The 72,089-nt window shown below is 42.5% G+C and overlaps 1 protein-coding gene and 1 non-coding gene across 3 annotated transcripts; both read right to left on the reverse strand.

Annotated features, from left to right (window-relative positions):
• Nucleotides 1–6,411: 6,411 nt before the first annotated feature.
• Ybx3 (Y-box binding protein 3) lies at nt 6,412–29,130 on the reverse strand. Of its 2 annotated transcripts, XM_052175092.1 has the most exons (10): nt 28,668–29,130; nt 25,191–25,254; nt 24,227–24,260; nt 21,620–21,709; nt 20,066–20,188; nt 16,592–16,798; nt 11,652–11,743; nt 9,797–9,968; nt 9,202–9,300; nt 6,412–6,962 (listed from the first exon to the last, which is right to left on the reverse strand). In XM_052175092.1, the coding sequence occupies exons 1-9, from the start codon at nt 28,903–28,905 to the stop codon at nt 9,235–9,237; spliced, it is 1,086 nt and encodes a 361-aa protein (XP_052031052.1). In that variant the 5' UTR covers nt 28,906–29,130; the 3' UTR covers nt 6,412–6,962; nt 9,202–9,234. The 2 variants fall into 2 exon arrangements, with proteins under 2 accessions (XP_052031052.1, XP_052031053.1); XM_052175093.1 differs by lacking the exon at nt 16,592–16,798 and having other exon boundaries at nt 28,668–29,125.
• On the reverse strand, nt 21,005–21,138 carry LOC127679512 (small nucleolar RNA SNORA70). Its single transcript, XR_007976815.1, has one exon. It is a non-coding gene; the product is annotated as a small nucleolar RNA SNORA70 (small nucleolar RNA).
• Nucleotides 29,131–72,089: the final 42,959 nt, after the last annotated feature.

Genomic DNA, 72,089 nt, shown 5'->3' on the forward strand with positions numbered 1-72,089 from the left:
GTTTATTGGAGGAACCAAGGGCTAATCGAACCTTTGTGGGGTGAGTAGGGGCTCTTGGGGGTCAGTGTACATCATTGGCTGGGGCCAGGGTACTAGGGGTGCCGCATTTGCATGAGCAGAAATTCCAGGTGCTGCTGGGCATGACCTTTTAAGGGGAAAGGATATTTAAGCTAACAACTGGCTGTGTGACATTCTCTGGTGAGGCAAAGGCGGCGGCGGGTGTGGGGAGGGCGCACATTTGCCAAGACACAGAGGCCTAGGACAAAGGGGGCAGTGGAGTGATCCTGCCCCTGCCCACCTCAGGATGAGAGTTCCAGGATTTGAACATGCATCCGCCTACTCTTCCAGGCCTGTTCCTCTCCATCCCACAACTTCCTGGTCCCACATTAAAGACAGCAGCAGGCACTAATTACCTAAGGACACCCATACTAGGAATGTTTCAGAGGCATAGTTTCCTTATCAGTAAAAGAGAAGTAAGTTAGGCTACAATATAGATAAAATATAGCATTTCACAAGTGCCTGGTCCTTGGGTTATTTAGTGAGCTATATATAAGTTGGGAAGATGATACAAAGATTTACTTAGCATGTTTTTTCCTGGAATTCAATCCCCAACCATGGAGGAGGAGGACAAAGAGAAGAGAAAAGAAGGAGGAAAGAGTGAAGAGGGGAGGAATGTATGAAAGTAGGCTTGGTGGTTAGAATAGGAATAGACCCTAGACTTGTGTTTGAATGCTTGGCCAATAGGAAGTGGCAGTATTAGGAGGAAGTGTGTCACTGTGGGGGCGGGCTTTGATGTCTCCTATCCTGGAGCCACGCCAAGTGTGACACAGTCTGGCACACAATTCTCTTTCTGTTGTCTGTGGGTTAAGTTATGGAACTCCCAGCTTCTTCTCCAGTACCATGTCTGCCTACACACGGCTGTTTTCCTCTGTGATGATAATGGACTAACTTCTGAGTCTGTAAGCCAGCCCCAGTTAAATGGTTTCCTTTATAAGAGATACTGTGGTGTTGGTGTCTTTTGGCAGCAATTAAACCCCCATTAAGATAGTCAGGTGTCATTAAAAATCTCAAAATTTCATCGATTAAAGTGACAATAATGGTATATTGGCAGTTGCTGAGTCTGTGTCAAATACAGAAGAAATGCATCCTGAGAAAAGAATAGTCCTTACATGAAGTGAAGTGATTAGCCATCTGGAAGACCCCCTTTTATTTAGTTTGGGGGGTCAGCACTTCTGTGTGCAGGTGCCTCTGGAAGGCAGAAGGTATCAGATCCCTTAGAACTGGAGTTATAGGAAGTTGTGAGCTGCCAAACATGGGTGCTGGGGTTCTGACTCCGATCCTTATGACAGCAAACTGTATTAACCACTGAACCATCCCAGGGTCTGGGAAGATACTGTGTGTGTGTGTGTGTGTGTGTGTGTGTGTGTGTGTGTGTGAAGATACACTTTTTGTGAATGAGTGAGTCTTTGCTCAGTGTTGTTTACTTTATAAAATCAAAGTGATAAATATAGCGTGCCCTGAAATGAAAATAGTATATGTAGTATTAATACTACAGAGAAGTTTCCTGTTATCACGTGCCAAATCTTTAGTTCTTGTACTTATATTATGTTTTCTTTTCCATTTATATGAAGACAAACCTGTACTTTTACTGCCATCATTCCTGAGAAGAGGACACTGTGCCATCGAACAGCTTTGAAAGAAAATGAATAGCTTTACAATAAAGGTGGTATTTTAACAATCAGAACCCCAACAATCTGAGGTATGCCTACATTCCTAGTACTTGGGAGGTTAATGTAGGAAGATCATGCCTTCAAGACTAGCTGGGCATAGTGAGGCATGCCTTTAATCCTAGCACTGGGAGGCAGAAGAAAGTAGACACCAGGTTTAAGGCCAGTCTGGTCTACATAGACAGTTACAAAATAGAAAGAACCTTTCTCAACTCCCCTTTAAAAAAAATAGAGAATTCAAGACTAAAATCTTGGCTATATAACAAGTTTGAGATCAGGCTGACTACATGAGACCTGTTCAAAACAAGCAAAACTCACCAAACAATAACAAAAACCAACCAATGGATGAATAAATAAATGAATAAATAAATAAATTTGCTAATATATACACTCCCAAGTAATGTTTAAACAGGCACCTCACAGCCAAGGATACACTTGTATTTAAGAGTCACAACTTCCCAACAACAGTCAAATCCATATACAGTGTTAGTACTAATAGAAAGAAAAATACATGCCGGGCGGTGGTGGCGCACGCTTGTAATCCCAGCATTTGGGAGGCAGAGGCAGGCGGATTTCTGAGTTCGAGGCCAGCCTGGTCTACAGAGTGAGCTCCAGGACATCCAGGGCTATACAGAGAAACCCTGTCTCAAAAAAAAAAAAAAACAAAATCAAAAAAAAAAAAAAAAAGAAAGAAAGAAAGAAAGAAAGAAAGAAAGAAAGAAAGAAAGAAAGAAAGAAAGAAAGAAAAATACATACTCTGACATCCACTAGTTGCTACTTGTTGGAAATGACACAAATGATTCCAATTTGCACATGGTGCCAGCAAAGCAAGTATTTCATCTAAAAAGGAAACTTAGCCAGAAAAGGACTCTGCAGAGGCAAGTGGGGAACAAAGGGCCAGAAAATTTCAATGTCAAGAAAATGTCTTCAGGCATTCTTTTTCATTGTAGGTACAGGTTACTTCTGATTTCAGGGATGCTTGCCATGAAGGATCTGCAACCGTGATATCATGACTTTAGTACACACTTTTTCTAAATAGAAGCAACACCAGTAGAATGAGTAGCTGCTACAAACCTTCACTTATAGTGATGTACAGGGATGTGTTACAGAATCACAACTGCCTGTAAATGCATTTCCTGGGGTCCCAACTCCCTCTTCTGGCCTTCACAACTACACATGCATGCACACACAACTAATAAAAGTTTTCTCTTGGGGGCTGGAGTGATGGCTTAGTGGTTAAGAGCAACGACTGCTCTTCCGAAGGTCCTGGGTTCAAATCTCAGCAACCACATGGTGGCTCAACAAATGTCCATAATGAGATCTGATGCCCTCTTCTGGGGTGTCTGAAGACAGCTACTGTGTACTTACATATAATAAATAAATCTTAAAACAAACAACTTTCCTCCATAGCAACCAAGTCTTGCATTTTCTGATGGTAAAAATGGAAAAAAAAACAAGGTCCCTTTTTCTTCTGGTGTCTTGATTTCCTTCCGGTCATCCCTAGTGGTAATTTTCATGTGCATTTCCTCCTCTTATGTCTCTTGTTCTCATTTAAAGTCAGTGTTCTGGGCTCTAGAGCTGGGTCACTCACTGGAGGATTTGGTCTGCACATGTAGGTGAATGAACATTTCATAGTAAAGGGGTCTCTGCCTTGGAGTGGAGAAGCAGCACACTGCCTTTTAAAGCTGCATGCAGATGAAGAATTACCACTTTGGCTTTCAATTCTGGCAGCTGGATCAGGTGTCCTGTAGTGAAGAGAACCCACCTCTGATTTATCATCTCTGGTCTGTATTCAACTTTCTCCTGGAGACACACAGAAAAGAACATGCTACCTCAAGGCCTTGGCCTTTGTTTTATCTTTTTGAAACAGAAGCTGGTCTCTCTAGTAGCAGATCTTGGCCTTGATCTCTAAATTCTCTTTATTCTACATTCCAACAGCTGGGATTATAGCCCTGAGATAACAAGCATCTCTAGTTCTTTCCAGTTTTTATCTTTCTTTCCACTCCACCTTAAACTGTCCCAACAGTTAAGATACATTTCTATTAGCCCTAAGTGAGTCTACCAGGGAATCTCAAAGCAGAAAAGGAGCTAAGATTCCACTCTTCTCACAAGCCGGGGCTCAAATGAAGTCTTCTTATAACCCAGTCAATATGTGCAACCTATTTTCCTTTGTCGATCCCCAGACCTGAGAATATTACATCACTGAAGCAAAAACTGCTCACCCTAGATGGTTAGATGTCTATTGAGGCATGGAAAGAGGATAACTTAGTTCTGTCATCACAACTAATTGATATTAGTATAACACTCCTCCTAGTACAGAACTGAACAAGTAGAAGACTGAAGAATCAACCTGAAATTGACCAAGAACCTTTTCCCTGCAGGACTTGTTCTTGTGTTACTACTATGCTGATGAAGTTCCTTTTCTGTGCCAGTTAAAGACTTAAAAGTCAAGAATGAGCAAGACAGGTGTGGGAAACATAAGCAGACAGAATCAGCTGGTCAAGAAAAGGTTCTCGTTGAGGGTGAGGAAACCCATTGAACTCACATAATCCTCTGTAGATATTAGTCATAAAGTGCAGGATAATCCACAGACCCAAAGGAACTGGGTAATAAGGAGGTCCCAAGTGAGGATGCATGGATCCCACTCAAAAGGGGAAACAAAATGGTCGTTGGAGGTGGATGAAGAGAGGGAATTGAGTGGGAGAGGGGGTAAGGAGAAGGGGTGTTGAGGGCTGAGCATGACAATGGGAATTGGTGGGGGACATCTATGGGACTAGCTCCAGAACCCACATCAAAGGAAAGTAATCCCCTTAACTTTCACAATGTGTCAGCAATCACACACAAGCTTACAAATAAATGTTAACAAGGAAATCATCTTTTTGACAGTGTCTGGCAGAAGACAAGGCCTGTTAAAATTAATGTCCAGAGGATGCATAAGCGGTTTTTAGGAAGAGAATTTCCTCAGTCTCATGATCACTGGCAAGTTGCCAGTGTTCCTGAGACCAACCCTAATACCCTAATGAAACTCAGAATATCACACACACACACAAAAACCAAAACAACAACAAAAAAAACCCACTTCAAACATCATCCTGACTACATGATTGCTCATCTGTTTTATTAGGCCCAGAGAAGTAATTGCTCCAGGGACAGCTTGTCAGTCTTAGTCAGCAGCTAGCCTGATCTAAACCAGCAGGGACAGCAGGGACAGCCTGTCAATCCTAGTCAACAGCCAGCCTCAACTAAACCAGCAGGGACAGCAGGGACAGCCTGTCAGTCCTAGTCAACAGCCAGCCTGATCTAAACCAGCAGGGACAGCTTGTCAATCCTAGTCAACAGGCAGCCTGATCTAAACCAGCAGGGACAGCAGGGACAGCCTGTCAGTCCTAGTCAACAGCCAGCCTGATCTAAACCAGCAAGGAGACATGTATGTCCTTCCACACCATTTTGTGGACCAAACTACCTACTTGGATGTGGGAAACATGGTTACCTGGAGAGTAGACCCTTTTCTGCTGGTGAGGACTAGAGAACACTGAGATCAACAGTGGAGTTCAGTGCGGGGGAACTGTGCAGAAACTTGAGTCTTTGATTCATTATGGCTACCATCTCTTAACCTGCTAAAACAGCTAGGTATGTGGACAAAGCCAAGAACTTCGGTCTCTGTGTCTTTCACGGACTGGACTGTGCGATCCATTACTCAGCTCATGGGAAACATGAATCAGAGACGCTTCCATTTTACTATCCAACCAAAACTACAGCTGCGTGGACATGCTGGACACTCATTTTTTTATATCCTTGCTTTCATAACACGTGCAAATTGATATTCCCTCTCGCTGACACCTGTTCAAGCTCTGCCCGTTGCTGCCTCTCTCCTATCGCTTACTGGCACTATGACCTACCTGGATTCACTGTAATCTCATGACTCGCCCCAGCTGAGGTACTGGAGTGCACATACAGGGAAAGCTTTCCTTACGAAAACTAGACAACCCCCCCCCAAAAGAACGAGGGGACCTTTCCTTGTCTCCATCACTCAAACAATCTAAACGCAGCCTCAAAACTATTTACAGGGCATTTAACTTGTCCGAGGGCAACCTAAGTATGACAAGGCAGGGACTGAAGGCACTTTAGTGAAGGCTCTGGGCATGCAGGGATTATGACTCAAGGTGTTCAGTTCATCTCTGAATGAACTGCCAGAGACCAAGTGTGTACACGAGACATAGCAGTTAGAACTCAAAATCTCAGGCATAAAAAAGTTAAGAGTACTTCCTAAGTCCACAGATCATCAACAGTGGATCTGAAACTGTTCACCTCATAGCCATCCCGCTGTTGCTCTGCCGACCAGTCTGGAAATTCATGCCTACCAGAAATAAATTTATCTCTGGGTTGCACATTTCAAAGGTACCCACCCAGTTCTTATGATCTCAAACTCACAACAAAACATACAAAACACTAACTCATCAGTGCCTGGCTCAGCATTTGGCAGGGCTGGGGAGATGGTGAAAAGCACAGGATGCTTTTCTTAGACTAGTTTGATTCCCAATACCCACATGGTGGCTCACAGCCATCTGTAGCTTTTCAACACCCTCTTTTTATGCCTCGAAGTGTACCAGGCACTCATGTGGTACACCAACATCCACATGAGATGAGGAGGAAGAAAAGGAAAATACGCACGAGTTACACAGCCTTTCCTTTGAAGGTAAAAATTTTATTTTTGAGGAACTTGTTACTGCACATTTCAGAGAGAGCTATGTGAGAAAGCAAAAATGTTCTCCCCTCATCCTAGGAATAAATAAGGGCATAAAATTTCTTCTTAAATCATGACACTTGGAAGTTTAGCACCAGCATCCAAAATGAACAACAAAGGAAAAAGAGCATTTACTATATATTTCAGATTTCTTTGGTTGGGGCAATCCCCATGTGGTATTAATATTTCTTCTTTTAATTCATATTACCAAAACAGTAAAAACCAGGAAAAAAATAGAAAGCACTAGGTTGCTGAAACTGGGGAGGCTGCTCTCCTGCGCCTGTGCAGGTTCCCGGGGTACAGCTTGATGGACACTTGCTGGCTCGTTCCCTTTGTAGATGTTAGTTTCGTAGAGAATAGCAGTAAACATTCTAATGTCCAAATCTTGGTTAGTCTTCCATTTTATTGCTTAGATGTTTCTTTGGTGTTGGTAAGGTCGTGGGTGTGCTTTTTTGCCTTGTTTTTGAATGGTCATTAATTCTTAAGGTCACCTGGAAGAAAGTAAAATCAAATTTTGAGAGTGATATACAATAACCAAAAGTTAGGGCACACAGGCAAAAATTTCCATGCAATTCAAAATTATTTACAAGGCTCTAAAAATCAGGTATATGTCTTGCACAGGCATAATGGGATGAAAATTCTTACTTTTTAATGAAAAACTTATATATAGCCTTGCATGATGATGAACACTGTAACCCAGAGTTGTAAAAAAGGAAGAAACAGGAGACTGTCAGGGCTTGCTGGCTGTCTGCCTATAACTCTACACACAGCTGAGTGGGTTAATGTAGGTCCTGAAGGAGACTGTCCATTCTCCCCAGAGAAACAAGGAATGCTGCTACTTACTACCCAGCACAGCAGTGTGCCCTCACGGACAGCCAATTCCAATCCCACAGCACTGCACAGGAAAGCTCATTATAAACCCCAAAGTGCACTTTCAAAAAATGGCATGGGGAGTACGTTTTACAACTGTAGCAAGAAAGAAATACATAAAAACGTGCTAGGGGGTTGATAGGTAAAATCCTGGGAATGAACCAGGTACACAGGCCTGTAATTCATATGCTCAGGCCCAAGTTCAAGACTACTGCAAGTTGTTGGCCACCTGGAGCCCTGAGCCCACCCAAAGAAAACCCAAAGTCAAAATCACATATGGAATAAAGCCATTAGCCTAATCCTCTGGAAGCTGCATATGCTTGGCTACACCTCAATCTACATAGATAAAACGGACAAGGTCTTTAGCAAGACAGAAAAAGGGCTGTTCTTCTCCATTGCCCATTTGAATACCTCAGCTACTTCAAGCACTCGCATGACAGCGCTAGTCACTAGTTTGCTCTCCTGACCAGCAGAGGGCATATCAATGTTACAAAGATACACTCCTCAATTTCTAATACTAAAGCAGGCCAGAGCTTCAGAGACCTCACTAGATCTCATATCAAACTGCATGGCCGCAAACAAGTAGCAATGATTGGAAGGGCAAAGAAAAACCATTCAGGAAGTTTTAAATTAACAAACTGAGCCCAGTATTATGGTGGTGCATGCTTGCAATCCTAGCACTAAAGTGGATCACTGAATTCAGACAGCCTGGAATACATAGAGTATCTCTTTGTCTGTTCTTTGTGACAGAGCCTACTTGTATAGCTTTGGCTGTCCTGAAACTTGCTATATAGACTAGGCTAGCCTTGAACTCAGAGAACTACCTGCCTCTGCCTTCTAAGTGCCGGAATGTGTATGCAACCACTCCTGGCTACTAAAAGACTGTCTTAAAACAATGACACTGGCTAGTAGGTGACAGAACATCACTGGTTTTCCCACATGTCCTTGCTGTGGAAATGGCTTGGAAGTGCCTGCCATGAGGACAAGTAAGATTCTGAACACTCACAGGAAGCTGGAGCCAACACCAGTGCCCATCGAAGATACAGAGGATCCCTAGAGCTTCTGGCCAGCCAGTCTAGCCGCCACTGGCCTCAGTGAGACCCTGTCTCAGCAAGTAACATGGGAAAACAAGAGCAACCTCTGCTCATTGCAAGCACAGCCCACTGACAAGCCAGGCCTATGGCACAAGCCTGTAAACCCAAGCATGTGGGAAACTTGAAATAGTATTGCCTCAAGTTCAAAGGAACAAGCACCAAGTCAGTGAGGGTTCAAAGCACTGCGTGCTACAAAACCACCAGCAGCAAACCCATGCATAAACAAACAGAAAATAGGCTGGGGGAGAGGCTCAGTGGGTTAAGAGTGCTTGCCGCTCGTGCAGAGACATTTTAGTTTCCAGTACCAACACTGGGTGGTTCCTAAATGCCTATTTCAGCCGTAGAGGATCTGATAGACTCATCTGGACTCAGAGTGGGAACTGGCACTCACATGCACATATCCCCACATAGACAAACATATACACTAAGTCCTTTTTAAAAGCATTGTTTAAATAGATAAAACTGGGCCAGCAAGTTGGCTCAGTGGGTAAAGGTGCTGCTTGTTATACAAGCCTTCTGAGCTCCACTCCCAGATCCCATGTTCAAAAGAACTGACTTACAAAAAGTGGCAACCATTAAACCTGTCTCCGTATTTATACCTCAACTTGGGTATTAACACTTACTTTTATAGGATCAATCCCCAATACACCGAACATCCAACCATACCCCATCCCTCACCCTCCCTCAACCTCCCAGGTACACTGGAGACCGCTGTAGGCACAGTGGAATCCCTGTGTGCTGCTGAGAGAGCAGGAACAAGGCTCACCCTGCTGGTGGTTAAGGTGCCTGGGAGCCAGGGTCACTCGGCACTGCTCTGTTCGGTGGCTGGAGCGGGGTTCTCAGTTGGTGCTTCACCTGCCTTGGTCTGAAACAGAGCAAAAAACAAGCAAACTCCTTTAGAGGACTGTATAGCGTTTAAGGGTAAAAGGTCTCAAAAGTTAATTTTCTTGCCTAGGACGAAAAAATAACAATGCCGGTGTTGCCTTTTATATGTGGGTCAGAGACTAAGTGGCTTCTACATGACCAATAAATACCTTTCTATCTCGAATCCACAGCATGCACCGGCTGTCACTTTGTCCTTGTTCACCAGCCGTTTCTCTGCTATTAACTGCTGTCCTTCAGACTAAGCTCCCAATCCCTGCTAGTCTAATTCCTCCAGAGACTGTTTAACAAGCTCAAGTCAAGTGCTCAGCTCATGTTACAGGAACAAAATATTGTCTACAGATGGAGCCTAAGCAAGCAATGTTGTGCTTGGTTAAGCATTCAGTTTCACACGGGGAAAGACCATCCTTAGGACTTAAAAAAGGTGGCGTAACTCCTAAGGATGATCTGGGTGTGTCCCTCCTGGCTACTGGCTTTACCTCTTTGCCATCTTGTGAAACAGCGTTGAGGGGACGGGAACGACGCCTATAGTTGTAGGGGCGTCGGAATCCACGGCGGGCAGACGGCTGGTTGGGACCATTGGCCGCTTGCTGATTTTCTTTATCTTCAGCCTCTCCAATAGCAGGGGCAGGTCGTGGGCGAGCAGGTCCCCTAGGGCAAGGAACAGAAGCTACATAAGAAAGCTACATGTGTGAAGGCTTGTCTACTACGGAGCCAAATGATTAACTGATTACTAATACTTGCTCAATCATCCACAGAAGAAATGATGTTTGGTGAAAATCTGTATTTTTCCATTCTTTTGCTCTTTTGATTGTTTATACAAAGGATCCTAGCGGGCACTGTGATAGGCACCAAGGAAAATGGAGGAAGAAAGAGGCAGGGCCCAAGCTGCTGCCTGCACATAAGGTGGTCTGGCAGGAACCAAGGTTCTTACTGGGAGACTCCTTAGTAAGGAATCATTAGCCGTTACTGCAAACCGGAACCAACCATGCAAGCAAGGCTGCAGTGCAAATTCTTTCCCAGTCTGTCCTGTTTTTGCTTTAACACCCCCCCCCCCATTGATAATCAGCTAGTATGTTTAACCAATAAAGCACATGCAAATGTTCCAAAGTCTGAAGGCAGGAATAGTTCTCTGGTTCCAGCGTTTTAGATAGGGGGAAGGACAGCATGTAAGACACAACATCCAGGAAGTCCCATTTGTTCCCCTCACCTCAAGGGGGACATGGTACTGACAAAAGTTTACACAGGGAGATGGCTCTGTGGGAAGAGCACCTGCACCCTGAACACATGACCTGAGGCCTGGTTTCTATCCCAGGAACCCATGAGAGATTCATGTCCTGACCTCACTGTACATGCATGCACACACACATGAAACCTAACAAAACCACCACCCAAAGGATCCCAGGGAGTCTGACCCAAATGTGGAATAGCAAAAGACAAAGCACATTAAAATAGCCCACCCTTCACTGACAGTAAGGCCAGGGGTACTGACACCCAGGGTGTAGAGGACATTGTGGTAAGCATCAGAGACCATTTATTTATGTAAATGTTATTACCACTGAGCACCTCCACCCCTCTTCTTGTTGTTGTTGTTTTGAGACAGGCCTCACTGTTTCACTCTGGCATAAAATTCAGAGATTCACCTGCCCCTGCCCCCCCAGCTTTAATGACTTTTCAAAATGTCCAAGGTCCAGACCTGGCGGCCATAGCAGGGGCCAGAAACATGCCGAAGGACACATAACTACTAACTGCTGCCTGGTTCTTCCTAGGCCACTGAGTATTCTACTGCCAGCTTTCAACAGCCCCAGGAGACTACCTTGAGGATTAAAATGTTTAGTGTTTCGATTTCTCTCCATTTCTGACACAATAAGGTACCCATCAATTAATGCTTATTTTGTTTAGTTTAGTAAAAATTATGCACTAAATCATATATAGTGTCAAATACCTATAACTCCTGTCTTGGGGGGCCAGGAGTTGAGGCAAGGAGGAGTTCAAATCAGAGGGCAGCCAAGGGTACATAATAAATATGAGGCAAGACTTGGCTACACAGTAAGACCCTGTGTCAAAGCAAAGATTTATTTATACGACTTCAAGTTGCAGGCTGCGTTCAAGTTGCAGGCTGCGACCAGCCAGAGTTAGAAAGAATAGCATTCTGGCTGTAAAGAAAATGAGTATCTCAGTGTGTGGGGAAACCCTGGGCTGCTCCCCACCACAAACACTCAGGCTCATGGCCAACGCAACTGTATCTTCAAATAACAAACACGGTCATGTAACAGACCCATGGTGCCCTCTCCCACTCCACTGCCCCTCTCAAAAACCGTGGCAAACACGTACCTGCGGAACCTCGGGCGGTAAGTGGGATTCCGATGAACCTGGAGCTGTGCTCCCTCGGGGACTCCATCCTTCATCTCTCCAATCTCACCAGCCTAAAGGGCAATGACAGCTGGAAATGAGCCAGGACACAGGGCAAGAAGGGTCAAAGCACACATTCCTGTGCAGAGACTGGCTTTAAAAAGCAAATCTGAGGCAAGAGCTTTGTTACCAGCCTGAAGCTCCAGTAACTGAGCCTGCTACCCACTGGCTATTTCTATGAATGACAGGAAAGAAATAACTCATTCCTACCACAATAGCCTTTCCCGTTCCTTAGCACGGGGTACCTGGCTTTTCACACATTAAACTCTGCCCCTTTCAACACCAAAGACTCTTCCAAGGGTTCAGGCCTTAAGGGCTCAGTCGCACTGCTCTCACCTCCCTCGTATGTGAGAAGAACTAGTTCGCAGTGCCAAAAGCAAACAAAGTAGCATATTTATAATAAAAAGGAAACATTGTATTTTGGAGCAATTGGGAGTGTTCAACTGCTTTAAACTCAGATGCACTGACCCACTGAGGTGCACAGGTTCCATGCTCAGGTCACCTACAGCTAGAAGCGGTTGAGGGAGGAACGGAATGGCCAGGCAGGAGATAGCGACTGGCTTCAACCCAGTCCTGACAAATCTTAAGCACATCTTTACCTATAGCTCTTCTTGAAGCTTTTTCATCTGTTTAAGACAAGTGTAACATTTAAACGTATGTTTTTGGAGGGAGCAGAGTTAAGACAAAGTATTACAACAGAGTGGTGGCTAGCCTCAAATGGCGATCTTTCTGTCTCAGTCTTCCACGGGTTAGAAGAATTATATACATAGGAAGCTACCACCCCCAGCTTAAAAATTCCTAGGCTGGATCTAGGCCTCTGGGACTGGTGACCTGGATTTGCATCTAGGGAGCCACTTGGTGAAGAGAACCTCAGTCAACGAAGTGCTCGCCTTTCAAGTCGGAGGACTTGAATGTGGATCCCTCCGGCTCATGTAAAACCCAGGCATGGATTTGCAGTCCCAACACTGGGAGGCAGAGGTGGGCAGATCCCTGGAGCTCACTGACTCAGCAATTTCCATCAGAGATCCGGTCTCAGAAATAAGGTAGAGGGGCCAGAGAGAAGGCTCAGAGGTTGAGAGCACTGGCTGCTCTTCCAGAGCACCTGAATTCAATTTCCACAACCATATAATGACCCCACAATCACTTCTAACTCCAGTTCTAATGGATCTAATGTCCTGTTCTGGTCTCCAAAGGTTACGAGGAAGATATGTATATAGAATAGTCATTCATTCAGGCAAGAAATCCTCCCTGCCCTACTACTGTAACAAACACACAAAATAGTAACAGAAATAACAACAAGAAGAAGGGAGATAAGAGGAAGACACCCGCCATGAACCTCTGGCACAAACATGCGTACATTCACTCACAAACCAACAACCCACCCCCCTTTCATGGTGGCCCAAGCCTGTAACCCCAACACTCAGAAGACTGAGGCAGGAAGAGCACCATGAGTCCAAGATCAATCTAGGCTACATAATGAGACCCTGTCTCAACAAACAAACAATAAAAAAAACAACAAAAAACCCATCTCCCTGCTTTACCAAGGGGAGCACGAGCACTCCCAGCACTCAATATGCCCACTGGCTTCCTCATGACCCAGTTCTTTTTTACTGAGTGACGAAGGGCATCACATTCACATCTAAACTTGTCTGTTTTCAACACACAAAGCCAACTAACCCCATTTTTATCTCCATTCTATCCCTGATTAAGACATGTAAGCCTCCTGAATCCACAGCCATCTCCTTCATTTTGAAAAGACTCCAAATGGAAGTAGCCCTCACTCCTCAGTCGGCATTATTTAAGGTTTCACTATGTGTCAATGTCCCTTAGAGCAACGAGGCCTCTTAGACACCTGTATTAAGTTTATCGTTCTCATCATTCTTGGCTATCAGATCTGAGCACCTAAATTTGGAATACGTTAAATTTAATTCATACATCTGATAAGAAAGCCACAAAGTAGAATAATCTATTTTTCTTACCCTGTGAAGCAGTACCATAACACTGTTGACACACACCTGGGAGGACGGTTAAAGTCTCCAGTTAGTGTTTTACAAGGCCCCTTTAGAATGAAAAAGCTCTATTCCACAAATGTTTAGTATATTTGTGTATTTAATTCCACCTGTATGGATTCTTGGGTTTCGATTTTATTCAGTGAGCCATAATCTGTCACATCATTACTGGCTAATAGGAACTCTACATGTAGGTTTCAACAAGTCTCCAACAATCTTTAAAGTACTTCCTGCCTTTGTGGCACAGGATGCTCAAGGCTTTTACTGGTATTTTCTCTGATCCAGCTCAGAAAACAAATATTTTTAGAAAGGGGCTTCTTTCCATCAAGGGATTGCACCCAGAACCAAGTAACAATGCTCAATACTGCTAGGGTATCCCTGCTTTGGGGTCTTTACATACATACTCACACAGACATGCAATCCAACATGTCTGTGCTTAGCGTCCTGACCATACCACCGTCACATAAAAGACAGGCAGGAAAGCCAATCATCTTTGTGTGCAAATATATGATGCGTGTTTCTTTGGGTTTGGTTTTCTTTCATTTTTTCTTTTTGGTTTTTCAAATTAGGTTTTTTTGTGTGTGTGTGTGTAGCCCTGGCTGTTTGGGAACTCACTCTGAAGACAATGCTGGCTGGTCTCAAATTCAGAGGCCGAGATCAAAGGTGTGGAGCAGCTTGCCTGGCTGTGAGTGTCTTGCGTGCGTCAGTTTGGTAGCATGGGTATAAATACAATAGTACACCTGCAGAGGAGAGGTGTGGCTCCCTGCATCCCACCATGTTTGAAACATCATCTTGTGTTCTTGGCTTCTATAGAGGTCAGTCTGTCCAGTCCTGCTGTAGGAGGGAGCTGGCACAACATATGCACACTGCCATGCACAGCTTCACATGGATCCTGGGGGTATGAGTTCAGGTTTAATGCTTGCACTGCAAGTGCAAGTGCACTGCCAAAGTCATCAAAGTTGCTAATTGTGAAAAACACTCAAATCTCTTTATCTGTAAGAAAAACAACAAAAGATATGGAAGCAGCATTGCTTAGTTCATAGGCCAAAGACAAAACTAGGACTGATTTCAAACATCTGCACCTGGTATGGGCTACAGTGCCGCTTCCTTCTCTTTATTAGTTATTCTCTGAAACTTAGGGGCTCTATCTTTTATAATACACATAACCATCATACTTAAGAATGGGGACTGACTATCCATCCATCCATCCATCCATCCATCCATCCATCCATATCTCCATACCCTTCGCCATCACACAACCACTGGCCTGCGTGCTGCATGGCATCATTTCCCATGTTGCCCCACACTGGTCATAAAATTTTACTCTGCAGTAGGAGTCAAAGCCTTTTCCACCTGAACTTAATAGTTTGTAACTACCCTAGAGATCAACCTTCCTTCACATTTTTAAAAACAGTTTACAACCATGTCCTAGAAGATGCCTAGTTACATGCAGAAGGTTTTGATCTGAGCTGCTGATCTGGCTTAAGGAGACTTAGTAACTGTGTATCTATCAACAGTGCAGTAGTATGCATAAAGAATTCTAATGGAAAAGCTGCTGCAGACATCTAACATGGGTTCCCTTTCCAAGATGGAACAGCTATGGTCAGCATGTGTTCCAGACAACCACAAGCCAAGGTTAAGCATGCTGCCAGGGGCGGGGGCGGGGGATGGGGGGAAACAGCATTAAGTCACACGGCACTCTATGACACCAAGAATCCTTTTGCTCCTATCTGCAGTGTGAACTATACTCTTTTAAAAGACATGTAAAACCCCACAATGGTTCCAGGAAGTGTGAGTTAAGTGCCGGACAGGACAGCAGGAATGGCCTGGAAGCCGCTGCTGGAGAGCTGCAGCCTGGCGGGCGGAGAGCTCTTGCTTCCCTTTCCTAGAAGCCTCAGATGCTGCCCTGAAGATGCCTACTCGCATGTACCCAGCGTCTCCATACATCTGACACGCCTGGTTATTTTTAGCACATTTGTCAGGGGCAGCTGTTGAAGAGCTAGAAGGGAAAAACAAGAAGCCGTGTAGAAACAACAGCCATGCATGATGGGAATGGGAGGAGTGTGGCTAAGAGATTGAACAGAATGTTCAGTCAAAACATTTGGGGGGGAGTGAGGGGTGGCGAAGCCCAAGGGCACTCAGGAAGAAGAAGCTGTGGCTGGTGATAAATAAGGACCCACTCTCAGCTTCCCAACCTCCCAGGGAATTCAAACACTGGTGTAAAGCTTATTAACAGATAAGTTCTACCTATTTCCAATACTCAACCATCTCCACTCTGTTAGTGTACCAGAAAAAAGCATTCTCACCTAATTTGGCATTTTATATTTTCCGCTTATGTTGTGCCCCACCCTCATGTTTAATACAACATTCTAGTAAAGGCATTCCATGCTTCCATTTAACAGGCAAACTTCATCTCTCCAAAACTTGATTTTGTCAAAAAGTGAAAGAAACAGGATTAAAATCTATACCCCTTTTCAGGTAAGAGTCCAAGTTTTTAGAAATATCATTTGGCTCAGTATGTAGCAGAGGCTAGCCCTGACTCCTCCTGCCTCAGCATGAAGCATCATGCTTGGCTTGTTTTCCTTACAATCTACAAACTAGACACCCTACCTACCCACTGTCCTATATGCATGGGGCATATGATATGTAGGGCTTATGATGTATGCACTTCTAAAAACGTTTTTACAAGTGCTCTAAACGGGCAGAGTGGGCCTTGCCTCAGCTTTGGTAGCATGGGAAGCTGCAAGCAATAAGCAATGTGTTACTTCCGACAGCTGGAGTTGGAGGAGGAGAAGGAGGAGGCAGAGAAGGACGAAGGGTGAGGACTGCTGAGGAGTCTCAGGTGCATTTTACCTGCATTCTGTTGGGATGGGGAAAGACCCGTGAGCGACGGTCAAAGGTCTGTCCCACGTGGTAAGGCGGGAAACGCCGCTGCCGGTATGGAGGGCGATATTGGGGGCGGCGCAGCTGATTCCTGGCCCCAGAGAACTGCCCATCTGTGGCAGGGGGCTCAAATCCTTCACTGCTGCCGCTCCCTTCCTCCTCCTCCTCCCCAGCGTACTAGCGAAGCAAAGAAACAGAGTTTCAGAAGAAGTTACAGCGAGGCAAGAACCAAAGAATACCACTTAGGATGAGCTATCACCAGGAAAAACCCCAACTCCCATGGCAGTGACCCTTCATTGTGAAGACACAGCACTGTGCAGACACAACGCACTGTAGCCCAGACAGTCAAATGATTGACTGGGATAAACTACATGGAGATTAAAGTAGATCTATGCAGATATCATACCAAGCAGCAGGAAAGCAAGAGCAAATCAATCTATTACCAAATCTAAGGATACTGAATTAGATAGAACAGCCGTGTTACACTGTTTGTCTCCTTTCAATGTGTCTCCCAAATTTACCCAGTGGGGAAAGTCAAGAACCATCAAGAAAACACAACAATGTCATCAGGAGATTTGACCTAGGCCGTAAGCTTCCTAGGGCGGTTGGCTCTCTGGAAGCTTTCCCAGGCTCCAAAGGCAAAGCACTACCACAACTCCACTGAGATGCTCATCTCTCACCAGCATATATATGGTGGATCTTCTAGTTTAGAATGGCAGGCAATCTCTCAAAAGAGCAAGCACAAAGCAGACAGAAGAATCACGCTTCTATGAAACCATGCATCGCAGGCACGCAACGGTGCAGGCACGCAACGGTGCAGTGCGATGACTTTCTTCTCTCCAGTGTGCACAGGACTTTCAATTGAAATGTGTTATCAGTATTAATGAGCTATTTTAAATCAAGTATTTAAAGTTAATTTTAATTTCTAATAGCAGTATCATACCATTAATGATTTTGAGATCCTTAACACCATCTACACCTAAAGGTAGGTTCAAAAATCAAACACCATGAGGACTATGATCTATCACATACTTCCTTTCTATGTAGAAATAAGGTTTAATTGTATTTGAAAAGCAGGAAATCCTAATACTATTTCTAAAATATAGAACTCATTTTCCCTTTTTTTAACTTTAAAAACTAAACAAACATCCCTAAAGAATTTATTAACTCAAATCTCACTTTAAAGACTATGAAATGACAAAGTTTTGCAAGAAAACATCTGTAATTTTTTTTTTTAACTAAATTGAAAACTAGTAAGCTAGTGAGCAGCCTCTCTTAGAGGATAGGTTACTTTTAAGCTTCAGAGCCTCCACACCAAACCCACATGCCCAACTGCTAAACTCCCCACAGAACTGGTTTGGTCTAACTTCACAAACCAATAACACACTGCTCTGAGGGACTAGACTTAATTCAAGGGCCCGTCCGTGTTTAGCAGGCAGGCTGCCGCTGAGCCACAGCCCAGCCCTTTTACTTTTCATTTGGAGACAGGGTCTCCTAAGTTACTCAAGCTGGCCTTGAACTCACTCTGTAGCCCAAACAGGGCTTGCACTTGCGATCCTCCTGCCTCAGCCTCCCGAGTAGCTGGGATTACAGACCTGCGCCACCAGGCCTAGCTCATTCTACTCTTTATAAAACCTGTATGAATAAATGATTCACAGTTATGTAAAGATATATTTTGCATAAAAAATATTCACCACATAAATTTCTGAAGGCATTATCTCTAAGTTCATACACCTACATCTTTCATATGGACCTCTGTGAAACAATCACAATGGCACCCTTGCTGGCCACACTCAGGTTAGCACAGCGGCAGACACCACATAGATCAACTCCATTTCTTTTCCAGCTCTTGGAGGGAAAAAATGTTCAGGAAAAATTTTTACTGAAAACTTTCTACCACTTTTACTTCTGAATTGACCTAGATATTTGAATGATCATAGCCAGAGATCTGGAATGTGAATGAACTGCGTCAAAGCCAACTGCCCATCCCTACCCCTGCCCCTCACTGAGAGATGAAGTGGAAGACACATGTGTACCTGTCTGTGTGTACATACATGTGGAGGCGAGAAGTTGGCATTGGGTATCTTTCTCACTCTCCACTCGCTATTCTTGAGACAGGGCCTCCTCTCACTGAACCCGGAGCTCACGGACTCAGCAAGGACAGCTGGATGAGCTACAGGCATCTCCTTGTCTCTGTCCCAATATTTGGGATTACCAATATCTGCAACAGCACCCAGTGTGTGCTGCAATCAGGTCTTTGTGTTTGTATGGCAGCTACTGTACTGACTGAGCCTTTTCCCCAGCCCTCGTGAATTGTTAATAAAACATAAGAAAAAAAAAAATAAACAGATGAAATGTAAGGAATGGAACAAAAATCAACACCGACCCCGAGTGGATGCCAACTGGAGAGCAGAAGCAACAGTCTATGCATCAAAGCAGGGCAAAGTACACTTCATCTGGGTATTTTTTTTTCATTGTAGCTCTGGATGGCCTGGAACTCAAGAGATCTGCCTGCTTCACTCTTCCAAGTGTTATGATTAAAAACACGAGCCACCATAACTAGCTAATCTGAAGAAATTTTGTTCTTTTGAGATTTTTAAGTTTTTCTTTGTGTGACACGGGCAACTTCCCTACTGTGCTTAGAGATCCTGAATGTTGAGTCTGTGGTACTGGCACCAGGCTCTACATTAAAAATATAGATCATTATATTGCCACACCTTCTTAAGAATCTAGCAAGGTCCTTATGACCACAAATGGGTTCATTATATATTTACCTTGAGAATATTCCTTTAAACTCAACCTAAGAATGTTGCAGCCAGATTCACCTAAAGATGCTTCACATGGACAGAGCACTAATCCAAATACCCAAAGATGTACAATTTCTCACCACTTTACTTTGAACTAAGAACAAAAGGCTGTCCTGTCCTACACCAAGTAGCCCCTTAGACAAGGCATGTCACTCAACACATCTGAGGCCAGCACGCACTGTGATTCCTAAGATAGCCCGACTCTTCTTGCCAGACAAATGCAGACTTTCTTAGAGGCCAGCTGTCTCAGCATCGAGGTAGGGAACAGGCTACACAGCTGTGACGGGAACCCCAATCCTGGTGCCAGTAAATACCACAAAATGAGGATCTGGCCAAAGGAAGAGAAAGCCTTTGGACAACTTGGCACCTTCATTAACTCTGGTTACGAGTTAAGTGAATGTCTGTTACTTGCAGCCAACTCTACCCTAAATGACACAACTTCTGACTGGCAAGTTTCCAATGGGACCTGTAGCTATGAATAAATTCTGGGCACTAAAAATTTCCTTTCAAAAAATGATCATGTGCCGTTATCTCTAGAATATGGATGGCACTTTCAAATATGGTATTTATCTGTTCCTAAATTCAGTTTTAAATATGGGACATTTGGAATCCACGATTAGGGACACAGAGAACATACATTACGGGGAGGTCCACGGCGCCTGCCGTAGTAGCCGCGTCTGTACCGGCGTCGATCGGCGGCATAACGGCTCCCTTCTACAGGAACTCCATCTGGGCCAGTCACATTTGCTGCTTCAGCACCCTGAGGAAGAAAACAAGAGTCTCCACAGTTAAAAGAAACCAAGTAACCCCTTCCAGGAACAGTCAGCTACAGGGTTAAGAACCCCTACTGTGAACTTAAACATCCTATTCTTACTACCTTAACTGGGGTGCCTGACCTCTAGAAGCTTGAGACACTCCACCCCCTTGCCTGATCAGTCAAGGTTAGGAGCTGTGCATATAGCAAACATGAATGAATGAATGAGTACAAGACACTTCAGTGGAAAAGAGACAAAATATTATGAAACGTTCACACACACTGAAGCCTGTGGTACTACCGGAACCCTGAGAGGTCAGCTCAGGCTGCTCTACTTACTGCTTAGCTTGGCAGAAACAAGGCAGAAAAGGCCCCTGACTTAGGAACAGTCTCTACATAGTCCTCCTTTCGGCCTTCCTGCTATATTCTTGACTTTGGCTTTCTCTTTTCCTACCCCTAAGTGCTAATGGATGAAGCCAAGAAATTGAAGCGTGCTAGGCAGCAAGTATTCTAACACAGAGCTATATACGCCACCAGCTGCCACATCACCAAGTTCACCTGCAACAAATCGGGATTAAAAAAAAAAATCCCTACTTCTTTGAGATACAGGATAGCCTAGAAACCAGGGGAAGGTGAGCATGGCCTGTCTGGGACTTTAATCACATATTCTTTACCATCCTTTACTTTCACATATTCTTTAAGTGTAGAAGTACATCATGATCTGGCCAGTGTGAATCCTAGCTATCAAGTCCCAGTGCTACCCAAAGTCATCTGCATAAAATTCTGGACAATGTGAAATTAAAAAGAACAGCTACTAGAAAGTTTTGTCTCCTGGGTCCCTTAGAGCAACCTATATAAGAAATAGGCAGCATACACTACTCAGGAGGCTGCTGTATGCAGCCATTGCACACCAGGATCCACCAGGAGAGAAAGCTGGTCGGCTTAATTGGCTGCAGCCCAACGTTTCTGACATTGAGATGGGAGGGATATACTTTTGAGGCAGAATGTTACTATGTAGCATTAGCATAGCCTGGCCTCAAAATTGCAACATTCCTCCTCCTTTTTCAGCCTTTCTAGTGCAGGGATCACATACTACCATGCCTAGTGTCTCATAGGGATTGAGCCACCGGTTTCACCCATGCTAAGGAAGCACTCTACAAATTGTGTTACATGTCTGGACAAGTCAGTATGAGGTCCAAACTAAAATGCGTCTTAAACTTTGGAGAAACCAGGCTTTATTTCAGAGTTCCTTTATTAAACAAGAAACTAAAATATATAGCATATTGAATATTTATAATGGCATCCAGTCAAAATATTTCTGCTTTCATTTCCTCCTATCACAAAAAATTTAAATACTATTATTTCAGAGGCTGAAAAGCCACATATTATACCATAAAACTATGTGCAGGCACGCTCTTACATTACAGAGCTTCTCACCTTTTCTCCTTCAACCACATCAAACTCTACAGTTTCTCCATCCCCCACACTGCGCAGATACTTGCGTGGATTATTTTTCTTGATGGCAGTCTGTCAAGGAAACAGAAAATACCATTGGAGGTGTAGTTCCCATACTGAAATGTGTTCATTAATTTCATGTTACCCAGAATACTATCTGTATTTTGCTTAAGAAAATAACCCCCCCCCCAATTCTTCCATTAACCTGCATTTCTAAATACTCTTACACCACAGTGCACATTTCTTTCCTGATTTGTGGGATGCTTCAAACTGTACCCCAATAGGTGGTATAGAGAGGCAGTCACTACCTACACCTGCTCCACCCTGTCACTCAATCAAGACATTGAATCAGACAGAATCAAGCCAGGAGACTCCTGAGGTTTTGTCTCTGGCTCCTTCCACGAGGGTAAAAATGCCTGCATGAGACCTTATATTAAGGTGGGCGTGGCTTGGTTACAGAAGCTTATACATGGTGGGTGGCATGCTGGAGTGATAGCTCAGTGGTTGTGACCCCACACTGCTCCTGCAAGGAAGGATTTGAGTTATAGATTCCTGCCTGTAACTCCAGAAGGTCTAATATCCTCTTCTGGTCTCCAGCACTGCATGCATATGCATATAAAATCCTCCCACCCCCACATACACATAAATAAGAAGGAATTAAAAAGTTAGCATGGCTGGATATAGTGATATATGACCGTAACACTAGCATTTGGGAGGTGGATCAGGAATTTAACACTAGATTCTTTCTCCAAAATACAGAAAGATGGCTTAGGGGCTTATGTTTGAAATTATCAGCACTTGATGAGGTAGGAGAATTATTGTGATCTTGAGGCCAACATGGACAACAGAACATTCAAGACCAGTGTAGACAAAGTAAAACCTTGTCTCACAAAAATATACGAACACATTAGTGATAAAAAAAAGAAATATCAATGAGATAACGTTTATGCCCATAAGTACAGGGAATATAATTAAACCTGATCATTTCAGGATTGATGGCACAAGTGTAATTTGATGGTGACTTACCTGAGGTCACAAAGCTAAGAACAAGTAAAAGATTTGTATCCTTACATTATCTGAGTTTTCAGCATTTTTCACCTTACATGCCAGCTATCATCAGAGAACTCAAGAACCACTCTACATAAGGCATCTGCACTTCCATCATCTGCTTAGGAAAAGGCTCTTTCTCTTTTTCAAACACAGGGAGAGAAGAAGCCTCTACAAATTTCCATTTCCCTGCCTAGCATCTCTAAATGGTTAAAGGGCTGGGGAGTTTCTATGGAACTAGGTCAACCTTATTTTATAAAGCGATTAGACTGTGTAATCCAGCCTTCCTCTCCTCTGAGTAGGAGGGAGAGAAGGGGGGAGGGAGTGAGCCAATCGGGCACAGACCTCACCCACTCCACAAGGAGGCAGCTCAGGACAGGATGTATGTACGCACAGCATGAACATTTAGCCATTCCAAAAAACAGCCCCTCCCTGCCGGCTCATTCCCCTTTTCCTGTTAAACTGGGCAGGCCTCAACACACTGAAGTGACTCACTACACAGCCTCATAGGGCTGGAATCGGGTCATCAGCTCACAGGCAAGGAGGCTGGCCACCAGAATGGAAAGCCCTTTCTCCCAGCAGTCACTGAACAGGGCGCTTCCCTCAAAGGTCATTAACCTCCACATGTTGCGAGCAACACTTCCTTTTCAGTCGGCTAGGACTCTAAAAGTCACCGCATCGCAACGAATCCACTCCAGTTATCTAGTTACAACAGAAACGTATCCCACAGGGCAGACCTATGAAGGATGGAAAATACGGCTAGAGGTTTTCAGATGTGGCTATCTCCAACTGCCAAACTACAGCCCAACACATGCACAAACCTAAATCCGAGGGAACATGTACAGCTCGGCAGCTGCACAGTTCCATGTGCCAATGCCATGGATTCTGAACGTGGCAGGCCCCTTTCAGACTGAATATACAAAAGGAACAGCAAAACCGGGCGTGACTTCTCTTAACCTACTTTATAAAGCAAACCATCTAGGATAGTAATAAAGAACATCTGAGGTCTGAGACACATGAAGCAGAGCTCCACAAACCCATTTGCTCTTTCTTTTTCAAACAGAAGGAAACTGTCCCTGCCTTGGACGTGACTGTGTGCTAGATATGTCTCAACCAACAGGAGGGAAAACTGTCTAAGAAATGGAAGCTTTCTCCTGTCTGAGGCCTACACACAACTAATCCTCTTCAAAGGAGTTTTATCCAATACCAGCTCAGGCAAAAAGCCAGGCTGGTTCTGGCCAAGCACCAAGGAGAACACCACTGTTGTTAGGCCAGTGCTGACATGAAAGCTGATTTTTTTTTTCTCTTCTTTTTCCTTTTTCCTTTTTTTCTCCCCTTTGCTAAGGACTCATAGGCTTTAAAAACCAGAAAGTAATTTAACTGAAAATGACTTCATTCAAACTTGAAAACAACCCAAATGTGTGAAAACAGTTTATATAGTGGTACAGGAAGGTTGTTCTACCACTCTGAATAATGAGTTCAAGACACTATGATCATTTACAGGATTCACACAGGCAATGTATACGTGGGAATCCCTCTTACCTGGTGTACAAACACATCTTCTTTGGTGTCATTTCTGTTGGAAGGCAGAGAAAAAAAAAAGAAAAAGAAAAACTTACAATTAAAGGGTCTGAGAATTCAGAGACGCTTCAAAGAATAATGCACTATGAACAAAGATCAAGACCTAGAGAAAAACCAACTTTTAAATAGTTTGCCCTTTCAAAAAAGATGCCAAGAAGCAATTCCCATGACCCATCTCTCCCAGATGCCCCTTCCCTGCTCCACACTGCAATGCGGCGATCCAAGCACTGGATTCCACACACACAGGATTCCACACCCATTTGCTCACACGTCTTTCTCAATCACATGCTATGTAATCAGAGCCCTAAATTTTCCTCCCAGCAAAAGCAAGACAGTCAAAAGGACAGGGCACAGCTGTGAACTAGGCTCTCCTTACACTGAAACTTAAAACAGCCTTCCCACCACCCCACCCTAACCTCCACCCAACCCAGACAGATAAGAAACTGGAGGAATTGGTTTTAAAAAGCAAGAAAACAGAAAAACATCAACACCCTGCAAAATACACCTCTGTATCTCCAAACGGCCTGTGGTTGCCTCAATTCCAATATGGTCACAAGTCACCGTGGTTTAAACACTAATTTCCTCACAGGACTTGGAGCAGATGAGAGTGCAGCTCAGTTACTCTCTAGTTTGTGACCTTAAGGAAGTTACTTAACCAGATTCTTTATCCCCTATCTGTGAAATTATGGATATGGCCTCTCTAATGTTCGCTTCCTTTCTGACAGTAGTTTTAATCTCTGTTCTAAATACTAGAGTATATGAATATTCTGGAAATGCATATTAATATTTAATGACCATCAGCTTAGAAATGAAACTATTTACCATGCTTAGGAGTATCAAAATGTATACAACCTATTAATAAAGTGGAACAATGGATTTGTAACTGCCGTTATGACAAAGTAGGTACAAGACATCAGACACATACCGGTTTATAAATCCATATCCATTTCTGACGTTGAACCATTTGACAGTGCCAAGGACTTTGGTGGCTAAAAGGTGAGATTAAGCAGATATGTTAGCAGCTGACCTACAAAGAGCTAAATCTCCTATCACTGAGGCCCTGGTATCATTACACAAAGTCTAAACACCCTTGAGTAAGCCATTAATGGCTTAATTAAAAAAAAAAAAACCACAGCAAACTGGAATTGTGATGAAGAGACGATTATTTCAAGTCTGAGCTTTTCTTTTGTGCAGACTTTCCTCCAAGAACTCAAGGGATGGCCATATGCCTGGACAATTCTGCAGGAATCAAAACCGAGGAAGGTAGTGGAGAAAAACATGCTGGTAAAGATTCAAATCCAAGGGAGAGGCAGCTGCATCTGTGTATAAATCCAGCGCTTTGGAGGTGAAAGCAGGAAGATCACAAGTCTGAAGCCAGCACCCTAAGGACTATTGTGAAAAACAAAAAAGCTCTGGAAAGTTTCCAGGGCCGGGGACTTGGCTCAGTTGGTAGTGCACTTCACATTCATTCAAGAGGCAACAGGTGTGAGCCTCGCAACAAACGCAAACCAACAACAACCAGGGAAAAAAAAGACAACAAGAAACACATAACACATTCCAGTTGTTCACCCAGACATTGCCATTGTGCAACGGAAGAGCCACAGAGAAAGAACTGATGCTGGGTCATCTTATCAATTCTTGTACTTTAAAATATTAGGCAAACTTTAATAAGTAACACAGTAGCTCCTTCTTAATAATCAAGCAACAAAAGATATGAAGACAGTATCTGGTGGCCAAATGAGGACTGATCAGAAGTCCAGAGTAGTAACAGAAAGAACAGGTGCTGTCTGACCCAGTTCTGTACATTACACAAGAGACCCTTTTCACACTAAGGGGTTTACCTGCTGTTTTCAGTAGCTGAGAAGGAACTCTGGCATTCTTTAGAGTTGATTGACTACTATTCTCTACAATTCGTCATGGGCAAGATAATATCTCTACAGTGCCTCAATCGAAAATTCATTTAAGAATCTAAATTTTGTAGATTCCAAATATGACTGCTGGAATCAATGGTGAATGTCAAATTTAGCATCTCCAGGAAATGGATAGGTCTAAACCAAGGAAATGCATGAGACAGACATCAACACTCAGTGAAACAGAAAACCTGGCAGGACTACACTTAGAAGGGAAAAGCTCAGGAGTGGGCAAGCCAGATCTACTGCCTCTCAGTGAGGAGATGCTGTGATTCTGTGAGGCAAAAGATAGGCTTGCACACACAAGCCTCTTAGCTTTCTTTGATGAGCTCCTCAGCCTTAAAGCCAATCTAACATGAACTGCAGAGCAAATGAGGAAAAACAAAACAAAACAAAACAACCCCCCCCCCATGTTTCGGATGTCAACACAGAGAAGTCAGCTTTGGATAAACAGCATGGCCTCTACACCAGGATTCCACACGAGAAGATTTTGTTTCTTTAAAAACTTCTGGATATACACAGATATATACAGATGTACACATGAAGATTCTGAAAGAAACGGATACATTGTGGTGGTGCACACCTTTGATACCGCCCCTTGGGAGGTAGAGGCAGGATGACAAAGAGTTAAAGGTTATCCTCCTACTACAGAGTGAGTGTGGCCAAGGCCAGCCTGGGCTACTTCATGTGACCAATCTCAAAAAAATAAAAAGTGCAAAGCCAAAACAGATAGACAAAGGCAAGAGGGAAAGCCAGTGATAGCAGCACAAGGGGAAGATGGGAAAGATTCTCAAGTCTGTTTTCACACGGTTGAAGGTCTTTCTTCTCAAAGTATTTTTAAAAGTACTAACTGTGCAAATGTCTCTAAGGACTTCATATAACCAAACAAATGCATTTACACTTCTAATACTATATTCAAGTACACAACAAGGGGTGGAGTAAACCTATTCGGTTCTTATCCTTTGGATAAACTTTTCTCCCCTAAAGGAACTACATGGTATAAACCAAAGTTAAGGCCCCTTTGCAAAATACCAGAATGAGGGCGTCCAAGATATCCATTTCAGTCAGTACTGAGTCCAGAACACTTTGGGTATCCATGTGTCTGCCTGGCACAGGAGCCGGCAGACCACATCGGACAAAGACAAACAGTGCTCAAAGTGTCAGGTGGAAGCCTGCCCTTCATTTTGAGTCTCTGGACTTTTGAGTTGGCAGGATGAGAGACATCAGCCTCATCACCAGACATCAGGCAGAAACAGAACTAAAACTGCTGGAGATTTCGGAAATTAACCTTCGTTTATCGCCTCCCCCCACCCCCAGCTCCAAAGATATTATCTACTTTTCTTATCTCAAAAGTGCAAGGATCAAGTAAAAACCTGTAGGATTCCATCTGCCCTTAGTAAGTAAGCTATCATTAAGAACCTGCTTCAGCTAGCAACACAGGGTTCTATCTTTCATTTTGTATGGAAATGGTCCAAGGTGCCTCTGGTTGAAAGTCCCACAAAGCAACACCCATAAGACCTTTATGGAACTTTTTTAGTGCGGGTGGGGGGGAAAACTGGCAGGAACCGAGTTTTTAAAGCCTTGGGAAAACAAGAACGGGAGGATTGTCAGGGATGGGGAAACACCCAATGGTGTTCTATTTCCTTCCACAATATTCCTTCAGCTTTCTTGCTAAAATGGAGAAGCTCGGAGAGCAGGCGAGCTCAATCGGCCCCACCCAGAAACAGTGAACATTTCTGAAGCATCCTACACCATCTGTTAACTTTCCTGTTTCGGATAGCGAACCACATGCACACGCACACACCCTCCGGGGAGCTTATCCACCACCCACCTGCTAGGCAAGCCTGAGGAAGGCCTCACACCGGGCGTTCCTTAAGGAAGATGACACCGAAATGTGCGACAAAACACAACAGTCACCGTTGCAAACCCTCTGCCCCCCGCCCCCGAAATCTCCAGTCCCCACCTTCCCTTTTCCCTCCAGTTACAAGTCTTAAGGTGACCATGTTTTGGACACTGATCCTACTCCACTTCCGACTAAGTTTTTCCCAGCCGTCACGCCACGTGTATTCCCACAGTGTGGGAGAGGGAAATGTGCAGCAATTGGTGGGTACTGGGAGGCTCTTTGCATCTGTGGGCACAGTAAGGGGAGGAGGGTGCCCGCCCCAAGTTTCCCGGGGCGTTGCAACATCCCTGTGCCGGCATGTGGCCCGCAGGAGCATGGCGGCTGTCCCAAGCCCACGAGGGAAGGGCGTCGGGGACAGACACCTGACCCTCCCAGGCCAAGGGGGGAAAATACAGCACACAATAAAATCTTCCCAAGTCACCCCTCCGGTGCCTTCCCGGAGTCCCATCCTCCCCCAACCCCTGAAGAATCGTGCTGGTTTCCAGACCCACAGCAAAGACTCCCAAACCTGGCCCACGTGTCCCAGTCCGCCCTGCATCCACATCCATCCTCGCCCGCCGTCTCTCCCGGGCTGCAGCCTGGGACTCACCGAGAACTTTCTTCTCCGCGTCCTCGCTGCCCGCGGGGGCTGATGAGGCCGGGGCGGGCCCGGGGGCTGCGTCTCCGCCGGGGCTCCCCGCGAGCAGCGCGGCGGGCGCCGGGGCCTGGGGCGCGCCGCTGGCCGCCGGGCTCTTAGGCGCGGGGTCCGGGGGCGCCGCGGCGGGCGCGTCGGCCGCGGCCTGCGGGAGCGTGGTGCCGCCGGTGGTGGCCTCGCCCGCCTCGCTCATGCCGCCTCTCCGCTCTCTCCGGGCACCTCGGTGGCGGTTGGCGGCGGTTAGCGCGGTGGCAGTCGCGGCGGCCGGCTCGCTCTCGGTGAGGCCGGTGCGGATCGCGCGGCGCGGCGGCGGGCGGCGGCTCGAGGGCGGGGGACGCGCGCGCTCGCGGTCTAGCTGGGTCTCCCGGCCCCGAAGATGGCCCCGCGCAAGTGCTCGCGGGCGGCGGGCGGGCTGGCGGGCGCGGGGCGGGGAGAGAGAGGGTGGGGAAAGCTGCGGTGCCTGCTCATTAGCATTTAAAGGAGCCTAGGCTACTTGGCAAGGCTCCCGGTGCTGGGTGATGCGGGCACACGGGCGAGGTCGCACCGGAGCAGAGGAGACGTGCCCTCCCTAAGACATTTCACCTGAGCCTGCTTCTTGAGAGGTGGAGTGGGCACAGAGCGCCTTAAAACAAAAACAAAAAACCTCTTTTACATTCGCGCATCCAGCAGATACCAGAAAGTATTCTGGGTGCTAAGATTAGGAAGTAGAATAACCTGGGAGCTGTGGTTTGCCCACACCAGTATTACTAGTACGTAAAAAACTAAGGCCGGAATGTCACTGAGAGTAGCCTAGCTTGGGCTACTGAGACTGCTTCAGCTGTCCCACTTCCAAGTAGTAATGCAAAAAACAAAGACAAAAACAAAACAAAACCGCCAAGGGCTCGGAGAAGTAGCTTAGGGGATCCAGTGCTCACATGTATCATTTCAAGGTCATCATGGACAAAAGAAGTTTGAAGGTTGTATGAGTCTTTCCAAACGGCAGTGTGTGTGTGTGTGTGTGTGTGTCTGAGTGCGCGTGCACGGGAATACCGCCCCCAATCCCCCAACAAAACAAAACAATTATAAAATCAAAAGGCCTCATTTAGCAACTCCATAAGTGCGAAAATTAAAATCTAGATCTTCCAGAAGTACTGGAACTACAGAGTGCAGGGTTTACACCAGTTAGAAGCAACAGATAATAAGCTGTTAAAATGTATTTAATAGCCGACATTGAAAGAGTGGAATAAATCCATATCAGACATTTAGCTCCAGTTGGCTATAATTATAGCTCTAAACTGGGGAAAGCTTGAGCAACTGAGAGTAAGGCCTGCAAGATGGCCCAGCGGGTAAAGGCTTGACTCTAAGCCTGACCACCTGAGTTTCATCCCCGGACCTACCAGATGGAAGAAGATTACCAACTCTCTCAAGTTGTCCTGGCCTCCATACATGAGCCATGGCCACAGCATGCGGCCCCACCACCCCCATAAATGTAAAACCAAAAAACAAGCAAACTGTATGTTTGAGACAGGTTTTTCAGTGTTAGCCTTGGCTGTCTTCGAACTCCCTTTGCAGGCCAGCCTAACGTCTGAGAGACCCTCCTACCTCTCTGCCCTCCTCTCCCAGTGGTGCTGAGATTAGATTAAAACTGTGTGCAGCTCTGACCAGTTTAAAAACATTTTAAGGAAAAGAAAACAAGAGCCTTGCTGGTCTCTAGGATAAAATGTGCAAGATGCAGATTACCCATAAACACCCCTAGCAGGAGGCCACATCACCCTTTATAGAGTGATGCTTAAGGCTTGACCAAAGAACTGAGACCTGTACCAAAGACTATCTGGAATATACCGCCATTTTGCCTCTGGAGCGCCAAACAGTGCCCTCTTTAGTAACCAAATTAATATGGGCCAGCTAATCAGTGTCCCAGAGCCCTTTATGAAAGTTTCCCAAAGGTGCTGTGACAAGAGGTTAAGTTATACATGTTTTCAGTGTCTGGTCCAATGAAAGTTTTCTTTTAAAATTCCTCTTTTCCCACGTATTTACCCTCCTTCCACCCTTTGGAAATTGCTGATTACCATCTGCCATGGAGATGGTAGCTCTCATGTGCAACTCGATTTTTTTGCATTTCTACTGGTTAGCACAATTCCAAGCCTACAACTTGCACACAGTAAATGTTTGCAAAATAAGAACAACAAAGACTAGGTTATTCCAAAGCCGTGTACCTATCAATGCAGTTGTTATATAGTGCATCCATGACAAATACAACTTAAAAAAAAAAATGTTGGGCAGGTGAGATGGCTTAGCAGGTAGAGGGACTTGTTCCTCCACCTGACAACTTGAGTTAAATTCCCAGAACCTATCAGGTGGAGGGAAGAGTGGACTGCAGAAAGCAGTCTCTCTGACTTCCACACCTGTGCTGTGGCAAACATGTCACCCATACCTACCAACACACACACACACACACACACACACACACCTACAAATATTGAAAATGTGAAAAAGTAAATAAATGTAAATTCTGGACAGGGTTGGGGTATCATAACCTTATAATCCCAGTACTTGGGAGATTGGAAGGAAGATTGCAAATTCAAGGCCAGCCTGAGCTACATGACTAAACCTCACCACCCCCCTGTCAAAAATTATAGACCAAAATAAATAAGTGATCCTTATAAGTTTTTAGAAGTTTAACTCTAAGTTCTCAGTTTTTATATAGTATCACTGCATGTTCCATATTGAAATCGAATGAAAATATGAATATGAGATATGAATAACGTTTTTATTAGATATATTATTTATTTACATTTCAAATGTTTTCCCCTTTCTTGCCCCTCCCCCCAATATCCCATAAGCCACCTCCCCTTCCCCAATCAGCCCTCCCCCCACTTCCCTGTCCTGGTATTATTACTCTATGCTACTGCATCAAGTCTTTCCAGGACCAAGGGCCTCTCCTCCTTTTGATGTCCAACAAGACCATCCCCTGCTGCCGATGTGTCTGGAGCCTTGAGTAACTCCATGTGTATCTTTGGTGGATGGTTTAGTCCCTGGGAGCTCTGAGAGACTGGGTGACTCATATTGTTGTTCCTCTTGTGGCACTGCAAACCCCTTCAGCTTCTTGGGTCCTTTCTTTTACTCCCCCATTGGTGACCCTGTGTTCAGTTCAACTGCTGGCTGAGAGTGTCCCCTCTGTATTTGTCATGCACTAGGAGATGACTAACATTAAAGAATTTGTTCTTAAATGTAAAATATAAGCATTACTTGGGAAAGCCCCCATGCTTGTGGTTTTATAGTTAAATTGTAAGTTGTGCTTTATGCTGGTGAGGGTTGGCCATTGCTTTTCTTATCCCAACAGGATGGTGATCATTGCTGCTTACCAGTCAGAATTGTGCTACAAGGAAAAAAAAAATACGAGTGGAGTTGAACTCGATAAAGTGATCCAATATCAAGGCTTCAAAAATGTATTTTATTTTAAGTGTATGAGTGTTTGCCTTCATATGCTCTACCTATGTGTCTGATGCCCACAGGAACCAGAAAAAAACACAGGATCCCCTACAACTGGATATACAGAGGTGGTGAGTTGCCACGTGGATTCTGGGAACTAAACCTTGGTCATCTGCTAGTGAATGAAGCTAGTGCTTGCTTGCTTGTTTGTTTGTTTGTTTGTTTTTTGAGACAAGATCTCTTGTAGCCCTAGCTGACTTTGAACTTGCTGTGTAGCTGAGGCTGACCTTGAACTCCTGTCTCCACTTCTATTTTTAGAATACCTTTTATTTATTCCTTGATAAGATCAAATGTATATAACGCCCTTCCTCAACTTCCCCCTCTACTTCTCGACTTTAGGAAAGGCAGATGTGCCTCACCTGGCAAAAAGAAAAATACATGCGCTATACATGCGCTGTTGGAGAATAACTCCTAATCTCTGGAGGACCTTGAAGAAATTGTAAATGTTCTTACTGGGGCTTCCTAGAATTTGTGTTGTAATAATTTACTCTCTACTTACTGTTTTCATCAAAAAAAAAAATGCAACTGAGAGTTCTTTCTTTTTGTTTTTTGTTTTTTCTTTTTTCAAGACAGGGTTTCTCTGTGTAGCCCTGGCTGTCCTGGAACTCACTCTGTAGACCAGGCTGGCCTCGAACTCAGAAATCTACCTGCCTCTGCCTCCCAAGTTCTGGGAATTAAGGCACGTGCCACCACCGCCCTGCCAGCTGAGAGTTCTTGATCCTGAGCTAGATAAAGAACACAAACTATATCATCTTAACGATCTTAATTTGGAGTTACCTTGGATGCAAATGCACATAGACGCCAGTCCTTTACCTCTTCATTCCTTCATGCTCTCCTACAACCTTGAAGTGCTCCTCTACCCGGTACAAAACACTGCACTATGAGGAACAGATATTGCTTGGGACTTCTCCCTCTGAGATCTTTGTGTGACATTCAAGTGTTTTTCCTTATCTTTTTTTTTTCAACCCTTTTGAATGTCACATTTTGAGACAGGGTCTCCCAGGGTAGCACAGGCTGGCCTGGAACTCAAGACAGGCGTACTGATCCATGCTCACAAATTTGAAGACTATAGGATGAGTTATTATACCTATCATTTATGATTTCTCTTAGAAGTACACAATTGTTATTTCTTAAATTTCAGATAAAGTGGATACAAAATCTAATTGTAGACAGCAGCCATTTAAAAACATTGGCTATCTTATCTTGGTCCCTAGAACAAATGCTACTATTTTTCCAAGTAAGAAGAAAAACAGACCATCCATGAGGGTTGCAAAGGCAGAGGAAGAGAGTCAGAGCAGCATTCCCAAAGCTCTCAGCATTTGGTGTCCCTCTGGAATCTATGCCGTCTCTTGGAAGCTTTTAGTAGTCCTTCACTGGTATATCCAAGTTTGATGACAGGTAAAACCAAAACAATTTAGAGAGCTTAGTTAAAAATAAAGGACTGGCAAGATGGCTCAGGTGGTAAAGGTGTTTGCCACCACAATGGTGACTTAAGTTCAGTCCCTGAGGCACACATGGTTGACAGGGAGAAAGAACCCCCACTGATTATCCTCTGACTTCCCTCAACACTTGAGTGTTTGCCTGCTCCTTAAAGATAAATAAATAATTTTATTGTAATTATAATTCTGTGGTGAATCCCCAGGGTCTGGTATTTGAGTACTTAGTCCCCCCAGCTGGTGGTGCTGTTTGGAGAGCCTTAGGTGTGACTTTGTTAGAGGAAGTATGTCACTGGAGGTGAGGTTTAAGAGGCCCTGGCCGGTCCCAGTGTGTTTTCTGTACCTGCTTGCCATTTGAGACCTGAGCTCCCAGCGGTTCCTGCCACCGTGGACTCTTATCCCTCTGGAGCCATAAGTTATAGTGTTTTATTATAGCAATAGAAAAGTAACGGATACAAGTTTTGAGACTGAATTTGGTAAGGCCAGTTTAGAATCTCACTAAAAGTCCTTGAAAGGTGAGAGCTCTGAAGTTTATTGCCTTCCCAGAAGCACACCAGCTCTTTCTTTGTTGGCGGCTTCTCCAGATGTCCTTCTGGAAGTATCGTGAAACCTGTACTTTGCCCAGGCATCCTCCTGTAACTGGCTTTGGGGAACTGTGTCTTCCTCCTCTTTCGCTTTCTAAAGCTCTAGCTGACAAATTCCCAGCTGGATGTATGCAATAGAGAAAGAGATGCTGGAAAGTTATAGTTTCTGGCTTCGAAGAGGCTCAGGGTGCCTATCCAGAAAATCACCCCAAGGAAGAAACAATCGGTCCTAATTGACTATGGTGAATTTAAAAGAAGCAATAATGCATTCAAGTAACTAAAACAGGGAACTAGTCTTGTAAACCCGACTTTCTAAAACCAAACAGAAGGGAAGCAAGTTGGCCTCTTGTTGAAGTTGAAGTTGAAGTTGAAGGTATACATGGAAAGTAAAAATTGCAGAGTATTCTTGGCAGTGTTGGGAGGAGGTAGGAGCCTAATTATCCCATTCCATTCACATTTGCTGACATTGCTTTCAGCATAGTTATTGATTGGTCACAGTAGGTGACCTAAAGACAGGACCTAAAAGGATAGCCAGGATATTTGGGGAGATTATAATTTAGATCAGCACTGCCCCAACGGGAATGTAATTGGAGTCACATATGTGAGATACACACACACATTTATACATACACACACACACACACACACATATATATATATATATAGTCACATATATCATACATATGTGGATTATATATTATACATATATAATACATATGTACATTATGTATATAAATATATTCATAATATACTAAAATGTAGCATACATGAATATAGAATACATATGTATATATGTGTGCATGTATGTGTGTCTATTCAATTGCTGTGATGAGACACTATGACAAAGGCAACTGTTATAAAGAAAACATTTAACTGGGGACTTGCTTACAGTTTCAGAGGTTTAGTCCATTATCAGCATGCAGCCAGGCACTAGCCAGAGCAGTATCTGAGAAGAGCATTCTGATCCATGGGCAGAGAGAGCGAAAGAGACAATATAAGCCTACAGAGGCCATTCTTATTCAAACCACCACAATGTGCATCTAAATCCCACACTTTGTTATGTTTGGGGGGGGGGGGGGCGACAGGATTTTATTCTATACCCTAAGCTGCAATAGAGCTCACTATGTAGCCAGACTAGCCTCAAATTTAGCCTCATAATGATTCTCCTGCCTCAGCCTCCAAAGTGCTGGAAAGACAGCCTGAGCCGCCACACTGTGCTTTAAATTTCACAAGTTACAAGAATAAAAGAGGGAATTCTTCCTTGAGGATCCTGTACCTACAGCTGGATATGTGCTAGTTTCTGGGACTCTTCTGAGAAACTCACATCTATGCTCTGGGTTGTTACTTCATTCTGAATTTTTTTCAATGCTTTACCCCTGTGACGAAGCCTATAAAATATATATTTTTTAAAAAAAAAGCAACTCTGAATTCTGCAAGAAAGAAGAAAAATAAAAAAATAAAAAAGAAAGAATAAAAATAAATATTGGAGGGCTGGAAAGATGGCTGAGCAGGTAAAGGTGTCTTCCACTAAGCATTTGGGAAAAAAGTCTGAGTCTCCCTCTCAACCTGGTGCCCTTCCCCCCCACCTCCACCCCCCCCACCATCCCCCCCCCCCCCCGACACACACACACACACACACACCCTTGCAGAGAACCTGCAAACACTCTACTATTGGCAGAGTCCTGGGGCTTGCTGGCTCCTGAAGAAGGGCAGATCATTCCAATTAGAAGCTCTGAAGGGGAGAGCAAACAGCTGCATGCAATTTACCCTTAGAATATCTTGGAACACTCTGAAACAAGGAATAAACTATATCTCTTTCCATAAAAAGCTCTCTTCTGCCTTTTTGTAAATATTTCAGCCTTCCCTTTTTCTTCCCTCTCTCCCTCCCTCCGTCCCCCTTCCTTCATTCCTTCCTTCCTTAAAAAAAAAACTACTTACATTTGATTGCTTATTGTTTAATTGTCTTCGTTAACTCATGAATTCATACTTCATACCCTCATATTCCTATTTCTTTGGGAATTAAATTCCATGAAAACTTTACAGTACACCTAATATCAACTTTTGTCTAGAAGATGTAGTATCTTAAATTTTTGGTACACATAATAATTCTGGGAAACACACTCTCACCTACAGAAGACTAATAGCACATATCTTCTTTTTCTGGGATTCTTCTGAGAAACTCAGATCTTTGCTCTTGTTGTTACTTTATTCTGAATAGTTCTCTTTGTCTTAACCTCTGTGATTAAGCCTATAAAAATATATGTATTAACTCCCATTTCTAATTTAAGAAGTAATAAAAATCAATATAGGAAGGTTGGAAAGACTAAACACGTTCTGAGGACAGGCCTGGTGGTGTCAACCCTGTATTTAGGGTTAGAGACCAACAGGTGGTAAGTTCAGGGTGATACTAAATTATACAGCCAGTTTAAGGCCAGCCTGGGCTACATGAGACTCTACCTCTCAAAAGGACAAGAAAAAGGAGAAAATTAATCTTTAATGAAAGTCTGGGGCTGAGTGTGTGCCTCAGTGGGGAGAGAACACTTACCTAGCAACCATGAGGACCCAGGTTCGATCCTCAGCACTGCATAAAATCACCAATTTAGAGACGGTAACGAGCTCAGGACCAACCTGGGCTACTTGAAACTCTAGCATAGAAAACAAAAACAAAAATGAATCTCTAATGAGTTTTCCTCTGCCTTGATTCTCTTTAGCATGTTTATCTAGTTACTGCAGTGGTCTGTTAGTGATTGCCCTTTCAAAGGACTGTTTAATTGGATTTTTTTCTTTTTCTTCCTTCTCTCTTCCACCTCTTCCTCCTTCTGTTCTTCCTGCTCCTCCTCTTTTTCTTCCTTGAAAGTTTCATGCTGTAGCTCAGGCTAGCCTAGAACTCACTGTGTCTCCAAGGTTGACCTCAGTTTCCCAAGTGCTGAAACTAAAGATACAAGTCATCAATCAGACTCCATTCCCTCTCTATCTGATTCTTGTATGGTACAGAGGGCTGAACCCAGGACTTGGTGGATACAAGTAATCACTCTAACACTGAGCCATGTCCTGCCCTTTAATTTTAACTCTTCTATTTTTGGTGTATGTGTGTACAGATGCTTTTGCTCCTGCGAGTAAATGTGGAGGACCACCAGTGATGTCATACTGTGTCTTCCTCCATCATTCTCCACTTTGTTTTGGAACAGAAGCCTAGCCAGGCCCCAGGATAAATTTGCCTCCACTCCTGGCTCTGAGGTTACAGTCTTGCACCACATCGCTGTCTTGTCCAGCTTCCACATCAGGTGCTTAACCAGTTGAACCATCTCCCTAGCACATCCTTTTAAAATTTAAATTTACTTTTTTGAGGATTTCATACATTTACACAGTGTATTTAGATCATGTGCCCCACCCCACCTCTTCTTCTCAACTCTGTTCTCTTCTTCCTCCTCCTCCTCCTGCTCCTCCCCTTTTTTCTTTAAATCCCACCAAGTCCAACTAGAGCTGCTTGTTTGCATGCGGCTGTGTAAAGCCATCCGTTGGAGCATGGCCAACCTAAGAAGAGCCACACCCAAGAAGAAACCTGACTCTCCTTCCCCTGGCAGCCATCAACTGCCAATAACTATCAGCTAAGGGTGAGGCCTCCTGGGTAAGTCCTATCCCCATCCCTGCTGGAATGTTGACAGACTGGCTTGATGTTGAACAGGCAGCCACAGCTGCTGCTGTGAGTTCGTGAGTGTGATGGTCCTGTCAGGAGGCACTATTTCATGCTGTCTTCCCAGACTTCTGCTTCCTACAATCCCCACTGTCACCTCTTTCTTCTTTGATAGTCTCTGAACCTTGAAGGGAGAAGATGTTGAGCCCCATTTGGATTTCAACATTTGACAGTCACTAAGTGTCTGCACTTTGCCTCATTGTGAATCTGTCAACTTACATCTGCTGCAATAAGAAACTCTGATGTTTCTTATTAAGAAACATTAAGAGCTGCACTAATCTAAATGTATAAAGATAAGTATTTAGAAGGGAGTTTGGTGCTCTGTCCATTTAGCACAATAACAGTGACAATTTCTTCCCTACGGCACATGGTCTTCTTGGCTGTGGGCTTGGGGGCAAGTTTATGGTACCAGGCTTGAGTTCCCTCCTGTAAAGCAGGTTCTAAATCCAGTCAGAAAGCTATTTGTTATCCCCATCAATGCCACTAGCTACTATTGTTCCAATAGAACTAAGTACTATTATACATAGCGACTATTGAACCAATGGGCTGACCATGACTATAGCTAGTAGAGTTCACATTGAGGGGGTGGGTAGTAAATCCCTTGATGCATTTTCTTCCTAAAAGCTTACAAAACACCTCCGAGCACCATGAAAGCTAGCCATACCAGGTAGGTCAGTACCACGTTGACTTATGTCCGAGACCAAAGTTTATGATGTCTTCTGCAATTTGGTTTTACCAAAAAAAAGTTCTTGTAGGTAATTGAAACCAATGTTGATAAGCCCATATTATTTTGGGTGTGTGGGGTTTTTTGAGATACTGTTGATCAACAACACAAAGAAAGATATTCTATATATGGTAGTTTCTGTTTGATAAAGTATGCCTTCTGAGAGAAGTATTGTCACCCCATGTAGGGTACATCAGTTAAACAACTGGAAATTGAGGATATTTGGGGGATATTGGCTTCTCATAAAATTGCACTAGTAAAAGGTAGTTCAAACACTATCTTAGTGTCCATAAGATAGTTATAATGTTGAAATAAAAGTAAATATATACATAAAATTATACTGCTACAAAATAGCAGTAATTGCCAGCATATTTACTTTGATAGTAGTCTAAATATAGATAAGGAGAGTGGAATCAGACACACCATGACTCCTGCCTGTAATTCTGGCATCGAGCCAGAAGGATCGTTACAAATTTGAGGCCAGTGTTGTCTACAGAGCAAGTTCTAGGTCAGCCAGGACTATATACTAATGCCTTGTCTCAAATTAAAAAAATAAATGAAAAGTAATATTGACCCTTTTCAAGTATAGATTGCCAGAAATCTTGCTACACCATTAGCAAACTCCTGCAGGTTCTTTTTCTTTTCTTCTACCTCCACTGGCCTTCCTTGCAGCCCTCATGACCAGCTCTTTATAAGACAGATGAGGTGTAGGGGTCAGATCCCTAGTGCCTATGTAAAAATAAGATGGTGGGCATGGGGGTAGGAGGTATTGGCTCAGTCAGTAAAGTATCAGCCCACAAGCATGAGGATCTGAGTTTGGAACCCTAGCACCCATGCAGAAGCTGGGCATGCAGTGCCACTGTGACTCCAGTGCTGAATGAGACAGACAGATCTCTGGAAGTCTGGCCATGGTGTTTCTAAAAATGTATCAGAAAACAATTAAGGACACCCAATACCAAATTCTGGTCTGCAAGTATACATATACACAAACACACACACATATACACAAAATAAACGCACTCACATTTTTTTTTTAAGATTTGGCAAGATGTCTCAGTTGGTAAGAGAACTTACTACCAAGCCTGGTGTTCAAGCCCTAGGATCCACAAGGTAGAAGGAAAGCACCAACTCCTGTGAGTTGCCCTTTATTCTCCATCCTCCATGTGTGCCCATATGCATTTCACAATACACCTACAAACAAAAGGAGAAAATTAATTTGAAACTTGTTTCAAGAGTGGCAAATTAAAAACAGAAATTAGAAATGTCAACCAAGGAGACTTTAGTTCAATTAAATTAGTTCATAAAAACAATACCATAAGAATCATGCCACTGTATTACTTTGCATTGGAAGGGGGGGTGATGTTTTGAGCAATTGCTATTATCATTTGCCATTCTAGAAAACAAGAAACCCCAAATACTTGTAAATCAGAAGGTGGGGAGTAGTTATGTCCTGGTTATAGATCAGGTTCTGACTCCCATTCTCAACTGTTTTGATGTCATGAGCCTGAGTCACATTCAGAATTCCTAACCCAAACCACATGTGAGCATACACCCATACTCCTAGAACTTGGGAAACTGAGGCCGAAAGAATCAAGAGTTTGAGGCTAGCATAGATTGCATAGTGAGGCCCAATCACACCCTCCTCACTGACACTCAGAGACTCATCTAACATAACTCTCATGAAGTGAATGATTTCCCTAACACTAAAATAAGGAACAGGGTATTTAAAGGGCATCATTAAGCAAATAAAGTCCTCAGAAAACAGAATAATGCTATTGTACTGATACGTGCTAATTAGCTATTTAATTATAATATGAGAAAGGCAGAAACACAAATTATACCAAGAAAGTTATCAGCCTAGCAGTATCAACATGTGTGAAGAGCACTTGTCACCAAACCTAAGATCAGTCCCTGGGACCCATGGTGGAAACGAAGAACCAATTCCTGCAGCTTGCCTTCTAACAACCACACATATACATGTGCACACAATAACAATAAATAAAATTAAACACTTTTCAAATGTTTCATTTATCCTTTCTTTGTGTATGTATGTATACGTGTGTACGTATGCATACTTGCTGAAGTAGGCATGTGTCTGCTATGGCATTGTGTGGTGGTCAGAGGACAACCTATGAGAGTCTGTTTTCTCCTTTGACCATTGTCTTAGTCAGGGTTTCTATTCCTGCACAAAACATCATGACCAAGAAACAAGTTGGCGAGGAAAGGGCTTATTCAGCTTACACTTCTAAATTGCTGTTCGTCACCAAAGGAAGTCAGGACTAGAACTCAAGCAGGTCAGGAAGCAGGAGCTGATGCAGAGGCTACAGAGGGATGTTTCTTACTGGCTTGCTTCTCCTGGCTGGCTCAGCTTGCTCTCTTATAGAACCCAAGACTCCCAGCCCGAGGATGGCACCACCCACAATGGGCCCTCCAGTCTCAATCACTAATTGAGAAAATGCCTTACAGCTAGATTTTATGGAGGCATTTCCTCAACTCTTTTCTCTATGATAACTCCAGCCTATGTCAAGTTGACACACAAAACCAGCCAGTACAACCACATTGATAATAGGTATTCATTAGGCTTTGTAGTAAGTACACTTTACCCACTGTACCATCTTGCCAGCTCCAACCTAAACTTTTATTTATTAAGTATGAAAGAGGAACTAGGCGGTGGTGGTGCATGCCTGTAATCCCAGCACTCGGGGAGGCAGAGGCAGGTGGATTTCTGAGTTTGAGGCCATCCTGGCCTACAGAGTGAGTTCCAGGATAGCCAGGGGTATATAGAGAAACCCTGTCTCGAAAAAGCCAAATCCAGGAAAAAACAAAAAAACAAAAAAACAAAAAAACAACAACAACAACCAAAAAAGTATGAAAGGGGAAAGACTCAATACAATGGCATTAAGGAGCAATTTTGGGTATTTTTACAATCTTCAAGGACATGGCTTGGTTGGTGTTGGATACAGTCTTGACTGTCTATGACACAGCCTCGGGATAGGTTTTGGGCTATTCTGTTATTCAGCAGGTGAGGTTTACTCTAGGGCTTTATCCACACTCCTTTCATCAGTCAACTCTCTGTGGCTTAGGAAGTAATTTTCATGAACTGTGCTCAGTAGGTGTAGCTGGGCACGCCTTCATCTTATTGTCTGGTGATCTCAATGTGTTCTTGTCCCTCAAGATTGTTTGGCACTCTCCTGGTCTCTGTTATGGCCAAGATTATTAGGCAAGCTGCATGAGCCTACAGAAATAGGCCATGATGCTATGTGAAATAGAAGACTGTCAAGAAAATGCTGGCTTGGGATTCCTGATATCCTGGGTCCCAGCTCCTCCCTCTCCTTTCTCCAAGAAAGTAAGAAAGAACAGACTTGAATAATTCCTAAAGGCTTGATCTCTACAACTGATCCTGTGCATAGCTTTATTTATTTATTTATTTATTTATTTATTTATTTATTTATTTATTTATTTATTTATTTATAGGATGGGGTTTTACTCTGTGGACACAGGTGCACAGGCTGGCTTGAAGCTTATAATTTGGCCCAGGGTGATCTCAGGCTTATAGTGATCCTCTGCCTCAACCTCCCCCGCACTTCTAAGAGTTACTGTGCCTACTTCAGCTCGGTTTAGATCTATCAAATTTGCAAGTTTGCCTTTTGTATGGTTTATTAGGACTTTCATATTAGTAGGAGGTACTATTATTTTTCTGGTGGCTTCCTAGGTACCTCAAAGAGTCCTTATGTTTATTATTTCTAATCCTTCCACCAGATTTTCAAAGCCCAAATTCAGACTGTTTGCAGGACTTGGTCATAGGTTAAGAAATCATAGGCCTGGGACTCAAATTCAGGTTGGTTAAAGCTAGAGTGACTGTTGTTGTTGTTGCTGCTGTTGTTTTATTTTCTCCAAGTAGATGGTGTGATTCCATCAGCTCCAGAAAGCCCAGTGATTCAGTATTCATTCAGGAGAGCACTTGTTTAGAAATGACAGATGATGCAAGCTATAGATGTTTGGAAATGACGTCATTGTGGCTACCTTCATCTTCCCACCTTCTTCCTCTTTATCAGCCCCCCAGTCTCAGGTACATGGAATCTAAGAGGAGGAGAGAGGACAGATTTAATGAGATAAGTGGCAAGGCTATGGGTTTTTTGCTATCTGTTTGTTTGTTTGTTATTGTCTTTTCTTGACAGTGTCTTAATATATAGCCTTGACTAGCCTGGAGTTCCATATCTAGGACAGACTGACCAGAACACACAGAGATCAGCCTGCCTCTGCCTCCAGAGTATTTGAATTAAAGACATGTGCCACCATGCCAAGCTCAGCTATTCTATCTCTTATAAGCTGATTTTTGTATTCTATTATATGCTAGAGCCAGTCTTAACACTAGCTTCTGCTAAGCAGTTCCAAGTCCATCTACATTTCTAAATTTGATTTATATAAGTTAAATTGCCTTTTATTTATGTTGCAGTAGAAAAATCCAAGAGATTTCTAACTGGGTCTGATTCCGTAGTTTTATATGTCTTTCTTATTCCAAAAGGAAAGCTGTGATTTTGGCAGTTGGTAGCTGGCAGGCTGAACTCAGAATCTATCTTAAGGAGACATTGACTTTATGAAAATGCAAATCCACTAAGGAACTACACTTGGGAGTTTGGAATGGAGGAGAGACGTGACTTTGAGAAGAGACATAAAGACAGGATCCAAGGCTAAAAGGTTTTGAAGATAGGAAAGGAACCATCATCTACTGTGGGTAACTGGGACTCTTGTCTACTTCCTCCCTTTGTGCCTCTTGGAATGACTGCGAGGTGGAGGGATTTTTAGGCTGGTGGATTTGGATTGCATGCTGTCCTAGGAAAAATGTTGTTTAATCACGGTAGTGCAGAATCATAGAAGAACTAAGCTTGGGCACTGGTGGAAAGTGGGCAGTGTCCATGTGAACAGGAGTCACAGACTGACAGGCGTGTTCTTGGTGAGAGTTATAGGCTGGATATGGATGAGGAGGATAGGCAGAGCTGCGCTAATCACTGAACTTCTTATCACCTCCATGAGGTGGCTTTCTGGGATAAGGCAAATTTGAAGTTAACAACAATAAGGCAAGCCCCATATGATGGTGCTTCATGCCTATAAATCCTATAAGTCTGAGTGCCTGAGAAGTGGGATCAGGGAACCGGAAAGATCAGGAGTTCAAGGTATAGTGAATTTGAGGACAGCCAAGGCTGTATGAGGCCCTGTGCCAAAAAAGAAAAAGGATTAGAGGGGGCAAAAAAGGGAGGGAGGGAGGAAGGGAGCAAAGAAGGAAGAAAAAGGAAAAGAAAAGAGGAGAAAAAGGAATGTAGCTGGGCATGAAAGTTCAAAACTGTAATCTCCGATACTTTACAATCTGGGACAGAACGATCAAAGCAAACCATAGATTCAGTACAATCCCAATTAAACCTCCAGTGCCATTCTTCACAGAAAAGAATGAATTAAACAACCTTAAAATTCATTTGAAAGCACAAATATTTCCAGATAGCCAGGACAACCCTTAATATGCTGCAGAGTTAGAGGTTGGGGTGCATAGGGTGGGGGGAGGTCGTTAATTTGCCTTTCCTGACTTCAAGATACACTAAAGATACATGTTTCAACGAATAGTTCTGGGGAAACTGGATGTCTACATGTAGAAGGATGAAACTAGAGCCTTATCTCTCATCCTGCACGAAACTTAACTACAAATATAGCAAAGACCTAACATGAAACCTGCAACTTTTAAGGTAAAAAAAGGTAGAGAGCACAGTATGAGGTGTTGACAAAAGTCAGGACTTTCTAAATGGGATTTCTGTTGCCCAGATATAAGACTAACGATTGACAGATAGACCTCATCAAATTAAATTTTTTCTTTCCAACAAAGAAAACTATCAATTGAAGGAAGGGACAGACTACAGAATGAGGAGAGATAATTTCTTTATTCTGTGTAGGTGTAATTAATGTTGAGAATATGCAAAGTACTCAAAAAACATCAAGAAACCAAATAACTCAATTTAAAAAGTGGGAGGGGGGTCTAGAAGTGGACAGAGACTCACAAATAGCTAATAACCATCTTTTAAAATGCTCAACATCTTTAGCCATGGGGAAATATAAATTAGGACTACTTTGAAATTCCTTCTCAATCTAGTAAGAATGATTATCACAAAACAGCCAGCCAACCAACCAACAACAACAACAATAAAAAAGAACCAAGTAACAAACTATGGTGAGGCACTAAAAAAGGAAACTGTTGGTGTGGCTGAAAACTAGTGTAGTCACTGTGGAAACCAGAATGGAGGTTTCTCAAAAAGCTAAAAATAGAACTACCACATGACGGAGCTATATCTAGGCATATACCCAAATGACTCCACATTCTACTACAGAGACACATGTAAAAATAACTTTTATTCGCCTGATGTAATTGTCATCTTGGAAGCTTATTGCCTCTGTCTGCTAACCCAGGCCTAGTCCTGGAAGCTTCTATTCTCCATACAATGTAATCTAGGCCTAGAAAGTTTTCAGCCTCTGAGACTTACGGCTGAATAAGCTTGCCCTTCCTAGCTCTTTCTGATCTCTGGCTAGCTGGTTCAACTCACCTGTTCTGACTCAAATTCCTCTCCAAGTTGACTGATTTAGTCTGGCTTCTTCCAGATTCTCCTGCTTGCCCTCATACTAACTCTGCCAATCTGTTTTAATCTAATTCCTTCTCAATTCTCTAGTTCGTTCTGTCTTCATCTATGTCTATCTTGTTCTATCTCTGCAACCTGACTTGGCACACCTGTCCCAATAAAACTACCTTTCCCCTGCACTCTCTCTCTGCATTGCTTTTTAAAGTAGTTTCCATTTCCTTTCTCTTCTCATGGGAGTTGGTCATACTCTATCCTGTTAAATCTTTCTCTGACTGGTCACTTCAGCTACCACTCAATTAGACATCAATTTTAAACCTGGATGCATCCTTCTACAAACTAGTTTTACCTTCATTGTTTGAGATGAAAGGTGTGCACTAAGAACATGTCTGTATTCCAGTCACAGGGATTAGGTGTGTGCAAAGGGTTGAATAACACCCTAAGGCGACCTCAGGGTTCACAGTGTGATCAAATATCTTGCAGCAGACATTCACACATTCACAGTAGCTAAGGAATGCAGTCAGCCTAAATGTGCATCACATAATGACTCCATAATGATGATAGGGGGTATATATATATATATATATATATATATATATATATATATATATATATATATATGTATGTATATATACATACATATATATATATATGTGTGTGTGTATACACAATGGAATTCTCATCAGTGAAGAAAAAAGGGAAGTTTGCCATGTTCAGAAAAGAGGTGGAAAACATTATACTGAATGGGGGTTACCACAGCCCAGAAAGACAAACAACCTTATGTTTTTTTCTCATGTGTGGATCCTAGCTTCGAAGTTTTAAATTTATGTGTTGGGGTGAGTGTCTGTAAAAGCAAGGAAGCAAGAAAGGTGTCAGAAGAAACTGTGTGTGTGGGAAAAATGTCTTGGCAGAAGTAGCACAACATATGGTATATATGGTACAGTAGAGGAGAGAATTATTAGGACTGGAAAGGGCGATAGGTGTTGAAATGGGGATAGGTGGTTGATGAGGTAGTGGGCACTGGGGAAAAGTAACCACAACTTAGAGTACAGGGAAACTCTCTATAGAAATCTATTATTTTGTAAGCTAAATAAAAGATGTAATTATTATAAAGTCTGACTAAAGTTACCCTGTATCAATGAAGAATGCTGTCTTCAGAATCCATGGGTCTTTATCAAAAGTTCCAGTGCCAAGTGTGAGATATTTCCCTACAAGATATTGGCTAGGGAGCCTCAAGAGGATCCCAAAACAATGGAGGGTATTGTCATTGCTCTTGGACACCCTGAAGAACTAGATAGTAAGACCCTATGGGACAGAGCACTTATGTAAATCAAGCTGGAACTGAGCTAGAAGCTTCTTCAGCACTAAGCTTCTTGGTACCACCAGGTGACATGCAGACTTCTGGGGGATGGGGGATGGGGGCAGAAGGCATCATTGGTCTTACCCAGTTGTAAATTCTGCAGACTGCAAGACCTTCACACCTGCCAGACAAAGTGTTCCTACTGGTGTAATGAGGGCATGGTTATCTCCATGGGAAGGAATTCCCATGTTGTTGTAAACTTGGGGGAAATCTTGTGACTGCAGAGCTCACAGGCCCTAGAGGGAGACCTTACTATTGACGCTATGCTGAAGAGACATACATTCTAAGAGCCTTCTAAATCCATGTATGCCCCTAGACTGGTGCTAATCTTGGCCTTGGCTGAGTGGTGGTGGTTAATACAAAGACTCATAACTGGACAAAGTGCTGAGACCAAGTGACTGTTGAGTGACCTTACATGGGATATCTCCTTCCCCAGGCTCAGGGAATATCACCAAAACGGGAGCAGGGAAACTGAAGAGCTAGAGGATGGCCACCTGCCAAACCTGCACACATACAAAATAATATGTGAAAGTAGGAGGGGGCTACTTGGGAAGAAAACATTTTAAAAAAAGAAAGAAAGAAAGGGCAGGGAAAGGGGTTCAGTGTCAGAGTGAGTGACTGACCAGCTTGCAGGAGGAAAGAAAATGATTCAGACTTGTGTTTGTGTGTGTGTGTGTGTGTGTGTGTGTGTGTGAGTGTGTGAGTGTGTATGTGTGTATGTGTGTGTGTAAGTCCAATCTTGCTGCCTTTCTCTCCTTCTTTCTCTGAGTCCTAGGAGGCTACCTACTTTGGACACCTTCTGTAAATGGCCTCTGGCTTGTGCTTGAGTCCAGCCACTAGTAAGCATCACTCAGAAACAAAAGGAAGGGAGTAACCTGAGTTGGGATATTTACAATCTCTCCCCTAGGGTTGTGGGTCATGGGTCCTTGTACAGAAGTCAGCAGACTTTGTCTAGTTAGGTTTCTTTAAAAATTTCTGAACCAATAATTACCTCTTCTGTCCTCCTTCCCTGTGCCGAGATAGTACTACATGTTTTTTTCCCATATCAGAATATGCATGTAATGCTATTTGTACCTCTTGTATGTTGAAGATTATAAAAATTACAAAAATATCATTGTGGGTCACATCAGAGGCATTGATAGTCACTGAGTTTTTAACACTGAAGCCAAACCAATGTGAACATTTAATACAAATTCCCACAATCTGACAACGCCTTGCTCCCTGAAATACAGGCAAACTGGGTGACTGACCAGTTTCACTGGGACTCAGATGTCCAGTTCGTGTGTCTGCTCACAAGGTTCTACTTGGGAGCCTGAGGATGGAGAATTGCACATTCAAGGCCAGCCTAGAGTATAAAATCAGTTTTAGGCCAGTTGGGGTAACTTAATGAGACTTAGTCTGAAAAGAAAAAGAAAAAAGGGGCCACTCCTCCTTTCTTCTTGTAACTCATTTGATGTGTGGATTATGTTTTGGGTATTCCAGTTTTCTAGGTTAATATCACAGTATTCGACAAAACCAGAACGGGGAAGTGGGAAGGGGTGGGTAGGAGGACAGGGGGAGAGAAGGGGGCTTATGGGACTTTCGGGGAGTGGGGGCTAGAAAAGGGGAAATCATTTGAAATGTAAATAAAAAATATATCGAATAAAAAAATGTAAAAAAAAAAAAGAAAAAAAAAGAAAATGGTTTTAGCTAGCTCTAGCTAGCCTGAAACTCACTATGAAAAAAAAAAGAAAAAAGAAAAAGAAAAGAAAAGAAAAAAAGAATAGGCTCTGTATTTCAAGGGTCAGGGACACAAGTGCACAGAGAGAGTAAAAAAAAGAAAAAGAAAAAAAAAAAGTCTTACTTATCATGAACTAGACCTTAGAAGTAACCCTTTATACTAGGAGGAAGAGGAGGAAGAAAAAGAAGAAAAAGAGGAGGAAGAGTAAGAAGAGAAAATAAAATATAGGAAACTACAAGGTTGTTGCATTCTACAGTGGCTTGGAGAACATTCTCATGTAAGCCTGTGATTCATGAATGATTTAAAACAACCAAAAATGGAAGACAAAACTCCAGAATGAATTGAACTTAAATGACTGCTCGAAGATGTTGTCAGTGTTGTCAGAATATTGAGTATCAGGTAGTTGTAACTTTACTAAAGCTGGACCAACCACTGGGACTCATGACAGAGCTAAGAAAAGGACATTTAGACTATTGTGAACACAATTACCTGCCAGAAGCTGAGAATTATTTTTTACAGACTGGAATTTCTAGCCTGAGGGAGGGAAGAGACATTCCTATGGAGGCATAGTAAGATGGCAGGATACGGAAAAGCATGTGGTCAAAGGAATGGGTGCAGAGGTTAGGCCAGGTGGATATTGTGGATTGGGTAACGTGTTTCCTCTCACTAGCTGAAGTTATTTGAAAGCTTGTTTTCAGGACTTAAGAAAACTTTTTGGTTAAATGTCTCAAGTGTCCCCCTGGGAGGTATCACAAACAGACTGTATTCAAAGAAAGGTTAGGAGGATGGCACAAATGGATGGTGGCCCCAGCCTAAGGAGGGCCTCTGAAGCACAGGTAGGGGTGGGGCAGTAGCAAAGCTGATTAACCTTATTCCCTGAAGCTTTATTTAAAGAAGCCCTATCCCTTTCCAGTTCAGATTTCCCCCAGTTAGAAAAGCAGGTGGGTGGTCTGGAGAGATGGATCAGTAGATAAAGGCACTTGTTGCCAACCCCGTAGCCCGAGTTTGATCCCTAGGGTGCACATGATGGAAAGTTGAGACCTCCACAAGGGCACTATGGCACCCCCACCAACCAACCAACCAACCAACCAACCAAACAAACAAACAAACAAACAAACAAAACGTATGAACCATGCTAAAAACAGAAAAGAGAAGAGAAAGCCCTTCTAGAACTAACTGTAGAAAGCAGGCAGACAGGTCTTTTCTTGGAGGATTGGCTAAGCCTGTCGGAGAATACACACCAAGTTAATGTGTCAGAGGAGTCTCTGAATGCTCTATTTCAAGGGTTTCACAAACATCTTCCCTGGATGCTACACTCCTTACCCAGCTTCAGTGAGATGTGATTTCTGGTACCCTCACTTAGCATAGATATTAACTTGCCAGCAGTATTATAATTCAAGGCACCTGCAGAGAGCCTGGATCTTGGAAGGGACTGGAAACAACTGGTTCTCTGAACAGCACCATGATAATTAAGAACGGAGATGTAAAGTTGTATTTTCCAGGCTTTCAATGTTACAGATTGTGAAGCATTCAGTTTCTTCACTGAAAAGTGGAGACGGTGGCAATTTCTCTGTCTAAGGATGCTGTGCTGATTCAATGAGACAATAATACCTGTAAGGTCTTATCTTAGAACCTGCCACAACTGTCTTAGATAGGGTTTCTATTGCTGTGATAAAACACCATGATTAGAAAAAAAAAGCAAGTTGGGGAGGAAAGAGTTTATTTAGCTTCCATATTGCTATTCATTATTGAAGGAAGTCAGGACGGGAACTCAAACATGGCAGGTCCTGGAGGCAGGAGCTGATGCAGAAGCATGGAGGGGTGCTGCTTACTAGCTTGATTCCCCTAACTTGCTCAGCCTGCTTTCTTATAGAACCCAGGACCACCAGCCGAGGCATGGCACCAACCTCAATGGGCTGGGCCCTTCTTCAGTGATCACTAATTGTGAATATGCCTTACAGCTGGATCTTGTGGAGACAGTTCCAAAATGGAGGCTCCTTTCCCTGTAATCATTTTAGTTGGAATACACAAAGCCAGCCAGGACAACAGCCAAATGCTCAGGGTCTGCCTTTTCTTATCATGGGCAGGATATACTTGCATGGCTGCTTTGGTCACCTTTCTTTTATCATGCTTTGAGGATAATTGGTGTTCCATGAGTAATCACACAAAGTGTTCTTCTGATACATAAGCTAGGATGTGTGGGGGCTTTTAAGGCTGGAAGGGCATCTGCGTGGCTGCATGTCTTAGTGGAGGCACATTGGCATCTCTCTGCTTTACTCACAAAGTGAGTCTATTAAAACTCAGCAGTCTTATGACTAACTCTGTGTACCTACAAATTTCAATAGGACAAGCCCTGGGAACTCTGCTCAGAGAGCTGGAGAAAGACAACAAGCTTCTACTGGGTAAAGTCTTTCCAGTAGGGCCATGCAGGGCCTGGAAAAATCATTTGGAAAATGAAGTAAACCTGAAAACGAACAGGAGAAAGTAGTCTTCACTCTTACCAGGGAACAGAATGTTTTGTCTAAGCTCCACCCCACACCTACCTGGCAATAGCCAGGTATGCCCCGCCCCAGAGATCTGGCCCACTATAAGAGGGGCTACTTGCCCCTCCTCTCCCTCTTTGCTCTCCGCTCTCCCACATTCCCTCACCACTCTGCCGCTTGGGCTCTTCCCCGCTCCATGTGGTCATGGCCGGCCTCCACTCTCTCTATTCTCTCTATTCTCTCTCTCTCTCTCTCTCTCTCTCTCTCTCTCTCTCTCTCTCTCTCTCTCTCTCTCTCCCACTAACTCCCATCCCCTACTCTGAATAAACTCTATTCTATACTATGCCTGTGTGTGTGTGGTCCCTCAAGGGCAAGGACACCTTCCCCCACGCCACCTAGCCACACTTCCCTAACCCTCTATACTCTCCCCTTTTAAGCCCCCTTCACAGAAGACAAGGGTTCAGAGAGGGGTAGTACCTCCTAACTCCACCCCCTATTCCCCCATCACCCCCCTCCAAATGGGTAGATGTGATCAGAGCCCTGACTCCTAACCCTGCGCCCCATTCCCCCACTCCCCTACCCCACCCCAGTCCAAATGGGTAGATGTGATCAGAGCCCAGAGGTCAGGGCAAAGAGATTTGCTTCTACACATCTAGAGGCTTGCCTGAAAACTGGGCTCAGAGGAGCAATTTCTTGTTTCTCATTAATCTGTAGTATCCTTGTTTAAGCCTTTCCCAGATGCTCCATTCTAAGTTGTCCTGGGCAGGTATGATGCGGGGTAGACCTAGGACTATCTAGGAAGAAAGATTTCGAAGAATGCCTCAAGTTCCTCCAACAGACAGGCAGGCAATGTCCCCTTTTGTGAGCTGACACAGCGATTTGAATAATTGCAGAGGCAATAGGTCCCCTGCCTCAGAGACCTTGGTTCTTCTCAGACACTTCCTGTCTTTGACACACCTCAGGATATGAACAGTTTGTGTGTTTGTTTGGTTTAATTTGAGACAGGGTCTCACTCACTAGCCTAGGCTTGTCTGAAACTTAGTATGTATCCTAGATGTAAAGCCAAGGCTTGACCTGGAGCTTGAGGTAATCCTCCTGCCTCTTTCTTCTAGTAGGATTACAGGAGTATGCCTCCATTCCAGGCTTTGCTTTGATCTCAATTTATTTATTGAATAAAGTAAATAGACTTCTGTACCATTCGTAAATATTTCAGCTTGTAACGAGATCTGCCTTCATATTAGTATTGCTCCAAAGTTTCTTTCGAGCTCAACAAGTTCTATGCTAGGTGGAGATGTTTTGCAATAAATCATTGAGCTTCTATCCTGTCTGAAGTCAACACTCTAGAACTAATTCTAACTAATTTGTGCACACAGTCGGCTGATCGAAAGAAGACTGGAGGCCGTGAGCCATCGGTGGAGCTCTGAGGTAGCCCTTCTCACATTCATGTGTTCAATGCTTGTGGAGCGTGCTCAGTTCAAGGCTGTCACTGCTTCTGGCTTCTCAGACTCTCGAGTCCAGGAATGTTTTCTTTCACAACTTCTTTATTTTTCCTCTCTGATTGAGGAGAAGCAGCAGCAGCAACAGCAAAAAAAGCTGGGTGTGATGGGTGCACAGTAACAATCCCTTTCCCGCCTCCCCATTGTTCCACTCACTGGAGATAACCACCTCTGGAAGTTTGTTTTACTTAATTAAATGCAGTAATGAGGTAAAGGAAAAAAAATGAGTCAGTGACTCATACAGACAGAGAATAAACAAATGAAGAGAAAGGAGGCCTCTTGTTTAGGAACAAAATGTGGAGAGCTGATTGTGAATGAAGTCGGGTCAACTTGAGGTTGAAGCCCACACTTTCCGGGTAGTGTGACTAGAACTGGCTTAGGAAAGAACACACAATTAAGCTGATGTTCTATAGACTAGTGCAAAACTTCTATGCAGTAGCAAGGACATCTCAGGAGAGGACTAGAGAGAAACTGCATTTTTTAAAAAAGGGGGTAGAAAGTGTTTTTTAAAAGTGCCAATAATTTTAAAATGGAAAATGGTTAGATTAAGGGAACTAAAGTGATATGGGCCCTAGGTGCAACATAGCATTGATCTATGCGATGGAAGGGGGGAAAATGCTATAGGAGCCTTGGTGTTGAGGTGTAAGCTTGTAATCCTAGTACTCAGGGGGTTGAGGCAGGAGAATAACAATTGGACAAACAGGTTAGAGCCTGTTCTCCATCTGCTCAGGCCAGGTTAGACAGTTTTAATAAAGACAACATACATGATATGAAGAAGTCAACCTAGAATTGGCCTCCAAGCTTTCTGTTCCTGGCGAGCCTCCACAGTGATGGAAGGAGCTATGCAGCTGACGTCATCAACAGTCTGTGACCTGGAAATGTAAGAAGGAGTGAAGCAAGCTTTTCTTGCCCAAGTTGTTTTTGCTCCTGTCTTTATCATAGCAACAGAATAGTGACTAATACACATACATCCTCAACTGAGATCGTGGCGTAGCTTTGCCTCCTATAACACTGTGATCTTAGACTAGAAAATGTGGAACTGAGTTCTCAAGACCTCCTACAGGCAGTAAAGAACTTTAGGCAGTACATGTGAACTTTGTGACAAAATAGATACAAATTACTGTTATTTATTGATGAATAGAACTTTCATAGCCATGCATGCCATAACTGAGCAGAATCAAATGAATAGTGAAATAAAACAGGTTTTAGACCATTTACAATTATTAGTTAATTAATTAATTAAGTGAATGTGTATGTTCATGCACATGTACATGTATGTGTTCCATGGGAGGCATGTCATGTGGAGAACATGGGATAAATTGCAGGAATCAGGTCTCTCCTACTGCGAGGGTCCTGGGGATTGAACTCGGGCCATAGGACTGGTAACAAGTACCTTTACCCTGTATCTTCTTGCCGACTGGAAATAAAATTTTGAAACACTTAACAAAAATTGGGTCTTAGGGAGTCCAGGCAGGTTATTTCGGATTCATGCCTATTGTTTCGATTCAGTTGCTCTGTGTCGTGATTAATCTTCCTTGTTAACCTCACTGGATGTCTAATCACCCAGGAGACACACCTCTGAGTCTCCGAGAGCATTTCCAGAGAGGTTAAATGGAGGTGGGAAGACCCACCCGGGATGTGGGCAGCACCATTCCATGGGCTGGGGCCCTGGAATAAATTTAAAAGGTGAAGAGGCAGAAGGCCAGCTAACCACAGGCATTGCTCATTCTCTCTTTCCTAATCTGCCCAGATGTGAGCAAGCAGCCTCAGGCTCCTGATGCTGTGAGCTCCACATCTTTCCTCTCATGGTGGGCTGTGCTCTTCCAATCCATGGGCCCAAGTAAACCTCTCCTCGTTAGTTGCTTCTCGCAACTAACTAGTTAGGTTTTTCTCGCAGCATCAGAAAAGTAATAGCTGATGCAGGTAGTTTTATTAAATCAGTTTCATATTTTGTGCAAACTTACTTCTTGGTAAAAGTTAACAGTTTTCCTAAGAAGGAATCTGAGAATCTCAGAATTTAAACACAGTGGCAAAACACTTGCTTTGGAAGGTCTTTAACAGTGTTCCTCCAAATAAGCATAAAATGGACTTGGGGTGTGGTGAGGTTCATGTGAGTTCTGAATGAAAGAAAACACTGATGAACTGTAGCTGTCTAGCTTGGCTACATAAAAGATTATAGGATACTATTAACATCCACAGGTCAGACATGTAGTTTATAGGTAACTACGTTGTTTCTCTGGTGATCTTTTTTCCTGTGCTGCCAGGTCTCCATAATAAATGGGTATTTCATGTGTCTCGATACACTTTCTTTGGCGTACTGAAGAACTTTCACTATTCCTTAAGGACAGGAATATAATAGTGACTTTCAAACTTTCTTTCTCCATGAAATCCTTCTGGCTTTCATAGATTCTCATACCACTGGATTATGAGCCTCTGGAAATCTGGCTCATGTGCTGTAGTGAAACCATACAGTCTTATCAATTCTAGCAGAGTGCCTGGTCAAAGATGACACCAAAAACATTGGCGCAGAAAGAATCACAAGCCAGTGCAGGAAAATAGTAAATGAGTGGGTGTTCAGTATGAGAATGATCATAAGGAAAAAACAAAACAAAACAAAAAACAAAAACAGTTGAGTGTTGGTAACCTGTGCCTGCAGTCTTAACACTTGTGAGTCTGAGGAAGGACTGTAATAAGTTCTAGGACAGCTTGGCTACAAAACAACAATGACAAAACCTATAATGCACTGCCCCCTGCATTCCCCCCCCCCACTTAAAAATGACAAGGTATTAGGGATTTGGAAGCTCAGATAAATCTGAAGCTAAGACAGAATAATGAAGTATGAAACATTTGGGTGACATTTTGATAGATAACACATTGACTAGGGAAATAGTAAGAATCACTGGGCAAGGGTCTACTCATGAAGATAGAATACAACAGGATGATTATAGCCATTTTATGTCACCCAGAAGATAATACAAACCAGGTGATCTTGTAGACCACAGGTCTTTTCTTGAATAGTTAGGGAAGAGGAACATCTATGCTATATAAGTTTAGTGTCAGATATCCCCCAGTCCTGCTCTGTTAGGACAGACTAACTGAAAGACCAAAGACCAATAGAATAATGAAGGAAATAGATTAAATTGATCAAAATAACCCTCCTCCCAGCTCATTTTTTTCTATAAGATCCACCAACAAGGCCCCAATAAAGTTAGATTCAAAAATAGAAGATTGTTGGGTTTGGTGGTTCAAGTCAGCCAGTAATCTCAAGGCTATTTAGAAGGTGAGATAGGAGAATCTTGAGCTCAAGGAATTCCTGGCCAAGTGAGTTCAGGGCAGCATGCATTCAAAAGAAGCTCAATAATTATAAAACAAAATAAGACTAAAGGGCTGGAGATGTGCTTAGCAGTAGAGCACGTATCTCAAATGCACAGGCTATGGCCTGGATTCACAGCACTTGAAAAACAAATGAGGTGGGTGCTACTCAGAGGGAGGAATAGCCAGGGCAAGATGTGCAATATTGGCCAGTGAGGAAGGTTTCCTGTGGTGAGAATCCCCAGGGTCCATTTTACAGCAGGTGCCCCTGAGATGGACATGTTTGTGAAGCAAAACAGCTTTGAATCATGGACACTGAGCTTGCATCTGAACGATTATAATCTTTTTTTTTTAACTTAAGTTCTTTTTTTTTTTTTAAGATTTATTTATTTATTATGTATACAGCATTCTGCCTTCATGTATGCTGGCAGGGCAGAAGAGGGCAGTGGATCCTATTACAGATGGTTGTGAGCCATCATGTGGTTGCTAGGATTTGAACTCAGGATCTCTGGAAGAGCAGTCAGTGCTCTTAACCTCTGAGCCATCTCTCCAGCCCCAATTATCATCTTATAATTCAGTTTTCTAGTTTGTAAAATGGGGTCATGATGATTGTGATAGTGCTTATGACGGTGATACCTATGCACTCCAGTGAGGATAAAATGAACTGACTTCCTTGCACTTCTCAGGACTGTGAGGATGGCGGCTATTGTTACAGAGTATCAGCTACATTCTGGACATTTTTATATGTATTCACTGATACATAGGGTTAGGGTTAGGGTTAGGGTTAGTATGTTAGGGGGTTAGGGAGTTAGGGGGTTAGGGAGTTATGGAGTTAGGGAGTTAGGGGGTTAGGGTTAGGGTTAGGGTTAGGGTTAGGGTTAGGTTGACATGATCTTTCTGCTTTCAAAAAATGTTTATGATCTTCTGCCTATAGGGTGTTCACACCATGAGTACACATTCAGGCAAGAAGAGAGGATCAGTTCTCCCAGGACTGGAGTTATATTCGGTTGTGAGACACATGTGGTAGCTGGGAATTGAACCTGGGTTCTCTGGAAGAGCAGCCAACATCCTTAACTGCTTAGCCGTTGATCTCATTCCTGTATCATCTCTTTCAATAGGCATTATGAAAATCAATATGCAACTGGTCAGCCTCAAAGAGTTACTGAAGTCTTTTGTTTCTATTCACAGTAAATGGCAGATCTTAATCAACTCTGAATGGCCTAACAACACACTGTCATGTTGTCACTATTCTATACTTCTTCATGAACAGGTTACAGTCTGAGCACACGATTTTTACTTTGTCTTGTCTAAACATATCTCACTTTAATTGTCTTTCCTGAGTTTTCACTTTAAAAAGCAAAAAACAAAACAAACAAACAAACAAAAAAACAAACAGGAATTGAAAGTTTGTGGCAACTGTACGTTGAGCAAGTCTGTGTTATCTTCTCTGGGGTATGTAAGCACTAGGATTCTGTCTCATGTTTGGCTAATCCTGGCATGTTTTTCAAATTTGTTCATTATTATTATATCATTTTCTTCCAAATTTTATTTTATGTGTGTGGGTCTTTTTCCTGCATGTGTCTGTCGGCCATGTTCATACATTGCCTAAGACCAGAAGAGGGCACCAGATACCTTGGGGCTGGAGTTACATAGGGTTTTTGAGTCTCAATGTCGGTGCTTGGAATTGATCTTCTGGAAGAGCAGCCAGCGGTCTTGACCACTGAGCAATCCCTCCAGCCATTAGTAAGAGGCTTTAAAATAATCTTTTGTGATTCTCCTGTATACTTTTATTCTGGTCCTATTACCAATTACATTTTCTTAACAAAATGATGCTAAAATGAGGATGTGAATTATAAATACTATAAATATGAATTCAGAGTTTTCTAATTTTTACATAATTCTAAATACTGTTAGAAGCTGTCAAAATCTGTAGCCTACCCAATATTTTTGTAAGTTCTATAGTGTTACCATTGTAGAAAACAGGGGTATGCATAAATATGCTAAATAACTTAGAATTCCATACCAATTATCTGGGAAAGTTATTTATTTATTCACTCATTCATTTCTCCAGTAGCAAGGAAGTCACCCAGAGTGCCTCACATATCCAGTAAGTGCTATACCACTGGGTTCCATTCTTAGCTCAAATCTGTAATAATCTGTAATGATGTAGGTAATGAATTTATGTGTCTATGTTCATGTTTGTTTGTATATATGTGCATATACATGTGTATGCATATGTATAGAGATCTGAGGTCTATGTTGCATGTCTTTATCAGTTACTCTTTGCAACTGATGAAATTCATTTATAGAGTTTTTCACTGAATCTGAAATTCACTGCTTCAGCTAGACTGACTGCCTCACCAGCTCCAGGATCCTCCTGTCTCTTCTGGACCAGTTCTGAGATTACAGGGTTTCACTGGCACACTTGGCTTTTGTGTGTGTGAGTGCTGGAAGTTAATCTCATGTCCTTAAGCTTTTATACAAAGCACTTTACCACTGACTGAGCCCCTCTTTACCACTCTCCAATCCCCTAAACCATTTTTTAAAGTTTCCCGCTTTTTTGTCTAGCCTAACGCTTTTATAGGGCGTTTATGTCTCAGAATATCCTTCATTGATAATTACTACTCTCATGTATTTTTAATTATACTATAGTTGTAGAGATTGTGAATAAAGAAATCCAAGACATGGGTCTTTTTCTTGAAGTCACTAGACGTAAAGATGTGAGAGAGGGAAGAGAGTCAGTCCCCAGAAAGGAGCATTACTTTGCACATGACAAGAAAGGAATGGAAAAGGGATCACAGAGGAACAAAATATGGGCTTAGAATCCCTTGTTCTAAATGCTTGAGATTAAGAATAGTTCATGTTTTAAAATTTTTCTTATAGACTATTTACACATACATACAAAGAGGCCCAGTAGGGAAGAAATCCAAGTCTAAACATGAAATTCATTTCTGTTTCACACACACATTACACACATTGCCTGGGGGTAATTATATATTATATTTTTATTGCATCTGTGTTTTGAGTATGACTCATCCCATGAGATCAGGTGTGGAATATTCCACTCGTGGTGTCAGGTTGGTACTCAAAAAGCTTTGGATTTAGAACATTTCACATTTCAGGGGTTTTACTTTGTGGTGGGGGATTCACTCTGCAGTGCCGGCTAATCTTGAATTCAGGGATATCCTTCTTTGGAGTCTTTGGAATGCTGGGACTAGAAGCATGAACTGTCACTTCCGGTTATGGGTAATATTGTTGGATCATGCTTTCTGTGTTCTAGTTTCATTTCTGTTGCTGTGATAAGACATTTGCTAAAAGGAAGTGGAGGAGAGAAAGGAGTTTATTTTTGCTCATAGTTACAGGATATAGTCCATCAATGCAAGGAAGGCACATCTACAGTCCAGAGCAGAGAAAACAAATGCATCCACACTTCCAGCTCATCTCCCTTTCTCTGCTTCTATACTGTTCAGGAACCAAACCTAGAGAATGGTGCATCTAACTTTTAGAGTTGGTCTTCTGAAATCAATCAACACAATCATGACAATTACCTATGGACTGGCCACAGGCCCACCTGATCTAGATTTTCCTTCACTTCCACACCCAGCTGACTCTAGGCTGTGTCTAGGTGACAGTTAAAATGAGCCATTACAGCATGTATGAGAAGTTATAATAATTTCAGGTGCTTTTCTGATATTTTATGTCAATCTTCTGTATCAAAGACTTTTATCTTTGGATACTTAAAAAAAAAAAAAACCATAGTTACTTTAAATGCCCTCTTTCCTCTTTTAACTCAATTTGGATGAAATTCTGTTGTTTCCCCTTTAAGATAAGAGGCAGTATGGGGTGGAACTTTCTTTATTTCATGGTGCCAAGGGTTGAACCCAGAGCCAATTCCTGTTAGTTAAGTGCTCTGTTGTTGAGCCACTCACCCAGATCCTCATGGGCTGTTTAAGTTACAAGAGACAGACCTGAGTGACCCTGATATAAAACCCAAATTGCTACAGCTGTCTAGTGTTGTTCTGTAATGACTACAAGATGATTTATATTAGCCTGTGCTAAAAAGGAGTCAGCTTGATGATGCTTCCTTTCTCTTAGAAAGGAAACAGTAAAACCATCATTTCTTGTACTAGTGAATATAGAGAAAGGAAGGGATTAATTCTCTTCACAGGTGTCAGATTGCTGTAGGGTAAGGATCCTAGGCATTCTGCTAAGGCTGGAATTCTACCTCCATTGCTTACTTTCAATAACTTGGTATTTTAGCAGCTTATCTTCCCCTTCCCATCTGTCCCACTTGTCTTTCGAATCACTACGGGAATGGTAAAGACTGCTTTGTGTGGCAGAGGGCCTAGATCATAGCTAGACCTCCTCTGGGAGTCATTGGCCCCACTCTCAGGCTTTGTGTGTGGCCTTTGTTCTACCAGCTCCAGCAGCCTGGTGACTTCATAAAAACAGGGAAGGGAGAGCTGTAAACATTAGCTTCTGAAGAATACAGTTTCTGAGAATCGTAACTCTCCATTTATTTTTGTTCAGTGTCATTGCCACCCTGTGGATTTCTTGGGTAATGAAACTAAGGCTGAGAAATCAAAAGGGGAATGAAGCCAAGTGAAGTGCATTCCAGTCTTTCTGAGCCCTCTTCCAGTGCTGGGAGAGGGAACCCAAGTTGCTTTGGTTTGTAACGTTGAATACAAGGCTGGGGCTTTGAGTGAGATCATTACATAATACACTTTCATCCAGAAGCCCCCTCCCTCTTCTATTTCACATGTAAAAATCATGTTCTAATTAATTTGAATTTCAAGGCTGGCCAGTAATGAATCTAGGAAGAGAATCTAATATCTTCTGATGTCTAATCAAATATTCTCCCCTCTAACATGATTGGATAACAAATACTATTCACACAAAGAATTGATTTTCTCAAAACTGTCTCATAAACAATACTTTCAGGATGCAAAATGATAATTATAAGTGATAATTACTTGATCACTTAGAAACTACCTTAGAGCACCGAATCTAATGTGGTTCTGCCCTTTTATGGTCGGATTTCCTTGGTCTTGTTCTTCACCTTTCAGAAGCATTTTCTGTTGCTCTCTTTTTTATGGATGTGCTGCCCAAGGTCACACTCTAAGGACCAGTCTCCATTTACTCAAGCCTTCTTGAGAACTTCCTGTTTCTGTCTTCTTCCGAAAATACTCCTCAACATCAGAGAAGCTCTGTACATGTTATTTCCTCTATGTTCCACTATGTCCTCTCTGCTTCTGAGCCTGTGGGTTGCAGTGGTCCACCTCCCTCTTTGGAGGCATGAAGGAGTTCCTTTAGCATTTTACTAGTTCTTTAGCTAGGCAATCAATTCAGGAAAGCGCCCTGTCTAATCATGTGTTGAAGAGTACTTGAATTTCCAGCCATGTGTTCAATTGCTACGCATTGATTATCCATTGTGGGTATCCCTGTGCTTCCTTTTCATGGCCAACCACTTCTCTTTCTTGTATCAAGGTGGTTGCGATGCAGAGAGGAGGGCAGGTTAATTTTAGAATATTTAAATCTCATGGAAAAATTCTGTTAAGATCCATGACTTGATAGAACAACTAAGAGAGAATTGACAGTCTAGAATAATCTTCCCAGCCTTAAACTTGAGTTACTACTGCTTTGTCGTACCTCTATTAACTTTCAAAAATGTTCTGATTTTATTTTAGAGATCTGACATTGAGGTTTTATAAAAAGGTTTTTCAAAAACTTCCATTTTCAGGCTGGAGAGATGGCTCATCGGGTAAGAGCACCAACTGCTTTTCCAAAGGTCATGAGTTCAAATCTCAGCACCCACATGGTGGCTCACAACCATCCGTTAAGACATCTGACGCCCTCTTCAGGAGTCTGAAGACAGCTACAGGGTACTTACACATAATAAATAAATAAATAAATAAATAAGTAAATAAATCTTTAAAAAGAAAGAAAGAACAAAACAAAACAAAAAAAAACAGAAAACAAAACAACAACAAAAAAAACCTTTCCATTTTCTTTTTTTTTTTTTAACCTTTCCATTTTCTACTGGTCACTGCTGTTTAAACAAAGAGTACTTATATGGTACTTTTTTTTTGTTTGTTTTTTGTTTTTTCGAGACAGGGTTTCTCTATATAGCCTTGGCTGTCCTGGAACTCTCTCTGTAGATCAGGCTGGCCTTGAACTCAGAAATCCACCTGCCTCTGCCTCTCAAGTGCTGGGATTACAGGCATGTGCCACACTGCTCGGCCATATGGTACTTATTTTAAATCCTTTAGTCAACTTTTAGCTGGTGAACTTATTGATTAATTTAGATACTGTCACTTGGTTTTGCTTGAATTTTCAAAGACAGTTAATAATGACTGACCCTTGCCCAGTTAACATTTATGCTTTCTGTGTAATTTATTTTCTTTTCTATTTGTGGTTTTTAGTGAACTCATTTCCCCTTGTGTAGGCTTTGTTTTCCTTGACTTACTATGAGTGAGTGTGTATATGAGACTGTGAATGTGTATATGTGTGTGTCTGTGTATGTGTGTGAGTGTGTATGCATGTCTATGTGTCTCTCTGTGTGAGTATGTATTTTGTGGAGGTGGATGTTTGTGTTTTGTGGTGGGTGTGGAAGCAGGGCTAACCTGTTGGATAGTTTTGCATTCCTTCTCTAAGTAGTCATCTTAATGAGTGCCCTTGGCTCCCCGGGTCTTCCCTGTTTTCCTTAATTATGGGTTAGGAGGGCCTAAAGAACAAATCTCAGCCTTTATCAAATGTTTTACCTGGGTGCTCTCTCAGTGGAGATATGCCCTCTCAAGTAAGTCCTCCTACATTTTGGAGGGACAGAAGCAGTTTTAGTTTTCTGTTCTTTCTTTTGATGTTTAACTTTTTATTTATTCTTGTCTCATACAACCCAACCACAGCTTCACCTTCCTCCACTCTTTCCAGTTCCCCCTCAACACCAGACTCACCCCTTCAACCACAGTTTTCCCCCCAGAAAAGAGTAGGCCTCTTAGGGATATCAACCAAACTCAGCACAAGTTTCAGTGAGACCAGGCACAAAGCTTTCCAATTAAGGCTAGAAGAAATAATCTAGTAGGAGGAAAAGGGTCTCAAAAGCAAGCCAGATACTCCCATTGTTAGAAGCTCCCCCCCACACCCCAACAAGTCAGTAATAACATGCATGCACAGGGCCTTGCCCTGACCCTTACAGGCTCAGTGACTGTTGCTTCAGTCACTGAGCCTTATTAGACTTACTTAGTTGATACTGTGGCTTTTGTTTTCCTGGAATCCTTTACCCCTCTGGCTCCCACATTTCTCCTCCCCTTCTTATTCCCGGGAAGGTTCTCAAGTTTTCGATGGGGACTGACCGAATGTATGCCTCCATCCTGGGCTCTTTCTTGGCCTTTTTTGACTGTGGGTCTCTTCATCTTCTGCCTCCTTGAGAACAGCAGAAGAGCATTAGGTATTTCATTGATTTCCCCCCTAATCCAGACATTTTTGGTTCTACCCTAGGTCTCTGGGTTCTCCAGCCTCCTAATCCTAGCCATCCAGGCAGAATTGAGCGTGGTCTCCCCCTTGTGGCTTGAGCCTCAAATTACACCAGTCATTGGATGGCCACTCCCACAAGTTCTGAACCACCATTGCCTCTACACATCTTGCAGGCAAGGAAGATTGAAGTTTTTTGCTCCTAGGTTGGTGTCCTAGTCACACCACTGAAAACCTTGTCTGTTTATATAAGGTGGACGGTTCAGGCTCTGAATCCTCCATTACTAGGAGTCATTACGAGGGTCACTTGAGGGAGAGTCCATTGCATTAGGTTTCCATACTGCCCCCCAAATGCCCACCATTTCCAGTTGTCTCTCCCCATACTCTCTTCCCATTCCTCTTCCACGGCAGCTGATCCCTCCTATTTCCATCTCCACCTGTCCCCAGTTCATCTGCAAAAATCTATTCTATTTCTCCTTCTCAGGGAGATCCATGAGTTCCCCTAGACTCTTCTTTATTATTTGGCCTTACTTGGTCTGTGGATTGTAGCATGATTATCCTTTACTTAACAGATAATATCTACTTATAACAGATAATATATACTAACAGATAATAGTTACTTGTTACATGTAACTTTGATACCATGCCTAAGCTCCAGGAACAGACTAGGCTACAGCCCCCACCCAGCTTCCATTGGATCCACGTATAAAAGACACAGGCACACACATTGTTGATTTTCAACTTGCCTTCTTGGCACAATTACTGGGTATTATTAAACTCCTGCAGCTAGCTAGCCCTTATCAATACCGTTAGCTCTGCACCTCCTACCTGCTCTAAGTTTTAGTTGCTCAGTTACATTTAGTCCCTGCTGAACACTTCTGATCTGCTTGTAGGAGTGTCTGGCTATAGGCCACCACATCACCTGAGATCTCACAGGGCTGGTCATCTTTTCTCCCTCAGTAGCATGACAAACTCTCCTCTCCTTTCCTTGCATCCATCTCCTTCCTCCAGGGACCTGGAAGGTCCACCTATTCCTTCTGCCCAGTAGTTGGCTCATGGCTTCTTTACTGACACATCAAGAACCAATGGGGGAGGAGGGAAACAGGACTTTAGCATCAGCACAATCCCTAAACATACCATGTTGGTCTTTCTAGGTTGGGGTTACCTCACTTGAGATGATTTTTTTTTCTACTTCCATTTATTTGCTTGCAAATTTCAAGATGCCATATAAAACCTGGGGAGTAATACTTGGTCATGTAAAAGTACCACATTTTTTATTTTCTTTGTTTATTCTTCAGCTGAGGGACATCTAGGTTGTTTCCAGTTTCTGGCTATTATGAATAAAGTCTACCAAATGCCAAAAAAAAAAAAATGAATAAAGTTGAGCAAGTGTCCTTGTGGTAGGATTGTCCTTTGGGTACATCCCCAAGAGAGAAATATAGATGGGTCTTGAGGTAGATTGATTCCCAATTTTCTGAGAAACTGCTCTATTGATTTTCATAGTGAATGTATGAGTTTTTACTCCCACCAGCAATGGAGGAACGCTCTCCTTGCTCTACATGCTCACCAGCATGAACTGTCTCTTGTGTTATTGATCTTAGCCATTCTGATCAGTATAACATGAAATCTTGAAGTAGTTTTGCTTTGCATTTTCTTAATGGCTAAGAATGCTGAATGTTTACATAAGTGTTTCTCAGCTATTGGAGATTCCTTTACTGAGAATTCTGTGTTTAGATCTGTAGCCTGTTTTAACATTTGTTTGGTATATATATATATATATATACCAAAAATTATATATATATATATATATAATATTAGTGTATAATTTGGTGTATGTATATATAATATTAGCCTTCTATCAGATGTAGAGTTAATGAAAATCTTTTCCCATTTTTCAGGCTACCATTTTGTCCTTTTGATGATGTCCTGTAAGCTTTGCATTATAGAAGCTTTTCAGTTTCATGAGGTTCCATTCATTGTTTATCTTAGTGCTGCTATCAGTGTTCTGTTCAGGATGCTGTCTCCTGTGCTAATATACTCAAGGCTATTCTCCACTTTCTCTTCTATCAGGTCTGGTTTTAGGTTAGGGTCTTTGATCCACTTGGACTTGAGTTTTGTGTAGATTAATAAATATGGATCTATTTGCATCCATCTACATGCAGAAATCTAGTATGACTAGCACTACTTGTAGAAGATACTCTTTCTTCCATCATGCAGTCTCCTCTCCCCTCCCCTCCTCACCCCTCCTCACCCCTCCCCTCCTCACCCCTCCTCACCCCTCCCCTCCTCACCCCTCCCCTCCTACCCCTCCCCTCCCAACCTGCCCCTCCCCCAGCCCTCCCCTCCCCCAACCCTCCCCTCCTCCCTTCCCCTCTTTTCCCTTCCCCTCCCCTCCTCTCCTCTTCCCTCCCCTACCTTCCCTTCCTCCCCTCCCCTCTTCTACCCTCCCATCCCCTTCCCTCCCCCTTTCTCTCCCCTCCCCTCTTCTCTCCCCTCCCCTCTTCTCTCCCCTTCCCTCCCCTCTTCTCTCCCCTTCCCTCCCCTCTTTCGTTCCCTCCTCTCTCCCTTCCCCTCCCCTCCCCTCCCCTCCCCTCCCCTCCCCTCCCGGCCCCTCCTCTCCTCTCCTCTCCTCTCCTCTTTTCTGATTCATGAAGAGTTAAGGAGCTTCAAGCCTCTCTCCCATCCTGAGTCAAAGAGAAAACAACTAAAATAATTAAGTCTTTTATCTTCTGTTGCCAGCAGCACTTGTTTTCTCCTGACTTTTTGATCTTAGCCATTCTGACTGGTGTGAGGTGAAATCTCAAGGTTGTTTTGATTTGCATTTCCCTGATGACTAAGGATGTTGAATATTTCTTTAGGTGCTTCTCAGCCATTCAATATTCCTCAGGTGAAAATTCTTTGTTTAGCTCTGTACCCCATTTTTTAAGGGGGATATTAAGGCCGTACTTCCTAATAGTGCCACTGCCTATGGCCAAATATTCAAACACATGAATCTATATTACCACCACAATTATGTTTATAAAGTTGGTTTTAGGATTTTTTTTTTTTTTTTTTAGTTGTGTTGGAATATTCTGGGATTGCTGTAGTAGGACAGCTAGGCTCTGGGATCAGAAGCTACTTCTGGTGTCTGGTGGTGACAGGTCATCTTGGCTACTGTTGATTGTGGTCTTAAACAAGCAAGCAAGAAGCAAGCAAGCAAACAAACCCTTTTTATTGATTTGTTGTGAATTTCATATCACAAAGAACATACACCCCTAAGCCCACCTATCTCTCCCACCTCTCAAACCTGACTTCTACCCATGCAACTTCCCCCCATCTGTTTCTATTTTGTGGAATAGTTTGAAGAGTATTGGTATTAGGGCTTCTTTGAAGGTTTGGTAGAACTCTGCATTGAATCTATCTGGTCCTGGGCTTTTTTTGGTTGGGAGATTATTAATGACTGCTTCTATTTCTTTAGCGGTTATAGGATTGTTTAGCTCACATATCTTGATTTAACTTCAGTACCTGGTATCTGTCTAGAAAATTGTCCATTTCCTCTAGATTTTCCACTTTTGTTGAGTATAGGCTTTTGTAGTAGCATCTGATGATTTTTTTGGATTTCCTCAGTATCTGTTGTTACACCTCTCTTTCCATTTCTGATTTTGCTGATTTGGATACTGCCTCTGTGCACTCTGGTTAGTCATGGTGAGGGTTTATTTACCTTGTTGTATAGTTCTTTTTGTTTCTACTTTATTTCAGCCCTGAGTTTGATTATTTTCTGCCATCCACTCCTCTTGGGTATATTTGCTTCTTTTTGTATTACAGCCTTCAGCTGTACTGTTAAACTGTTAGTGTATGCTCTTTCCAGTTTCATTTTGGAGGCACTCAAAACTATGAGTTTTCTTCTTAGCACTGCTTTCATTGTGTCCCATAAGTTTGGGTATGTTCTGGTTTTGTTTTCATTGAATTCTAGAAAGTCTTTAATTTCTTTTTTTTATTTTTAAAGATTTATGCATTTTATGTATGTAAGTACACTGTAGCTGTCTTCAGACATACCAGAAAAGGGCATCAGATCCCATTACAGATGGTTATGAGCCACCATGTGATTTCTGAGAATTGAACTCAAGACCTCTAGAAGAGCAGTCAGTGGTGTCTTTCTAGTCCAGTCTTTAATTTCTTTATTTCTTCCCTGACTTAGTGATCATAAAGTAGAGACTTGTTCAGTTTCCATGACTTTGTAGGCTTTTTGTTTTTTCTGTTAATGTTGAAGTCTTTATTTAATCTATGAAGGGCTGATAAGATACAAGGAGTTATTTTAATTTTCTTTTATCTGCTTGACCAAATATGAGGTCAGTTTTGGAGAAAGTTTTGTGAAGTGCTATGAAAGCATAGTTTGTGTTTGTGTGTGTGTGTTTGTGTGTGTGTGTATGTGTGTGTGCATGTATGTTTAAATGAAAGACTTTATAGCAATTCTTTATGTCCATTTGATTTATAACCTCTATTAGTTTCATTATTTCTGTTTAGTTTCTATCTTGGTTACCTGTCCTTTGGTGAAAGTTGGGTTCTGAAGTATTCTTCTATTAATAAGTAGGGTTCAATGTGTGGTTTAAGCTTTAGAATTTTTTTTATGAATATGGGTGCCCTTGCTTTGGGGAATAGATGATCAGAATTGAGATGTCATCTTGAAAATGTTTTCCTTTGATAAGTATAAAATGTCCTTCCCCAGAACTTTTGATTAATTTTGTTTGAAAGTCTATTTTAGTAGATATTAGAATAGTTACTTAGGTTTGTTTCTTGGGTCTGTTTCCTTGGAAAACCTTCTTCCTGCCCTTTTACTCTGAGGTATTATCTATCTTTGTTGTTGAGGTGTGCTTCTTCTTTTATTTGGCAGGATGATGGTTCCAGTTTTTGCATCCATCCTGCTAGCCTGTGTCTTTTTATTGGGGAATTGAGTCCATTGATGTTGTGAGATATTAATGACCAATCATGGTTTCTGTTATTTTGATGTTGGTGGGCGGTGTGTGTGTGTGTGTCCTTGGGTTGAAGTTTTCCTTCAAGTATTTTCTGTAGATCTGGATTTGTGGCTAGATATTATTTAAGTTTAGTTTTCAGTTAGAGTATCTTATTTTCTCCATCTATGGTGATTGAGAGTTTTGCTGGGTATAGTAGTCTAGGTTGGCACCTGTGGTGTCTTAAAGGCTTTAAGACATATGTCCACGCCCTTCTAGCTTTTGAAGTTTCTGTTGAGAAGTCTGATTTAATTCTGATATGTATGCCTTTGTATTATCTTTGCTCTGTAGATTTTGTGTTTTGATTATTATGTAGGGGGAGGATTTTCTTTTCTGGTCCAATCTATTTTGTGTTCTATAAGCTTCTTGTATATTTATAGGCATCATTTTCCTTAGGTTGGGAAAATTTTCTTCTGTGATTCTGTTGAAAATATTGTCTGGTTTCTGGTTTCTGGTTGACTCTTTAATCTCTTTTATTCCTACTATTCTTAGGTTAGGCCTTTTCATAATATCCTAGGTTTCCTGGATGTTTTGTGTTAGGAAGTTCTTAGATTTAACATTTTCTTTAACTGATATATATATATATATATATATATATATATATATATTTAATCTTCTACACCCGGGATTCTCTTTTCCATCTCTTGTTTTCTGTTGTTACTTCTGTCTATTGTTTGTCAGAGGCCATCTAGGATAGGCTAAGACCATGCAGGTAATTTTCCTGGAGATGGCCCACCATTTTTGCAAGGCTACAATGGATAAACTCTGAATTGCAAGGCCTTCAGAAATCTCATCTCAGGATTGGTTCTTACTCTTGATATGCCTTTCCTGTCATTATTACATACTGTAATGACTTCAGGGCATTAGCAGATCAACATAGATATACTCTCTTTTAGCAATGCTATAAAGACAAATAGATGATTTCATAATTCCTAACAATGATTCTATAGAATTCCTACATATTATACAAGTAATTTTGAGCCCTCCTGCAGAAAAAGCTACAATTAGAGTTCTATAAACCTTCTTGTGTCATTCATAGACTAATTTCACTAGATTAAAAAGCAAGCTTGGAACAAATTTATGATCAGGGAAAACATTCCTTCTAGGTTAGCTGTGAAATCATTATATCATAGCTAAAGGTCATAAACTGGGAATGGACAATTTAGAAATACAGAAGATAAAATATTGACCAGATTTGTCTATAAAAATCTTCAAAACTAATGAGACACAAGGCAGATGATTTGTCCCTTGACAAAATCATGTTAACTTATGCCATAAGAATTAATGTTTTAAACTTTTAATAAATTTATGGAGCTAGTGATAGACAATGAATGTTTAATTGAATACTGTTTTAGTGGAAATTCATGTAAACATTCCTGTTGAAATTTCTTTTGTAAAAAAAAAATTATTTTTGATTGGATATTTTCTTTATTTACATTTCAAATATTTTTCCCTTCTCAGGTCTCCCCTTTGGAAACCTTCTATCCCCTCCCACCTTCCTCTGCCTCTGTGAGAGTGCTCCCCCACTTACCTACCCACGCACTCCCATCCTCCCACTCCCATCCTCCCACACTCCACACTGGCATTCCGCAACACTGGGGCATTGAACACCCTCAGGCCCAAGGGCCTCTCCTCCCACTGATTTAAGATGAAGTTTTGGAATGTAAAAAATCTTGGGGAGTGGATCCAGGAAAGGGGAAATCATTTGAAATGTAAATAAAGAATATATGGAATAAAAAAAAAAAAAGAAGGGCCAAAAAAAAAAAAAACTTGGAAAAGCATGTGATCTATTCTCCTGAGAATATATAAGAACTAAGAACAATAACAATAAGAACAAGCTTCTTTTATTCAGCAATAGAAAGGTCCCTACTTTTCTTCCTCTCAGTAATATTTAAGCCTTTTTTTTCAAAGTAAGTGCCTTTTTCTGCATGTGTGACCTTTTGTGGCTGATAGGAGTTAAAGAACTTAGAGCCTTTTGCCTGGGGCAGCAAGAGACCTGTGGGAAAAGAACAGAGAGAGATAATAATCACTTCTTTACTTAATTCTTTCACCATTAATCACCAGAGGTCTGGGTTTTTAGCCACAGAATAACAAGTGTTAAGTTTCCAGAAGCCATAAGCTTCTAGTCCTCAGTACATTTAGAGACAGTTAAAAGGACAGAGATTTGTCAGTTTTTTAGCCCTCCTCCACTCTGTGTTCTATCCCAGCTTGTTCCCCTGATAGTTGTTCCTGTTCACTTTCCTAGGTTTTCCATTTCCAGGATTGCTTCGGTTTGTGCATTCTTTATTGCTTCTATTTCCTTTTTTTTTTTTTTTCTTTTCTTGAGACAGGGTTTTTCTGTGTAACCCTGGCTGTCCTGAAACTCACTCTGTAGACCAGACTGGCCTCAAACTCAGAAATCCACCTCATTCTGCCTCCCAAGTGTTGGGATTAAAGGCGTGTGCCACTGTGGCCCTTCTTATTGCTTCTATTTCCATGTTTACATCTTGAACAGTTTTATTTATTTTCTTCATCTGTTTAATTGTGTTTTCCCTATTTTTTAAAGGGATTTATTTGATTCCACTTGAAAGACCTTTACCTGTTTGTATTTTCTTATATTTCTTTAAGGGATTTATTTAATTCCTTTTTAAAGACCTCTACCATCTTTATAAGATTGGATTCAAGGTCATTTTTTTGTGCTTCAGTTGTGTTAGAATATCCAGGGCTTACTGTAGTGGGATAGCTTTGTTCCAAAGGTCCCATATAGCCTTGGATTTTGTTGATTGTGTTCCAATCAACAAATTGGCCTTTAGCATAGGATATTCACGATGTAGCAGGTATTGGGAGGGTTATCTAAACTCTGGTGAATAGCTTTGGGTTGGACAATAGAACTCAGGAGGCAGTGCAAATCTCTCAGCAATTGGATGTGCTCCTAGGGATACAGTGTTAGGGAACTGTGAGGCAGAATATGGGTATTGAGGTACAGGAACAATGAAGCTCTGGGGGACAACAGCTGGCTCTGTCCCTGAGGTCTTCCCCATTGAGTCTTAATTACTCTTTGAGACACTTTGGGGGCATCCTAGTGAGAAAGCAGATAAGATAACCAGGGTTCTTTAGACTAAGTCAATACAAAATGCTGCTTTCTATCATTGTGTTTGTATAGACAAGGAAAGGAAAGAACCCTGTGTCTGGGTATTAAACTCAGAGGAAACTAGAGAAAACTGAGTTCCTGTTGAGAAAAGGGTCAACTGCCATTATCATCTGACTGTCTGGGTGGTGTCTGCTACCCTGAGGTGCCTCAGTTTATCTCTACTCATTAGCTAGACTAGTAGGCGCCTTGCTAACAGGTACACTGTTTAAACAGACCCATACCTACCCTCTGTGTCACATTCATCTTTGCTTCCAGGCAGAACATTCAGAAAAAATAGGGGAAAAGGGAGACCTTGACAGAAACTGTTAAAGGAATAAATGGAAGCTAAAGTCAGACACCAGTGTACAGAAACACAAAAGGTGATTAAGAAGGTATTCTTAGAAGACAGAATGGCATTTGATAGATTTGATATTCTTCCAGGATCATGCCTCTCAGACCTTTGCCATAGATTCTGACTTTAGAGCTCAGGTGAAGACAGCAAAGAATAAAAGAATAGTGTACTTTAAGACAGGGCATTGTGGCACAAGTCTATGATCTTAGCTCTGGGAAGCTGAGGCATGGAAGTTCAACACCTGACTGGGTTATATTAACTCTATTTATTTTTTTAAAAAAGGTGAAGACTAAGATGGCAGCAACTTCAGTACCTGCCACAAGCCCCTAAATGTCTGAGATACCTATAGAGGCTCTGAGGTGTGACACAGGAGTGGAAAATCTACAGCTCCAAACAATAGCTCCAAAACAACTTAAAAAAAAAACAAAAAAAACCAACAACAACAACAAAAAACAAACAAACTGCTGGGCTTGGTGGCACACGCCTATAAGCCCAGCACTTGGGAGGCAGAGGCAGGTAGATTTCTGAGTTTGAGGCCAGCCTGGTCTACAGAGTGAGTTCCAGGAC

Source organism: Apodemus sylvaticus, chromosome 2, assembly GCF_947179515.1.
Source record: "Apodemus sylvaticus chromosome 2, mApoSyl1.1, whole genome shotgun sequence".
Lineage (NCBI taxonomy): Eukaryota > Metazoa > Chordata > Mammalia > Rodentia > Muridae > Apodemus > Apodemus sylvaticus.

Excerpts from the sequence above, each read along its gene's own strand:
- Ybx3 (XM_052175092.1), bottom strand. The coding sequence starts at position 28,905 with ATGAGCGAGGCGGGCGAGGCCACCACCGGCGGCACCACGCTCCCGCAG. Across the intron at positions 21,710-24,226 it reads AAGATGTGTTTGTACACCAG|ACTGCCATCAAGAAAAATAA; the intron begins GTAAGAGGGATT and ends TTTCCTTGACAG. Across the intron at positions 11,744-16,591 it reads CCCATCCCAACAGAATGCAG|GCTGGTGAGATTGGAGAGAT; the intron begins GTAAAATGCACC and ends ATTGCCCTTTAG.